This window comes from Pseudorasbora parva, chromosome 1 (genome assembly GCF_024679245.1).
Source record: "Pseudorasbora parva isolate DD20220531a chromosome 1, ASM2467924v1, whole genome shotgun sequence".
NCBI classification, from domain to species: domain Eukaryota; kingdom Metazoa; phylum Chordata; class Actinopteri; order Cypriniformes; family Gobionidae; genus Pseudorasbora; species Pseudorasbora parva.
The window spans coordinates 2857259-2929347 of NC_090172.1; the positions used below are offsets into that span (position 1 = coordinate 2857259).

The 72089-nt window shown below is 38.1% G+C and overlaps 2 protein-coding genes across 2 annotated transcripts in view; one reads left to right on the forward strand and one right to left on the reverse strand.

The window, feature by feature from the left end:
• Positions 1–2647: 2647 nt before the first annotated feature.
• Positions 2648–50668, forward strand: cdh15 (cadherin 15, type 1, M-cadherin (myotubule)). Its single transcript, XM_067452050.1, has 15 exons — positions 2648–2690; positions 6791–6882; positions 29754–29888; positions 31505–31660; positions 33995–34139; positions 36004–36182; positions 36267–36395; positions 36484–36669; positions 38715–38953; positions 40427–40569; positions 43682–43915; positions 46481–46720; positions 47094–47239; positions 48156–48350; positions 49826–50668. Exons 2-15 carry the CDS (start codon positions 6832–6834, stop codon positions 50024–50026), a joined length of 2379 nt encoding a protein of 792 aa, XP_067308151.1. The 5' UTR covers positions 2648–2690; positions 6791–6831; the 3' UTR covers positions 50027–50668.
• A 2818-nt stretch (positions 50669–53486) lies between these two features.
• spg7 (SPG7 matrix AAA peptidase subunit, paraplegin) overlaps positions 53487–72089 on the reverse strand; it is a 28338-nt gene continuing 9735 nt past the window's right edge. The window contains exons 8-17 of the mRNA XM_067452018.1: positions 71807–71969; positions 71550–71723; positions 68850–68974; positions 65580–65682; positions 62380–62490; positions 62174–62289; positions 59811–59967; positions 58570–58730; positions 58357–58434; positions 53487–53863 (exon numbers count right to left, since the gene is read on the reverse strand). Coding sequence (XP_067308119.1) covers positions 53645–53863; positions 58357–58434; positions 58570–58730; positions 59811–59967; positions 62174–62289; positions 62380–62490; positions 65580–65682; positions 68850–68974; positions 71550–71723; positions 71807–71969 — 1407 coding nt within the window. The 3' untranslated portion in view covers positions 53487–53644. The remainder of the gene's footprint in view (positions 53864–58356; positions 58435–58569; positions 58731–59810; positions 59968–62173; positions 62290–62379; positions 62491–65579; positions 65683–68849; positions 68975–71549; positions 71724–71806; positions 71970–72089) is intronic.

The window sequence follows — 72089 nt, forward strand, 5'->3', positions numbered from 1 at the left end:
AGATAAACTTTTATGATGGACAGATGCACTTTTATGATGGACAGATGCACTTTTATGATGGATAGATGCACTTTTATGATGGACAGATGCACTTTTATGATGGACAGATGCACTTTTATGATGGATAGATGCCCTTTTATGATGGATAGATGCCCTTTTATGATGGATAGATGCACTTTTATGATGGATAGATGCACTTTTATGATGGACAGATGCACTTTTATGATGGATAGATGCACTTTTATGATGGACAGATGCACTTTTATGATGGATAGATGCACTTTTATGATGGGTAGATGCACTTTTATGATGGACAGATGCACTTTTATGATGGACAGATGCACTTTTATGATGGATAGATGCACTTTTATGATGGACTGATGCACTTTTATGATGGACTGATGCACTTTTATGATGGACAGATGCACTTTTATGATGGACAGATGCACTTTTATGATGGACAGATGCACTTTTATGATGGATAGATGCACTTTTATGATGGACTGATGCACTTTTATGATGGACAGATGCACTTTTATGATGGACAGATGCACTTTTATGATGGATAGATGCACTTTTATGATGGATAGATGCACTTTTATGATGGATAGATGCACTTTTATGATGGACAGATGCACTTTTATGATGGATAGATGCACTTTTATGATGGATAGATGCACTTTTATGATGGATGGATGCACTTTTATGATGGACAGATGCACTTTTATGATGGACTGATGCACTTTTATGATGGACAGATGCACTTTTATGATGGACAGATGCACTTTTATGATGGACAGATGCACTTTTATGATGGATAGATGCACTTTTATGATGGACTGATGCACTTTTATGATGGACAGATGCACTTTTATGATGGACAGATGCACTTTTATGATGGATAGATGCACTTTTATGATTAATAGATACACTTTTATGATGGATAGATGCACTTTTGTGATGGATAGATAAACTTTTATGATGGACAGATGCACTTTTATGATGGACAGATGCACTTTTATGATGGATAGATGCACTTTTATGATGGATAGATGCACTTTTATGATGGACTGATGCACTTTTATGATGGACAGATGCACTTTTATGATGGATATATGCACTTTTATGATGGATAGATGCACTTTTATGATGGACAGATGCACTTTTATGATGGACAGATGCACTTTTATGATGGACAGATGCACTTTTATGATGGATAGATGCACTTTTATGATGGATAGATGCACTTTTATGATGGACGGATGCACTTTTATGATGGACAGATGCACTTTTATGATGGACAGATGCACTTTTATGATGGACTGATGCACTTTTATGATGGACAGATGCACTTTTATGATGGACAGATGCCCTTTTATGATGGAGTGATGCACTTTTATGATGGATAGATGCACTTTTATGATGGATAGATGCACTTTTATGATGGATGGATGCACTTTTATGATGGACAGATGCACTTTTATGATGGATGGATGCACTTTTATGATGGATATGTGCACTTTTATGATGGACAGATGCACTTTTATGATGGACAGGTGCACTTTTATGATGGATAGATGCACTTTTATGATGGATAGATGCACTTTTATGATGGACAGATGCACTTTTATGATGGACAGATGCACTTTTATGATGGATAGATGCACTTTTATGATGGATAGATGCACTTTTATGATGGACTGATGCACTTTTATGATGGATAGATGCACTTTTATGATGGATAGATGCACTTTTATGATGGACTGATGCACTTTTATGATGGACAGATGCACTTTTATGATGGATAGATGCACTTTTATGATGGATAGATGCACTTTTATGATGGATAGATGCACTTTTATGATGGATAGATGCACACTTTTGGGCTTCAAAGTTTGGACTGCCATTCACTGCTATTTTTTGGAAGAGCCAGGACATGTTAATATAACTCTGATTGTGTTCTCTGAAAGAAGAATGTCATTCACACCTAGGATGAGCTGAGGGAGAGGAAATCATGGGATATTTTTGTTTTGTTTTGGGGTAAACTATCCCTTTAAATATATCCTGTTATAAATATTAAAACCAAAAATGCCAAGAGGGAGATTTCTGGCCCCATATGTTGAATTTTTGTGGCGTGTTTGCCCCAAGCCCCTTTTGAAAAAAAACAGTAAAGGCCTCATCTGGAAAAAGGCTATACAATGTGTTTTCAGTTATATTTTTATTTGATACTTAGAAAGTTACATTAAACACAACATAAATCAAATTTGACATACAAATGCCCAGATGGGAAAACAGTGACTATAACCACACACACCAGCAGAGGACGCCATAACAGGCAGTAAGAGGAACAGGAGGTGTGTGTCTCTCAGAATGGCAATGACCTTTTGACACGTTTCTAAATACTATATTCAGCATTGCAAATTAATTGACATTTGTGAACAGATCATAAAGGGAAAACATTAATGGTAAGAAAAGCTGCTGTCAAAGAAGTAAGAAACAGACTTTAGTGAGGAAACGAGTCTCTCTCTCTCTCTCTCTCTCTCTCTCTCTCTCTCTCTCTCTCTCTCTCTCTCTCTCTCTCTCTCTCTCTCTCTCTCTCTCTCTCTCTCTCTGCTGAAGTGAAGGGTTGTTTGTGTGGATGAAGGAACAGACCGGCTCCTGCCAGCTGCTGCCCAGTGTGACAGAGACAGGTGCTTCACATTCATCCCTCAACACACACACACACACACACACACACACACACACACACACACACACACACACACACACACACACACACACACACACACACACACACACACACACACACACACACACACACACACACACACACACACACACACACACACACACACACACACACACACACACACACACACACACACACACACACACACACACACACACACACACACACACACACACACACACATACACACACACACACACACACACAACACCTATTTTCTCACTTAGTTGACAAACCACTCATTTCTTTCTAGCATACAACAACCGTATCAATTTTCTTTTTGTGGTCTTATTTCATATAAGCAGTAACCAAATGTCTCTTTACACTCATTTAATTTGTCTTCTTGGACACAGTACGGTAAACTGACAAAAGATTTTTTCGTTCAGAGGCGTTTGTAGAAATACTCTATTTACAGCTTGAATTGCAATATTTATTATAAATGATACATCGTCATTGCACATAATTTTTGTTTTACATTCACAAGCCCTCATAATCTTGTTTGAATGTCTGACGCCAAGACATCAGATTCGATTCATAGTGAGATGCAGAAGAGGAACAGACCCTGTGTGTGGAATGCAGGTCACTGTGCTGAAGATCTTTATGGTGTCACATGACCAGTTGCTGAGTTTGATGTTACCGCAACCATTTCTGGTGTCATGGGTTAAGTTTGCCGACATCTAGAACCAGTGGAAGGTCAGTGAAGTACTGAATATATTTAAAGTCCCACTGAAGTTCCTTGAAACGCACAGTATTATTCAATGTGTGGATGTAATTTCCCCTAAAAAAGGAAGACAGGGCGGGACATATCGGGCAGCTGCTCCCCTTTTTAAAAACAGCCAATATCGGCTGTGGGCGGGGCTACTGAACTAGAAGAGTCTGTGGGCGGGGCTACTGAATTAGATGAGTATGTGGGCGGGGCTACTGAGCTAGAAGAGTCTGTGGGCGGGGCTACAAAATTAGATGAGTTGTTGGGCGGGGCTACTGAATTAGAAGAGTCTGTGGGCGTGGCTACACAATTAGATAAGTCGTTGGGCGGGGCTACAAAATTAGATGAGTTGTTGGGCGGGGCTACTGAATTAGAGAGTCTGTGGGCAGAGCTACAAAATTAGATGAGTTGTTGGGCGGGGCTACTGAATTAGAAGAGTCTGTGGGCGGGGCTACACAATTAGATTAGTCGTTGGGCGGGGCTACAAAATTAGATGAGTCGTTGGGCGGGGCTACTGAATTAGAAGAGTCTGTGGGCAGGGCTACAAAATTAGATGAGTCGTTGGGCGGGGCTACTGAATTAGAAGAGTCTGTGGGTGGGGCTACAAAATTAGATGAGTTGTTGGGCGGGGCTACACAATTAGAAGAGTCTGTGGGCAGGGCTACAAAATTAGATGAGTCGTTTGGCGGGGCTACTGAATTAGAAGAGTCTGTGGGCAGGGCTACAAAATTAGATGAGTCGTTGGGCGGGGCTACTGAATTAGAAGAGTCTGTGGGCGGGGCTACAAAATTAGATGAGTTGTTGGGCGGGGCTACTGAATTAGAAGAGTCTGTGGGCGGGGCTACAAAATTAGATGAGTCGTTGGGCGGGGCTACTGAATTAGAAGAGTCTGTGGGCGGGGCTACAAAATTAGATGAGTCGTTGGGCGGGGCTACTGAATTAGAAGAGTCTGTGGGCGGGGCTACAAAATTAGATGAGTTGTTGGGGCGGGGCTACTGAATTAGAAAAGTCTGTGGGCGGGGCTACAAAATTAGATGAGTTGTTGGCCGGGGCTACTGAATTAGAAGAGTCTGTGGGCGGGGCTACACAATTAGATGAGTTGTTGGCCGGGGCTACTGAATTAGAAGAGTCTGTGGGCGGGGCTACAAAATTAGATGAGTTGTTGGCCGGGGCTACTGAATTAGAAGAGTCTGTGGGCGGGGCTACAAAATTAGATGAGTTGTTGGCCGGGGCTACTGAATTAGAAGACTCTGTGGGCGGGGCTACAAAATTAGATGAGTCGTTGGCCGGGGCTACTGAATTAGATAACGTACTAATTCATGTTAGCAATGTGTTAAACATGTTTGTAAAATGATGAAGGCTTTACGCCATAGGTGTAGTTGTCACCTGTTTCTAAATGAATATTGCCATGATATATTAAAGGCTTTAAAAAAAATTACATTTCCCGAGTGCCTTGGACATTCTTTTTTTTATTCTTATTGATTTTTTTATTCTAATATACATGTTAGAATTGTGTTAAAACTGCTATCAACTTGGTAAAACATACTAGCAACATGTTATTTCACACTATCAACCTAACTCGGGGTTAGTTGTAACACACATGGTTTAACACACGCCAGGATGACCAAACTTTGTGTATTTACTAGTTGCCATATCAGCACTATATAGAGAAAAAGTTGTGCAAAAATTAAAAAATCTTTGGAAGATATCACTGAACATTCATTTTTTACCAAAGCAAAAGTAAATTTCTTACTTAAGATTAAATTCATTTCTGTTTTTTGTGTTTATTTAAAATAAGACAAATCTGATATTATTGTAATCTTCTCTCTGTTATTTAACACTTGAGATCGTTCTTTAATTCTGATCTAACAGAAGAAGATCCCAGTCGTGTTACAATGAGCCCTTATTAGAAATATGATATTATATTATATTCGTTATGAATTCTTTTGAGAAAGCACGAGAAAAGGCTAAATAAAGACTGAGTCAATGTTCAGGAATTATTCATTATTATTCTGTTTTTAACTATGCCATATAGCTGTATTAGCAATGTGTTTGTTGTCAAACTCAAAAATGTGTGTATTTTTAATGATGAAAAAATGCCATTATTTTATTTTTAAAAGTTAATAATTGTATTTTATTGACAAAACATTTTAGTTTGTTTTGGATATTTTTGTGATTTTATCAGATTACATGTTAAGCTGTCATTAGCTCATGTTATGATGAACCGCACCTATGGGGCATGTCGTCACATTTCACTTCCACTCCTTCGGGGTAAATCAAGAAAAAAGTAAACACTGTATTAATGAAACAAAACTACATAATTGTACTAGACGTGTGAAATTAATGTGGTAAAAAATAAATAATCTAAACCCCAAGTGGAATTTACACAAACTGAGACCGTCAGAAAGCGCTCTCCCCTAATTAATGCTAACAAATTGTTAAAACATGCTAATAACTTTTTATTTATTTATTTATTTTACTTTCTCAGAGTAAAACCTTTACACTTCAAGCTGTTCAAAGTTATTTTAAACTTTCAGACCTGACTTTGTCAAACACCCTCAAAAATAAAGGTGCCAGGAAGAACCAAAAATGCGGTTTCACAGAGATGCCATAGAAGAACCATTTCTGGTTTCCCAAAGAACGGTTTTGTGAAAGGTTCTTTAGAAGAAGAACAATTTTCTAACCATTTTATAGTCTAAAGAACCTTTGGTAACACTTTATTTTAGGGTTCAGTTATTAACTATTAACTAGTTGCTTATGATCATGCATATTACTAGGATATTGTCTGTTTATTAGCACTTATAAAGCACATATTAATGCCTTATTCTGCATGAGCTTATTCTACATCCCTTAATCCGACCCAATACCTAAACTTAAATACTACAAAAACTACCTTACTAACTATTAATAAGCAGTAAATTAGGAGTTTATTGAGGCAAAAGTCGGAGTTAATAGTGAATATGTGTTCCCCATACTAAAGTGTTACCGCACCTTTTTTCACTACAAATAACCTTTTGTGCAATGGAAAGGTTCTTTGGATATGAAAGGTTCTTTAAGAAACCTGCCAAAGAACCATTTAAGATCCTTTATTTTTAAGAGTGAAGGCAACATCAAAGTTTGCCATCAAACTGTACTCATCTAGTTGAGCATGTTCTTCACATTGACTGGGTCATGGGAGAGTGTTGTGGGGGCAGGGCCTCTTCAGGACGACCCAACACATGTGCTGTCACTCAAAAGCCCCCCCCCCCCCCCCCCCCCCACACACACACACACCAAGAGGTGCATGTGTCCCGGTCTCAGAGCAAACTCTGCTTCAGGCTTTGCTGCATCTCTAGAGCGCTGTGGTTCGGCTCGGGTTTACTGGATCAGAAGGCAGATGATGAAGGCAGTGGCGGTCCTGAGTGCACTGCTGACCGTCGTGTGTCAGGTGAGTGCAGATTACTTTACTCATTAAGGGGTTAGTTCACCCAAAAAGGAAAATTCAATCATTAATTCCTCCTGTGGTTGGACATCCGTAAGACCTCCGTTCATCTTCACACACAGATGAAGATATTAGTGTTGAAATCCGATGGCTCAGAAAGGCCTTCATTGACACCAATGTCATTTCCTCTCTCAAGACCCATAAAGGCACTAAAGACGTCGTTACAAAGCCCATCTCACTACAGCGGCTCGACAATCATTTATGAAGAGGCCAGAATAGCTTTTGTGTGGAAGAAAACTAAATAACGACTTATATAGTGATGGCACCGAGATTGGAGAACGCGTACGCAGCCTGGTCCTGGGGCTAGTGGTGAGTGTCTAATGGCTCTCTGGTTCTTTTCTCTTTCCTGGGTGTTGAAGGGTTAGTTCAACCAAAAATATAAACTCTGTCATTAATTCCTCCTGTGGTTGGCCAGCCGTCAGACCTCCGTTCATCTTCACACACAGATGAAGATATTAGTGTTGAAATCCGATGGCTCAGAAAGGCCTTCATTGACACCAATGTCATTTCCTCTCTCAAGAACCATAAAGGCACTAAAGACGTCGTTACAAAGCCCATCTCACTACAGCGGCTCTACAATCATTTATGAAGAGGCCAGAATAGTTTTTGTGCCATTGTAGAGCCGCTGTAGTGAGATGGGCTTTGTAACGTTCTGAGCCATCGGATTTCAACACTAATATCTTCATCTGTGTGTGAAGATGAGCGGAGGTCTGACGGCTGTCCAACCACAGGAGGAATTAATGACACAATTTACATTTTTTGGGTGAACTAACCCTTTAACATCTTAAAAGCAACATGACATTTATTGCTAGTGAGGTAATAACGGCGCTGTTCTTGAAGCAGATAAACTTTTATTATCAAATTTAAAAAAATTGAATTAATGACTGAATTTTCATTTTTGGGTGAACGAACCCTTTAAGTCCAGGCCATCATCAGTGAACTTTCAGGTGTACTACAGAGAAATAAATAACTCAATGTTAATATAATATTAAAAGATAATGCACAATAAGGCGAGAGTTTGCAACACAAGTAACAAGTAAAATACTTATGACAATGGGTTTTTTATTTAAAAAAATTATGATAGTCAAACCAAAAATGATTTAGATACCAGATATAATAAGTTATCCCCAATAATTATTTGTACAGTGACTACCAGTAAAACTGATCAAATTGACACTTTGAGCTGAGCTTGTTTTGCTGAAGTGTTTTTTCTTTAATTGCTAATGTGACCTTTGACACCACAGACTGAACTAAATGGAGCATTGCTATGTCATTGGTTGACCTAAATTGGTATTATCTAATTTTGTTTTTAAATTTAACAGCGGATGGTTGATTGTAATCCATTACAATCCTTTCAAAAGTTATCTGACATTATCAAGATGAGTTTGAGTTCGTCATATTTTATTACCATTTTCTAAACCATAGTGAATAAAACTGTGATGATGTGAGAAAATGTTGAAGGTGTATACATTTTGGTTTGACTGTATATCTAATCATTTGCTATGTTTTTGATATTGTCTTTAAGCAGGAGTTGCTCAAATGTTAGAAACCTCAAACTAGCGAAGCTTCTGTAATCATGGAAAGCAGTTGTGGACTTGCATTGTGCTTTATTTATTTTAAGCAGCGCTGTAATTTGATTCGTGTTAGTTTATCTTATTGGCTGAAGATTCAGTGTTTAAGAAGTGGTTACAGTTTTGACCTTGGGTCACATCTGCTAAAATCATCTTTAGTGGTAAAGAGTTTAGTAATTGATTGTTAACTGTGTCTGAACTTACCGTACTAGCCGTCAGATGTATTATACGGTTGGTGGAAACGAATGATCTAAACATGCGTCAGTTCTGACAGATTACACGATGACTGATAATGAATAATAAAGAAGAAATTTACAGCTGGTTTGACGTTACGGTTTCGAGGCCCCCTTTGGTCTCTCACGAGTGTAATCATGAAGACAACGAGTGAGAATGCAAACAAAGCCGTAAATATTCCCCACAGTCACTGATAGTGTTTAGATCGGCAATGAGACACAGATTCTGAAATGAGAGATTCACACTCATGGCCAAGCTTTCATCACGCTGTACATAAACAGCAGAAACATTGCTAGTTATTAATGAGCAATCCAGGAACAACCGAATGGGCTTCATGCATAAAGATACTTTGGGTCTTTGGTTTCGACCCATTTTCCCCTAAAATTCGACCCAACTATTATCATAGACTTTTATGTGCTCAGAGTTTGCTCTTTCATAACTCATTCAGGGTTTTTTTTTAGTTATGTTTCATTAACTTTGTCTCAAACATTTCGCCCACAATTAAAAATAAATAGACATTAATGAGATAATCCATGAAGATATCTTGTAATCTTTTCTTGAAAACTTTTGAACACACTTTAAAGTCCCCGATACACTCTAAAAAAAAATTCGGAGTAAAAAACAATCCAATGCTGGGTCAAATTTGGGTTAGTCCATATTTGACCCAACATTGGGTTAAAACAACCCAGCATTTTTAGAGTGTATGCTTCAAAGAACGAACTGTTGTTGTGACATCATCATTCCAAACCAAAGCAGGCTTTGAGTTTCCGGAAAAGTTCGCTCCAGCTGCTAAAAAATGTTAAGCCTAGCTCTACCCTCCTACGTGCTTCCGCTCAATTTTAATTGCTCCGTCTGGGACTGCGGTGTAGTCTTAGGTTTTCTCCGAACAAATTTTTACCGGTCCAATCAGCGAACAGAGGGAGTGTGATGAGAACGATGACGTCGATGTCGAGCGCTAGTTTGAGTTGTAGTTCAGTAATGGCGGCGGAGAAAGATGCGAACGAAACCATTCACTCCGTTGTGGCTCCGCTGCCGAATATCCAGAAGTTAAAGCCGGAGCAATAACAGTCTTTGCTGAGGTTTGTTGGTGGCCATGATGTTGTGGCCCTCCTCCTCAACAGGGGTAATTCAGGAAAAGTTTGATTTTCCAGCTCGCTCCGTTAGTGATGAAGGAGTTGCTGAAGCTGTTCGGACGGTAACTGTTCCTCGTGGGGTCAGAAGGTATTGCCATCATTTAAGTTTCAGGGGCTGGTCAGAGATTTTATTGCCGTCCGTCTCTCACCACCCGCGTAATCCCCGGCCGAGTTGCCTAACGTTACTGCTTTAGACAAACACCAGGTCGTGTGGTGATGTAAGAGCTGTCCGAATCCACATCTCTGAGTTTTCAAGAATATATCACTTCAAAATTCACTGTTTATTATCCTTTTATCATTTTTGACCCCTGCAGAGCACCGTACGGTTGCTTTGCTGTTATTTGGATGCATTTCTAGACTTGTATTTCTTTAAAATGCTGGCAAGTATTTAAAGAGCAATATATTTCATCACCGCTCAAACAAATGAAAATAGAAGCACTTAAACATTTAAATCGGTCCGTTATTTATAGCAGCATTTATTATCATACCAAGCATATGATATTTTATTAACAGCATACAATCATGTTACGGCCCACGTGAGCGGCGCGTTCCAGATCACAAAACTCTCCCGTCCACCGTTAATAAATCACAATCCCAATGCACGAGTTTTATGTTTTATCACTGAGGTGGCCTGCACATTTATTTTGACGAATTTTCATTTGAGAAGGGTGCATGACATACGGCACGACCAAACGTTAGCGATTGGTTACAGCAGATCCAATAGTTTTAAACCTCAACAGAGTTCCCGCCTTCCCGGTTGTAAACCCTTGTCAATGGAGAGTGGCCAGACTATATGTGTACAAATGAAATGTACGAGAGTCTGGTAAGACCAGGCTAAAAAAATATAGGATAAAAATGGCAAATTATTGTTTTTCATTATGTATGGACAGCACATACTCTCTTTCCCACGCTCAAACCTTCCTGAAGATTCCTGCTGTCGTCCAGGAACATTGAACCTGATTGAATTCTTAGAAACCAGAATGCTGTCATTTCATGCTAATTAAGAAATCACTCTTAACACTTTCCCATCTTGGAGACATGGATACTGAGTGTGTCAGAAGGTCTGGGATTGGGGAAACACAAAGTTTCCCGGATGACTGACTCCCAGCAGCTGGACTCAACAGTGCCTGCTTTATTAACAGATTTTCTGCTCGTTGCGTGGCCTGAGCTCCTATTTCCACAGCCGAGATTACCATGTGAGACAAATGGCGTTGAGTCTGCATCTGGGAGCAGCTGCGTGGCGTATTAGCAAGCCCTCGAAGAGACCACCAGAGGCATGTGTGGATCTCAGTGAGGTATAAGCCTCTCCCAGGACGCAGCTTTGGGAATTCCTCCCTGAGAATCACCAGAGAAGTTTAGCGAATTAAATTCTCAGGTGGCAAACATTATCAGTGTGTCCAGAGCTCACCAAAAGACACATGAACAGAATTAAAAGAAAACAGCATTTATCAGCAGGTTGGGACAATGATTGGGAGGAGACTTAGAAGGCCAACAAAGGAAACATAGGTTTACTAAAATGTACATTATCACAGAATTACACCAACAGAAGAAAGAAAAGGTAGCACTCTCTTTTACAGTCCTGTTCCCCGTGTACATATTACGTGTTTGACGACGAGCCGATGAATTATTCGAAGAAAAAATGTCACACGGCCAATTATTTTTCAATAATTAAACTGACCCGAGTTGAAATGGATTCCGCTTAACTCGAGACATTGTTCAGATTATGTATTTCAAGACATTTGTCAAGTTTTTGTCTGTAAAATTACACACACCTTGTGTGTAGGACTAATTGGTATCGCTTTAGATTACAGCCCAGAAAGTTCTGCATAAGTAAAGTGAATTTACAGCATAACCTTCAGTAATTATAGTGTAACTAAAGTAAGTACATGTAGGTATAAGGGAACAATATGTAATATTGGGGGAATAAAGGGGTAACTATCAGAAAATTTAACAAATGATTTATACTGCAAGTATTTTTTCAGCCTGGTCTCATTGGAAAACCGTACCTGTGGCAACGTTTTTGCAAACCTCAAAATACATAGGTTCAATAGGTTCATATCGCGACAGTTTCAAAGTGAAATGTCCACTGGGTGGCGTAGTTTTTTTCCAGAACAGATGTGCGTGAATCTGGTTACGTTGATTTTTTAACGTACACCCACACTAAACCCTAAACCTACCCGATAGTGTTAACAAAAGCAAATGTGACAAAAATAAGATTGTATCCACGCCATTTGAGCTTGTGTTTTGAACTCGTCTTTTATCGTGACCTGTGTTTCACGGGATTCGTTCCTGAGCTTTCAGCATGGCAAGTTCAAATCTGCACCAGCTGAGCTAAGCGAGCTTAATAGGTCAGAAAATCCGAACATATGGAGCTGGTTAAGTGACGCAAACTCCAAAATGTATTCATTTACAAATCATGGACTATGGTAAAAAAAAAAGAAAACGATAAAAAATGCTGTTTTACTGCCTCTAGTGTTCATTTCACTTTGAAACTGTCACGATATGTACCTATTGGTACGTATTTTGTGGTTTGCAAAAATGTTGGCACAGCTACGTTTTGCCAATGAGACCAGGTTGTATTTTTTAATCAAGGGGTAGTCCGTGTAGTTACAGGGGAGATATGTAGTCCGTGTAGTTACAGGGCAGATTTAATAATAACAAGAGCCACTTTAATTTACAGCCCACAGATTCGTACTTACCCTGTAACTACATGGATAACTACCCTTTAATTAAAAAATACTTATAGTAAAAATAATTTGTTAATTTTCTTGATAGTTACCCCTTTATTACAACAATATTACAAATTATTCCCTTATCCCTACACACACTTACTTTATAGTTTTTATAGTTAAAACGTATAATTACGTTTTAGTTACACAGTTCTGCTTCATGCGTTTTGTTCATGGCTGACATGCGGCGTTGCTATGGCTTGATTGTGGCCTAAATCTGGCAAACGGGAGCGGACCGCCCAAGTGCCATCATTCCACGCGGGTAGTGGGCCAGATGAAAGTGTCAAGTGTGGGCCGGATCTGGGCCAGAGCAATTTTGCTATCTGGGTTATTATTTACAGAAAGTTATGCTGTAAATTCGCTTTACTTACATAGTACTTTCCGGGCCGTAATCTAAAGCGTTACTGACTAATTTCTTATGCATCTCATCCCACGCCTCTATTGCTAATTCCAAACATCATTTTAGAGCTCGCAACGGAGGCTTGAGCCAATGATAGCAGACGAATGCAGTTATTAGAGAGAGAGATTAAGCACATGAATCTGTTTCTCAACAGTGTTCGGCAGCAGCGCCTGTACTAATAGCGCCGTTATTACCTCACTAGCGATAAATGTCATGTTGCTTTTAAGATGTTAAAGGGTTAGTTCACCCAAAAAATTTAAATTCTGTCATTAATTCCTCTCCCGTCAGACCTCCGTTCATCTTCACACACAGATGAAGATATTAGTGTTGAAATCCGATGGCTCAGAAAGGCCTTCATTGACACCAATGTCATTTCCTCTCTCAAGACCCATAAAGGCACTAAAGACGTCGTTACAAAGCCCATCTCACTACAGTGGCTCTACAATCATTTATGAAGAGGCCAGAATAGTTTTTGTATGCAAAAAAACGAAATACAGACTTATATAGTGATGGGCCGCTTTCAAAACACCGCTTCCTGAAGCTTCGGAGCTTTAATGAATCAGTGAATCGATTCAGGATTCGATCACGTGTCAAACCGGCAAACTACTGAGATCACGTGACTGGCAATCAGAACCGCTGATTCTTTAAAAAACTTCGAACACTCCCTAAAATAAAATAATAGGAAGAAAGAAAGAGGTGACCTTGGATGGAAGGCATGTACTGGACCTATTGAGGAATGAAATGACAGATCGTGGCCACCTGTGTGACCTCTGACCTCTCGCCCAGCCCGGCATTCTGTCTCTGAGACACACACAGCATCACACATGCAGAGATGAACTACATGCCACTTGACATTTACATCATCATGATACTGGTGAGGTCCATATACAAGCTTGCCTTTACCCACAAAAAATGCTGGGTTGTTTTATGGACAAACCCAATCGTTCGGTTAAAAATTTAATAAAACAATTTAACCCATGCATGCTGCATGCTAATAATACCCACCCATACCCATGCATGATAATAAGCAATTCATATAAGGCATTAATATGTGCTTTATACGTACGTACTAATAAACAGCCAATATACCAGTAATATGCATATTAGTTGCTTATTATTATGCATATTACTAGGATATTGGCTGTTTAATAGTATTTATAAAGCCTTATTCTACATGACCTTATTCTACATCCCTTAAAATAAACTTAACAACTACCTTACTAACTATTAATAAGCAGTAGTTGGTAGTTATCGAGGCAGAAGTCACAGTTAATAGTGAGAATTTGATTCTAAAGTGTGACCCAAGCTCAACCATGCTTACAAAATCTGGAGCAAATTTTTTATAATATTTAAATAAAGGGTGACAATTTTTCGCTTTTGGAAGTGATTGCTGGAGATCACTTTTGGCCACTACTTTATAACTAAATAAAATGCATACACACACACACACACACACACACACGTTTGTTTTTGTGAAATGTGGGGACATTCCATAGGCGTAATGGTTTTTATACTGTACAAACCGTATTTTCTATCCCCTTACACTGCCCCTGCCCCTAAACCTACCCGCACACACACACACACACACACACACACACAGACGCACACACACACGCACACGCACACGCACACACACACACAAACACACACACACACACACACACACACACACACACACACACACACACACACACACACACACACACACACACACACACTGCCCCTAAACCTACACACACACACACACACACACACACACACACACACACTGCCCCTAAACCTACACACACACACACACACACACTGCCCCTAAACCTACCCCCACACACACACACACACACACACACACACACACTGCCCCTAAACCTACACACACACACACACACACACTGCCCCTAAACCTACCCCCACACACACACACACACACACACACACAAAACACACACATTGTCAACAAAACACACACATTTGATGCAGTTTCACTCACGTCTGCGGTTTCCACTCAACACCAGGAACACGCATGCACAAACACACGCACACACACACGTTTGATTTAGTGACATATGGGGACATTTTATAGACGTAATGGTTTTTATACTGTACAAATTGTATTTTCTATCCCCTTACACTGCCCCTACCCCTAAACCTACCCATCACACACACACACACACACACACACACACACACACACACACACACACACACACATACACACACACACACACACACACATACACACACACACACACACACACACACACACACACACACACACACACACACACACACACACACACACACACACACACACACACACACACACACACACACACACACACACACACACACACACACACACACACACACACACACACTGCCCCTAAACCTACCCATCACAGGAAACATTCTGCATTTTTACTTTCTAATAAAAACTCCTCCTGTGTGATTTATAAGCCTTTTGAAAAGTGGGGACATGGGTAATGTCCCCACATTTGAGTCCTGATATTTCACAAAAACAAACACACACACACACACACACACTAAAAGTAGTTGAAATCTCTGTTGGACACAGACGCAAAGGCCTAATGTGTTCCACACTCAGTTCTTCAGCAATGTGGCATATCTCATTCTGTTAGTCACGCCTACACCATCAGCGCCGCGGCCCGCACCAGCTGACCCTGCCATGTGTGTGTGTGTGTGTGTGTGTGGAGCTTTAGGAATGTCTTACTCTGGTAAAAGTTGAGCTAAACTGGGTTAGATGTGACACAGAGAGCAGCAACTGTGTGCTGGAATGTTTTCTTCCCAACGTACTAAAAGACCCAAAGGTTGCTCTTTCTTGGACGTTCATCAAACTGTCCTGAAGTGAGGAGCGTGTTTTGGTGGATGGCTGCGGTTGGGGGTCGTCAGAAAGCCTGTGGTCGGCACCTGCTGTCTCTGCTTCAGACGGTCGGGTATTTTCAGCCCTGTGTCAGATCAGTGCTTCCCTGAGCAAATGTTTTCACACACAGCTCACGGGACATAATAGAGTTCCCATTCAAGTATCAGATTTCTCTCCGATTTGAAGTTGCACTTTGTTTCGATGGTCCACTTTAGAAATTCAATTCAAAATTCAAAGTCAATTTCATTTCATTATATCTCTCTGTAGAAGAACCTTTTCAGGTGGCCAATTAGCAAACTGTCCTCCAATTTTTTTTTTTTTTTTTTTTTTTTTTGACTGTATAGGTCGTTTTCAAGCACTTTATAACAACCTTTATTTACGTTTTAAAGTCATGCCCTCTAGCTGGTGTAAAAATAATGAGTGTCGTGTTACGTCTGATGTCATGAAATGACGTATGACTGTTGTTACCAATCAAAATGTGTATTCATTTTAATGCAGTGTGTGGACTTTTTACCACCATTTGTCATATTTCCATTTAGAAAAATATTTTTTTAAATTTACAACTACACCCACCCAATCCCTAAACCTACCCAGTGATTTATTCACACACACTTTATGAGCACATGTGTTCCCTGGGATCGGACTCACAATCGCATGATCACATGTTGTTGTATAGTGCGATGCTTTACCAACTGAGCTATGCAAAACCTGAAATATTACGCAGATAAAAGGGAAAAATGCTTTAAAATGAAAGTGTCCTGCTGTCGATAGGAGCACAACTTTAGTAAACGCTCCCATGGGTCGTATTTCATGAGTTAAAATATTGTCGATAGGGGCACAACTTTAGTAAACGCTCCTATGGGTCGTATTTCATGAGTTAAAATATTGTCGATAGGGGCACAACTTTAGTAAACGCTCCTATGGGTCGTATTTCATGAGTTAAAATATTGTCGATAGGGGCACAACTTTAGTAAACGCTCTTATGGGTCGTATTTCATGAGTTAAAATATTGTCGATAGGGGCACAACTTTAGTAAACGCTCTTATGGGTCGTATTTCATGAGTTAAAATATTGTCGATAGGAGCACAACTTTAGATAACGCTCCTATGGGTCGTATTTCATGAGTTAAAATATTGTCGATAGGAGCACAACTTTAGTAAACGCTCCTATGGGTCGTATTTCATGAGTTAAAATATTGTCGATAGGGGCACAACTTTAGATAACGCTCCTATGGGTCGTATTTCATGAGTTAAAATATTGTCGATAGGGGCACAACTTTAGTAAACGCTCTTATGGGTCGTATTTCATGAGTTAAAATATTGTCGATAGGGGCACAACTTTAGTAAACGCTCCTATGGGTCGTATTTCATGAGTTAAAATATTGTCGATAGGGGCACAACTTTAGTAAACGCTCTTATGGGTCGTATTTCATGAGTTAAAATATTGTCGATAGCAGCACAACTTTAGTAAACGCTCCTATGGGTCGTATTTCATGAGTTAAAATATTGTCAATAGGAGCACAACTTTAGATAACGCTCCTATGGGTCGTATTTCATGAGTTAAAATATTGTCGATAGGAGCACAACTTTAGATAACGCTCCTATGGGTCGTATTTCATGAGTTAAAATATTGTTGATAGCAGCACAACTTTAGTAAACGCTCTTATGGGTCGTATTTCATGAGTTAAAATATTGTCGATAGGAGCACAACTTTAGATAACGCTCTTATGGGTCGTATTTCATGAGTTAAAATATTGTTGATAGCAGCACAACTTTAGTAAACGCTCTTATGGGTCGTATTTCATGAGTTAAAATATTGTCGATAGGAGCACAACTTTAGATAACGCTCCTATGGGTCGCATTTCATGAGTTAAAATATTGTCGATAGGAGCACAACTTTAGTAAACGCTCCTATGGGTCGTATTTCATGAGTTAAAATATTGTCGATAGGAGCACAACTTTAGTAAACGCTCCTATGGGTCGTATTTCATGAGTTAAAATATTGTCGATAGGGGCACAACTTTAGTAAACGCTCTTATGGGTCGTATTTCATGAGTTAAAATATTGTCGATAGCGGCACAACTTTAGTAAACGCTCCTATGGGTCGTATTTCATGAGTTAAAATATTGTCGATAGAGGCACAACTTTAGTAAACGCTCTTATGGGTCGTATTTCATGAGTTAAAATATTGTCGATAGCGGCACAACTTTAGTAAACGCTCCTATGGGTCGTATTTCATGAGTTAAAATATTGTCGACAGGAGCACAACTTTAGTAAACGCTCTTATGGGTCGTATTTCATGAGTTAAAATATTGTCGATAGGAGCACAACTTTAGTAAACGCTCCTATGGGTCGTATTTCATGAGTTAAAATATTGTCGATAGGGGCACAACTTTAGTAAACGCTCTTATGGGTCGTATTTCATGAGTTAAAATATTGTCGATAGCGGCACAACTTTAGTAAACGCTCCTATGGGTCGTATTTCATGAGTTAAAATATTGTCGACAGGAGCACAACTTTAGAAAACGCTCCTATGGGTCGTATTTCATGAGTTAAAATATTGTCGATAGGGGCACAACTTTAGTAAACGCTCCTATGGGTCGTATTTCATGAGTTAAAATATTGTCGATAGGGGCACAACTTTAGTAAACGCTCCTATGGGTCGTATTTCATGAGTTAAAATATTGTCGATAGGGGCACAACTTTAGTAAACGCTCTTATGGGTCGTATTTCATGAGTTAAAATATTGTCGATAGCGGCACAACTTTAGTAAACGCTCCTATGGGTCGTATTTCATGAGTTAAAATATTGTCGATAGGGGCACAACTTTAGTAAACGCTCCTATGGGTCGTATTTCATGAGTTAAAATATTGTCGATAGGGGCACAACTTTAGTAAACGCTCTTATGGGTCGTATTTCATGAGTTAAAATATTGTCGATAGGGGCACAACTTTAGTAAACGCTCCTATGGGTCGTATTTCATGAGTTAAAATATTGTCGACAGGAGCACAACTTTAGAAAACGCTCCTATGGGTCGTATTTCATGAGTTAAAATATTGTCGATAGGGGCACAACTTTAGTAAACGCTCCTATGGGTCGTAATTCATGAGTTAAAATATTGTCGATAGGAGCACAACTTTAGTAAACGCTCCTATGGGTCGTATTTCATGAGTTAAAATATTGTCGATAGGAGCACAACTTTAGTAAACGCTCCTATGGGTCGTATTTCATGAGTTAAAATATTGTCGATAGGAGCACAACTTTAGTAAACGCTCCTATGGGTCGTATTTCATGAGTTAAAATATTGTCGATAGGAGCACAACTTTAGTAAACGCTCCTATGGGTCGTATTTCATGAGTTAAAATATTGTCGATAGGAGCACAACTTTAGTAAACGTTCCTATGGGTCGTATTTCATGAGTTAAAATATTGTCGATAGGGGCACAACTTTAGTAAACGCTACTATGGGTCGTATTTCATGAGTTAAAATATTGTCGATAGGAGCACAACTTTAGTAAACGCTCATATGGGTCGTATTTCATGAGTTAAAATATTGTCGATAGGGGCACAACTTTAGTAAACGCTCCTATGGGTCGTATTTCATGAGTTAAAATATTGTCGATAGGGGCACAACTTTAGTAAACGCTCCTATGGGTTGTATTTCATGAGTTAAAATATTGTCGATAGGAGCACAACTTTAGTAAACGCTCCTATGGGTCGTATTTCAAGGAAGTGACAAACGACCTATATAGGCGTATTGGTTGGACATGTTGACAGTTGGTGTTATTTCAGATAAAAAAGCTCATATATAACAGCACCTAAATAAATGAACTGAGAACGTAAAGACTGAAAAGCACTCATGCCTGTCCTAATGAGGTGAAGAAGTGCATTAGTAGACACTCATAAAAGCTAAATGATAAGAGAAGTAACCAGTATCTGTTTGTCTGGGTCGGTTCAGAGAAACTCTTCTAATACTCATAAAATGCAGCTTAGAAGTGACAGTTGTTTGGGAACAGAGGCCACTAAAACTAGTGTTACAAGTTAGTCATCAATTGTTTTATTGACAGTTCATAACTTTGTTTGCAGAACGTTACATAAAAAGGAAGATCGCTCTAATTTGAATCAGAAAAATAAGACTTTTTTGATGAAAGTGCATCCCTCCATCATAACAAGTAATCCACATGGCTCCAGCGGATTAATATAGCCCTTCTAAAGCAAAGCCATGATTTCTTTTTAAAGAAAAATATCCATATTTATAACTTTATGAACTATATTCACTGGCTTCTTGTAATGGCCGTACATGAGTCTAGTATCCCAGCAGAAGAGTGACCTCTGATCCGACGAATGGCTTCACTTCAGAAGGCCTTTATTAACCCCCAAAGCCATGTGGAGCACTTTTATGATGGACAGATGTACTTTTATGATGGACTGATGCACTTTTATGATGGATAGATGCACTTTTATGATGGATAGATGCACTTTTATGATGGATAGATGCACTTTTATGATGGATAGATGCACTTTTATGATGGATAGATGCACTTTTATGATGAATAGATGAACTTTTATGATGGATAGATGCACTTTTATGATGAATAGATGCACTTTTATGATGAATAGATGCACTTTTATGATGGACAGATGCACTTTTATGATGGATAGATGCACTTTTATGATGGATAGATGCACTTTTATGATGAATAGATGCACTTTTATGATGGATAGATGCACTTTTATGATGGACAGATGCACTTTTATGATGGATAGATGCACTTTTATGATGGACAGATGCACTTTTATGATGAATAGATGCACTTTTATGATGGATAGATGCACTTTTATGATGGACAGATGCACTTTTATGATGGATAGATGCACTTTTATGATGAATAGATGAACTTTTATGATGGACAGATGCACTTTTATGATGGATAGATGCACTTTTATGATGGATAGATGCACTTTTATGATGAATAGATGCACTTTTATGATGAATAGATGCACTTTTATGATGGACAGATGCACTTTTATGATGAATAGATGCACTTTTATGATGGATAGATGCACTTTTATGATGGAGAGATGCACTTTTATGATGGAGAGATGCACTTTTATGATGAATAGATGCACTTTTATGATGGATAGATGCACTTTTATGATGGATAGATGCACTTTTATGATGGATAGATGCACTTTTATGATGAATAGATGCACTTTTATGATGGATAGATGCACTTTTATGATGAATAGATGCACTTTTATGATGGATAGATGCACTTTTATGATGGGCAGATGCACTTTTATGATGAATAGATGCACTTTTATGATGGATAGATGCACTTTTATGATGGACAGATGCACTTTTATGATGAATAGATGCACTTTTATGATGGATAGATGCACTTTTATGATGGATAGATGCACTTTTATGATGGATTGATGCACATTTATGATGGATAGATGCACTTTTATGATGAATAGATGCACTTTTATGATGGATAGATGCACTTTTATGATGAATAGATGAACTTTTATGATGGATAGATGCACTTTTATGATGAATAGATGCACTTTTATGATGAATAGATGCACTTTTATGATGGATAGATGAACTTTTATGATGGACAGATGCCCTTTTATGATGGACAGATGCACTTTTATGATGGATAGATGCACTTTTATGATGGACAGATGCCCTTTTATGATGGATAGATGCACTTTTATGATGGATAGATGCACTTTTATGATGGATAGATGCACTTTTATGATGGATAGATGCACTTTTATGATGGACAGATGCCCTTTTATGATGGATAGATGCACTTTTATGATGGATAGATGCACTTTAATGATGGATAGATGCACTTTTATGATGGATAGATGCACTTTTATGATGGATAGATGCACTTTTATGATGGATAGATGCACTTTTATGATGGATAGATGCACTTTTATGATGGATAGATGCACTTTTATGATGAATAGATGCACTTTTATGATGAATAGATGCACTTTTATGATGGATAGATGCACTTTTATGATGGATAGATGCACTTTTATGATGAATAGATGCACTTTTATGATGGATAGATGCACTTTTATGATGGACAGATGCACTTTTATGATGAATAGATGCACTTTTATGATGGATAGATGCACTTTTATGATGGACAGATGCACTTTTATGATGAATAGATGCACTTTTATGATGGATAGATGCACGTTTATGATGGATAGATGCACTTTTATGATGGATAGATGCACATTTATGATGGATAGATGCACTTTTATGATGGATAGATGCACTTTTATGATGGATAGATGCACTTTTATGATGAATAGATGAACTTTTATGATGGATAGATGCACTTTTATGATGAATAGATGCACTTTTATGATGAATAGATGCACTTTTATGATGGATAGATGAACTTTTATGATGGATAGATGCACTTTTATGATGGATAGATGCACTTTTATGATGGATAGATGCACTTTTATGATGGACAGATGCACTTTTATGATGGACAGATGCCCTTTTATGATGGACAGATGCACTTTTATGATGGATAGATGCACTTTTATGATGGACAGATGCACTTTTATGATGGATAGATGCACTTTTATGATGGATAGATGCACTTTTATGATGGATAGATGCACTTTTATGATGGACAGATGCACTTTTATGATGGATAGATGCACTTTTATGATGGATAGATGCACTTTAATGATGGATAGATGCACTTTTATGATGGACAGATGCACTTTTATGATGGACAGATGCACTTTTATGATGGATAGATGCACTTTTATGATGGATAGATGCACTTTTATGATGAATAGATGCACTTTTATGATGGATAGATGCACTTTTATGATGGTTAGATGCACTTTTATGATGGATAGATGCACTTTTATGATGGATAGATGCACTTTTATGATGGATAGATGCTCTTTTATGATGGATAGATGCACTTTTATGATGGATAGATGCACTTTTATGATGAATAGATGCACTTTTATGATGGACGGATGCACTTTTTTGATGGATAGATGCACTTTTATGATGGATAGATGCACTTTTATGATGGACGGATGCACTTTTATGATGGATAGATGCACTTTTATGATGGACAGATGCACTTTTATGATGGATAGATGCACTTTTATGATGGACAGATGCACTTTTATGATGGACAGATGCACTTTTATGATGGATAGATGCACTTTTATGATGGATAGATGCACTTTTATGATGGATAGATGCACTTTTATGATGGACAGATGCACTTTTATGATGGATAGATGCACTTTTATGATGGACAGATGCACTTTTATGATGGATAGATGCACTTTTATGATGGACGGATGCACTTTTATGATGGATAGATGCACTTTTATGATGAATAGATGCACTTTTATGATGAATAGATGCACTTTTATGATGGATAGATGCACTTTTATGATGAATAGATGCACTTTTATGATGGATAGATGCACTTTTATGATGAATAGATGCACTTTTATGATGGATAGATGCACTTTTATGATGGATAGATGCACTTTTATGATGGACAGATGCACTTTTATGATGGACAGATGCACTTTTATGATGGACAGATGCACTTTTATGATGGATAGATGCACTTTTATGATGGACAGATGCACTTTTATGATGGATAGATGCACTTTTATGATGGATAGATGCACTTTTATGATGGACAGATGCACTTTTATGATGGATAGATGCACTTTTCTGATGAATAGATGCACTTTTATGATGAATAGATGCACTTTTATGATGGATAGATGCACTTTTATGATGAATAGATGCACTTTTATGATGGACAGATCCACTTTTATGATGGACAGATCCACTTTTATGATGGACAGATGCACTTTTATGATGGACAGATCCACTTTTATGATGGACAGATCCACTTTTATGATGGATAGATGCACTTTTATGATGGACAGATCCACTTTTATGATGGACAGATGCACTTTTTGGGGCTTTAAAATCTCAGGTACCATTCACTGCCATTATAAAGCTTGGAGGAGCCGGGATATTTTTAATATTACTCTGATTGTGTTCGTCTGAAAGAAGAATGTCATATGTGGATACTTGAGGGCGAGTAAATCATGTGATAATTTACATTTTTTTGAGTGAACGATCTCTTTAAGACACGCTCTAGGTTTATGCAGCTGGCCTTGGAATATAGGAGTAAACACTGAGTGTAATGTAGTACACGAGGAGAATGGAGAATTGAGCTGCTCTAAGATTAGTTTGCTCTGACAGGGTCTGTGCGTGCCTGTAATGCCCAGCATTCTGCTTCAGGAAACACTTCCACCGCCGAGGAAATCAAAGAGACACTGCAGCCATTGCTGCTTATTTCTCATATGGTTATGAATTAATATCGCATTCTTAAATGGGGTGATATCTAAAGGCCCGTTCACACCGAGGACGATAACTATACACTGAAAAAAAAAATGTTTTACTGCTTTTTCAAATTGCTTACTTAAAATGAGCTAAAGCAACACAATTGCTATTCATTTAGTCCTAACTTAATTTGATTATGTTCAATCCACTTAAATATAAGTCAAATTGAAGTCAAACTTAATCCGTTTGTGTTGTGTTACATGAATGATTTGTGTTGCTTTAACTGAACCTGGGCGGGGCTTGTTAGTTCCCAGCATGCTTTGCAAATGGCTGAATCAAGAAAGAGTAAATATTGCTATTTTTTATGTAAAAATGTAATTTTATGTCTTTTTGAGCAAAATGAGAAAGGGGGAGAATTGATTGTTTAATAGTGTTTAATATTTAAGATTCAATGAATCACTTTCCGAAGATTTTTTCCAGGTGATGAACATAAAAACATTAACAGCCAATCAGGAGCCATCCTGCTTTAAAGAGCGCGAACATTTAAAGCGTCACACAAAACTGAGGCTAATAAACAGAATAGCAGCCGTTGCTGTGAACGCTATATCGTTATAGTTATAGTTTTTAGTTGGAAACTGGCCTTTGTTGAGTATTTGAGAATTGCAACATAATTCATGGTTGAAAATTAGAAACTTTTTCTTTCATTGTTGTAAAAAAAAAAAAAAAAAAAAACATTTTCCTGCTAAAAGGGAAAAGCATTTCAATAATTTGAAAACAAATACCCTTATGAAAAAGAAGTACACTTTAGCATACTTTTACAAAAAAAGAGTGTTTTTAATGTCTTTATCAATACATAAATATAATTACTTAGATTGTCTTTAAAATGTGGTTAAAGTGTACACTGTAAAAAAAAGGCAAATTTTGAACTTTTGCAGTACAATCGACTCGGATGTTTAAGTTATTTCAACTTAAATTATGTTAAACTGACTTAATAAAATTAGTTACATCTTGTATAACTAATAAAAACAAGTTTAACATTGCTTAACTTATTTTGATGAGTTAAAACAATGGAAAAAAATATGTTGTCATAACTTGTTGAACATATAATTTTTTACAGTGTACAGGCGGTGTACTAATATATACAGTACTTTAATATAATTTCTAAAGAAACTTGTATTTAAACACACACTACGGGTCAAAAGTTTTAGAACGGTGAGATTTTTTAATGTTTTTAAAGAAGTCTCTTCTGCTCACCAAGGCTGCGTTTATGTCATTAGAAATACAAAAAAAGCTGTAATATTGTGAAATATTATTAAAATATAAAATACCTGTTTTCTATTTGAATATATTTTAAAGTGTGATTTATTCCTGTGATCAAATCTGAATTAATCATCATTACTCCAGTCTTCAGAGTCACATGACCCTTCACTAATCATTCTCAGATGAGGATTTATGATCAACACACAGTTATGATTATCATCAGTGATGAAAGAAATGTGTAAAGAAATATTTCTAGGATTCTTTGATGAATAGAAAGTTCAAAAGAACCGCATTTATCTGAAATATAAACCTTTTCAATATTATAAATGTCTTTTACTGTCACTTGATCAATTTAATGCACCCCTGCTAAATAAATGTATTCATTTCTTTCCCAAAAAACAAAATAAAATAAAACTCTTACCGACCCAAACATTTAAATGGTAGTCCAATGTTACAAAAGCTTTTAATTTCAGATAAATGCTGTTCTTTTAAACTTTCTATTAATCATCATTTTTTTACAAAACTGTTTCATCACTGATGATAATCATAACTGTGTGTTGATCATAAATCCTCATCTGAGAGTGATTAGTGAAGGGTCATGTGACTCTGAAGACTGGAGTAATGATGATAAATTCAGATTTGATCACAGGAATAAATTACACTTTACTATATATTCAAATAGAAAACAGTTATTTTATATTTTAATAATATTTCACAATATTACAGCTTTTTTTATTTATTTCTAATGACATAAACGCAGCCTTGGTGAGCAGAAGAGACTTCTTTAAAAACATTAAAAAATCTCACCGTTCTAAAACTTTTGACCGGTGGTGTGTGTGTGTGTGTGTGTGTGTGTGTGTGTATATATATATGCCTGGTAAATTTCAGTTTACTCTCCACTGACAGACGTTGTAGACAGTGCTTTATTATCTAAAACTAGCACAGTCTTACTTCTCCTTGCATATAACTTTGGCAAATACTATAGTTACACAGGTCTTGTATTTTATAAATCAGTCTTTAGTCCATGGTGAGAATTTCTCAGTGTTTGACACACATTGTGTCGGTGTGTGTGAGAATCCTGTCACTGTGTGTGGAATTTTGTCACTAAAGCACGTTTAGCAGCTGACCTCTGACCCCGGTCAGGTGCAGTAAAAGAGAACGTGTTTCAAAACGACAGGCCATGGGTGGCTGAACAGCTGCGTGTGTGTGTGTGTGTGTGTGTGTGTGTGTGTGTGTGTGTGTGTGTGTGTGTGTGTGTGTGTGTGTGTGTGTGTGTGTGTGTGTGTGTGTGTGTGTGTGTGTGTGTGTGTGTGTGTGTGACCCCATTATTTTGGCTGAACATGTGTGTTTTGAACAGTGCAGACCTCAGTATATGTGCATGTGTGTGTCAATAAGAGAAAGAGAGAGAAACATGAGCTCGGTTCACTTTACCCCACAGGCCTTCAAAGCACACACTGGATTCCACATTAGAGACGCCAATACTTGAGTAACGTAAAAACACTTCAGTACTGCACGCAACACATCAGCTCCACACACTTTAAAGCTGAAACAAGTGTCTGAACTACAGCCGTGTAGCGCCCCCTAGCATCTGAAATAACGGAAATTCTGTGTTTGGCGGGGAAAGAGTTAATGTCCTTGCACAGGGAGTCCGAAATTTTCATACGCGTTTTTTGATATTCGTCATCCTAAAAATTAGCTACGTACAGAAGTCCGGTGTCTATTGATTAATCCGTTGCGAAAAAGAACGCAAAACAATACAAAATGGAGTCTTCAAGCAATGAGGATTATTTTGTTGTCCTCTCTTTTCTTAAAGCTCCTCTGTGTGATATTTCCCCCCATCTAGCGGTGTAAAGGTATATGACCATCCAGTGAATATTAGTTTCTGTTCCTCTCAATTCTGATTTCGTTTTAACTCCTACGGTGGCCGATTTAGTCCAAGATTAACATGGCAATCCCCCTCTTCACATTCGACACGGGACATCGAGTGTTAAAACACGAAAGGCGAAGCTTGAATTTACGGGTATGTCCCTCTTTGGCTAATGTACTTTCAAGATGGAGGAGCAACATGGCGGCCGGCATTCGAACCCCTCACCCGTATGTATTTTCAATGGCATATTATAAACTTACGAGAATACTTTAAAGAAGTAAATATACATTAAAGAGCACATATATTTTTGAAAGAACTAAGTGTTTTAGCTAAGAATAAACTAAAAAAGTTACACAGAGTAGCTTTAAAAAGTGAAAAAGAAAGAGGAAAACTATTGTTTAGCTATTGTTGAGCACAATACTGTATAATCTTCCACACACCCTTTGTTTTAAAATCAGTCCCTACCATCCAGTTTGCCGAGCTGTTCCGCAATCATCTGCCACAATCTGGCAATCTAACGCTCTCCATTGACTTTGTATTGCGTGAAGCGGTCACTTTGTCTTTTCTTACTCATAACAAGACACAGAACAATGTCTAAAAGCTGATATGTGACAAGGTGTGCAGCAAACAAGCTAAACAACACAGAACTAAGTTTTTATAAGCTGTCGACCCCAAAAAACGAACGTTTAAGAAGACAAAAGTGGACACTAAGGCAATAAGACGTGAAGCTTCAGCAGGAGGAATGGGGACATTTTGAGATCCTGACACTCAGTGTGTCTCAGTATGTCTTCGTGTGCCGTAAACATTTAGTCAAATATCCAAATATCAGCTTTATATATTATATTTCCTGTCTCTGATCACTTTCCCCTCCAGTGGGCGTAGTTCTCAGTGTCAAGTCAGTTAGAAATACCGAGAGTTCACTCAAAGCAAGGAGAGTCTGCCTTTAGCTATTATGCCAGCCGCAGCTGAACCGGCTTCCTGAACAGATCAGATGTGCTCCAACAGTCGCCACATTCAAATCCAGACTCAAAACTCCTCTGTTCAGCTGAGCATTTACTGAATGAGCTCTGAGCACTGTACGTCCGACTGATTGCACCCATTTTGTTTATTCTTTTTATAACTGTTTTAGTTTACCTTTGTTCTTTTCTTTGGTTATCATCATTTTATTATTTTTAATTCTCTTTACAACTGTATACAACTGTTTCTATTTTTATTTTTATACATTGTATTCTTTTTCTTATGCATTTGTTATCCCTATTTTAATTCCTTTCGATGTAAAGCACTTTGAATTGCCATTGTGTATGAAATGTGCTATATAAATAAACTTTCCTTGCCTAATATAATATGTCCGCTCTGTCTCTATTGCATGTATGCACTTTTTTTTTCTTTAAACGCTTGTTTTTTTTGGGTCAGCAGCTTATAAACACTTCTGGGTTTTTGGTTCTGGGTTTTTTAGCTTGTTTTCAGTACAGCTTTTCACATATAAGCTTTTAGACATTGTTAGATTTTTTTGTAATAAGTCATGTAATGTAATGTAATGCGTGGCTTTATATGATGACGCACGCGGCTTTGTCTCTGTAGTTTTTCACCTACTGGCCAGGCAGAAGAATACAGTGCTTTTAGTCGTTTTCACTGATCCATGTGAACGGGGTTCATTTTAACAGTGTTGACATCTGTACAAGGAAAAAAACATTTCTGTTTTTAGCACATCATTATCTTGTAAATGTACGCTTAGTGTGTTGAGAAACACGTTTTTGAAAACAATATCGTTATGCGCATACACTCTACACCATAAAAAAATATTTTTAAAAAAGTTACCGTTTCCTTAAAATTTTGTGTTCATTGAAATTAAAAATTTTAGTTAATGCAATGAATGTTTTTTGAGATTCGACAACCTTTATTAAAAGATTATTAAAAAATTTTTTTAAGCATGTTGGGTAATTGTGTGTGTTTTATTTGTGATGACGCAGCCAAATAGTGCTATTTTCATGATTTATCAAATGTTTTATGTGGTTCAGATACAGTAATATTTTGAGTTTCTATTTATTAAACCAATTTTCTTCATTGTATCAACGCAATTTTTTTATTTCAATAAACTCAAAATGTTAAGGCAACCAGGTTGCTTACTTTTTTAAATTAAACCAACTTTTTTTTTACAGTGTATGTGTTCAGCTTATAGGCGTATGGTGTTTTTTTATACTGACATCGCCATCTCCTGGCCTGGCAGCAGAATAAAAATGAAAACGCATACATTTCCAAGTTTAATTGTAAACAATGTTGTGTAAACGGCCCCTAAAAGCTGCTGTAGAGTGTCTGTGTGTGTGTGTGTGTGTTACTGATGAGCATGTGTGTGTTTTGTTGCAGGTCAGCAGCAGCGGTCAGATGAACCCATGGAGATACAAAAGTCTGGGTCCACAGGTCAGGGTGAAGAGAGACTGGGTCATTCCCCCAATCCGAGTGTCAGAAAACAGCAAGCAGCTCCCTGAAGATCTGGTGCAGGTGAACCAACAGCCACACTGTAAAAAGTCCAACTCACAAAAGTTTAGGCTAATGATTATATTTTAGTTAAATGAACAATTAAATGCAAAAATTTTGACTAAACCAGTGAAAAGAACCTAGTATAAAATTGTAAATTTGATTTGTACACTGCAAAAATGCTCTTCTTATTTAGTATTTTTTCTTGTTTCCAGTTCAAATATCGAAATATTCTTAAATCAAGCTGCATTTACTAGATCAGTAAAATGACGTAAGATATTTTTTCTTGTTTTCTTGGGAAAAACATCAAAATGAAGTGAGTTTTTGCTTAAAACAGGCAAAATGATCTGCCAATGGGGTGAGAAAAATAATCTTATTTCTGTTTGGGACGGAAACAAGAAACAAGATTTCAATCAGAAATAAGATTATTTTTCTCACCCCATTGGCAGATCATTTTGCCTGTTTTAAGCAAAAACTCACTTCATTTAGATTTGATTTTCAACCAAACCAGAAAAAATATCTTATGTCATTTTACTTATATAGTAAGTGCATCTTGATTTAAGAATTGTTAGATAATTAGACTAGAAACAAGACAAAATGACTGAGTAAGAAGAGCATTTTTTTGCAGTGTAACCAAGTTAACCAGCATACAAGTTGCAACAATTTAGCAATGCATTCTGGGTGCATCATTCAAAACTCATCCGCGGCTCCCAGCATGCATTGCAGCATGAAGCATGTCACCGTTGTTGAGATTCATGGGCTGATTGTTGCTTAATGTACAATTGGTTTTAAACCTTATTCAGCTTTTCTGATTAAAACCAAGCTGAATCTTTCCTCGAATTACAATAAAACAAAGTTAATAGTGTCTTGCTCAAATTAGACTCAGTCATGAAATCGGTGAATTAAACCACTACACAATGGTTAAATTCTTATTCAGCAGTCAAAGAAACACTATCATTAAAAAGTTATTAAACTGTCCCAACTAAAGAAAACACTAAACACCATGATGGTGACATAAAAATACAACAATAACACAAATAAAAAAATACAATTAAAACACAAAACACAATTGTTGGACAAACCGTTGGACAAAAGATCTTAAATTGGGAGACATGTGACCGTACTCAGTTAATTGAGTTGAGTGAACTACTTTGTGTAAAAGTTGATTAAACTCAAAAACGCTGTGCAGCAAGTTGCCTTACAAAAAACAAAACAAAAGTGTGTAAAAAGACACTTCACAACACTGACTGAAGCTATTTAAAGAGGCAATATCTTTTTTAAAATATCCAGTGATGTAGTTTGTACTTTTTTGAGTCATATTACTCATATTATTACAAACAAATAAATGTTTCAAATAAATGAAAATCTGATACACTACATACAACAAAAAGTGGGAACACAGTATAATTAATATTACTGATATAGTTGCTATTAAATTATAGTTGTAGTTCTTAAACACACCACAGCGCATATTGCTCCATTTTAAAACTTATTTTATGTAAACCGTCCAAACAAACCGATTGGTAACGCGCACATGGTAGTTTAAATATCTGTTAAAGAATAAACATTATCCTCGCAATCTCTAAACAAATTCACTGTCTACCGTACGTCTTTAACATGTTCCATGTCCACTCTTGCAGATTAAATCAGACAAGGTTTTCACCGGAGAGGTGATATACAAGCTGGAGGGTCCCGGGGTTGACCAGGACCCCAAAGGCCTCTTTGAGATTGATGATAAAACAGGATGGATCAAGAGCAAAATGCCACTGGACAGGGAAAAACACAAGAGCTTTAAGGTAAACAAGTTTTGTTCGTCTTTTAAAGGGGCTATACGTAAATATTTTCATGTATTAATCACTTTTTTATTGTCAGTGTGTAAACAGCTTGTAGCAAAACTTGAAAAACGAGACCTAACGACCAGACGAGAAAACGTTTCCTAGGTTGTTTATGAAAGCCTGTAAACTGATTTTAATGTTATCTGTATCATCCGATATATGTTCATTTTTAATGTTATCGGTATTGGCCGATATATGTTCATTTTTAATGTTATCGGTATTGGCCGATATATGTTCATTTTTAATGTTATCGGTATTGGCCGATATATGTTCATTTTTAATGTTATCTGTATCGGCCGATATATGTTCATTTTTAATGTTATCGTATCGCCCGATATTTGTTCATTTTTAATGTTATCGTATCAGCCGATATATGTTCATTTTTAATGTTATCATATCAGCCGATATATGTTCATTTTTAATGTTATCAGTATCGGCCGATATATGTTCATTTTTAATGTTATCATATCAGCCGATATATGTTCATTTTTAATGTTATCAGTATCGGCCGATATATGTTCATTTTTAATGTTATCATATCAGCCGATATATGTTCATTTTTAATGTTATCGGTATCGGCCGATATATGTTCATTTTTAATGTTATCTGTATCGGCCGATATATGTTCATTTTTAATGTTATCGTATCAGCCGATATATGTTCATTTTTAATGTTATCGGTATCGGCCGATATATGTTCATTTTTAATGTTATCTGTATTGACCAATATATGTTCATTTTTAATGTTATCATATCAGCCGATATATGTTCATTTTTAATGTTATCGGTATCGGCCGATATATGTTCATTTTTATTGTTATCGTATCAGCCAATATATGTTCATTTTTAATGTTATCGGTATCGGCCGATATATGTTCATTTTTAATGTTATCTGTATCGGCCGATATATGTTCATTTTTAATGTTATCGTATCAGCCAATATATGTTCATTTTTAATGTTATCGGTATCGGCCGATATATGTTCATTTTTAATGTTATCTGTATCGGCCGATATATGTTCATTTTTAATGTTATCGTATCGCCCGATATTTGTTCATTTTTAATGTTATCATATCAGCCGATATATGTTCATTTTTAATGTTATCATATCGGCCGATATTTGTTCATTTTTAATGTTATCATATCAGCCGATATATGTTCATTTTTAATGTTATCATATCAGCCGATATATGTTCATTTTTAATGTTATCAGAATTGGCCAATATATGTTCATTTTTAATGTTATCAGTATCGGCTGATATATGTTCATTTTTAATGTTATCTGTATCGGCTGATATATGTTCATTTTTAATGTTATCGGTATCGGCTGATATATATTCATCTTTAATGTTATCAGTATCGGCCGATATATATTCATCTTTAATGTTATCAGTATCGGCCGATATATGTTCATTTTTAATGTTATCGGTATCGGCCGATATATGTTCATTTTTAATGTTATCGGTATCGGCCGATATATGTTCATTTTTAATGTTATCGGTATCGGTCGATATATGTTCATTTTTAATGTTATCTGTATCGACCGATATTTGTTCATTTTTAATGTTATCATATCAGCCGATATATGTTCATTTTTAATGTTATCGTATCGCCCGATATTTGTTCATTTTTAATGTTATCATATCAGCCGATATATGTTCATTTTTAATGTTATCATATCAGCCGATATATGTTCATTTTTAATGTTATCGTATCGCCCGATATTTGTTCATTTTTAATGTTATCATATCAGCCGATATATGTTCATTTTTAATGTTATCATATCGGCCGATATTTGTTCATTTTTAATGTTATCATATCAGCTGATATATGTTCAGTTTTAATGTTGTCGTATTGGCCGATATATGTTTATTTTTAATGTTATAGGTATCAGCTGATATATGTTTATTTTTAATATTATTGGTATTGACCGATATATATATGTTTATTTTTAATGTTATAGGTATCAGCTGATATATGTTTATTTTTAATATTATTGGTATTGACCGATATATATGTTTATTTTTAATGTTATAGGTATCAGCTGATATATGTTTATTTTTAATATTATTGGTATTGACCGATATATATGTAATTTTGTTATTTTAGCAGTATTGGCTGATATATATTAATTTTTAATGTTATCATGTCGGCCGACATATTTTCATATTCTACATATAGCCCCTTCTGTTTTTTTTTTCAGGATTAAATTAGATTACAGATTTGCAATGTGGTCTTACTGTATGCATGAAGCTTAATGAATCATGTGAATAATTCATATGTATAATATCCTCAGCTCAAAGCCTTTGCGCTCTCCCCGAGTGGAGAGAGACTGGAGAGTCCCACCACCATTGAGATCTACGTTCTAGATCAGAATGACCACAGGCCTGAATTCACCCAGAAGGAGTTCATTGGCACTATCCCCGAGTTCTCTGTTCCAGGTAACATGCAATAAAATGTAAAATAATAATAATAATAATAATAATAATAATAATAATAATAATAATAATAATAATAATAATAATAATAATAATGATAATAATAATAATAATGAAAAAAAAAACTATTTGCAATGATTTGGAGAGTACAAATCTTGTTCACAGTTCTGAACACCCTTGTGCAAAGCAAGTACACTTCAAAAAGAGCATTTATAACGGAAACGTTATGCTTTAAAAGAATATATGGGGCGTACTGTTCACAGAAAACACTTGTGAATTACAACGCAATACTTTAGTTTTAAACTACTTCAGCAATTTAGCATATGCCTTTGTATTAGTAGAAATCCGGTAGTATATTTGAATGATCGTGCTTAAATGATCGTCCTAAAGTCAGTTTATTTAAGTGTGTATTCAGATACAGATGTAGACATTATAAAAACATCCGACTAAAGTGTTGATCTGTTCCTCATACAAAGCTATTCACTTTTTTGCCCTTTTGGTTACTATTCACTTTAATTGTATGAAAAAAAGAATTTCTCCTTTTATATTTCATGGAAGAATTGTGACGGTGATGAAGATGCATGAATGGAAGAATCAATGTGCATGTTTTTTTATTTTAATTAAAAAGGATTGTCCTATATTTTAGTTTGATAATATTTTGTATTTAATATTTTGTATTTTTTATAGGATTTTTTGAGCAACGAAAATTTCTGACTTAAATGGTCATAAATATTAAGTTCTTTAGCTCACAGACTAAAGTTTGGTCTCTTTTTAAAGATGACACTTGGCAGATTATTGCTGAAGTGGAAAAAAAAGTTTAAAAAATGAAAAATATTAAATATATATTTTCCAAAACACGTTTTTACTCTAAAACTGAGAAAATCAAAGCCATAAATCTAAACAAGCTGTGTTCCAAATTTGAGGTTGATATCTCAAAAAATGAGCTTTTTAGTACAATTTTGTTTGGATGCAGTACCAAACGCTTCCACTAGGTGAAATTCGTCTCCATTTATTTACAATATAACTGTTACTATTTTTTTCAGGACTTTATCCTTTCTGAATCATGTCCATGATTTTTTTTTGTGTTCACACAACAAATGCCAATGCATTTACCAAGTTACCATTCCGATTAAAGGTGCACTATGTAGTATTTTTGCAGTAAAATATCCAAAAACCACTAGGCCAGTGTTATATATTTTGTTCAGTTGAGTACTTACAATATCCCAAATGTTTCCAACTATTTGTAAATTGTGAGAAAATTACTATTTTAACCAAAGACCCTAGCGTTTGAGGGAGTCACCTGTCAATCGCGTCATATCTGCGTTTCCCTCAGTTTTATCCTGCAGAAGCGCTTTACTCAGTGTGAACATGTCACAGCAGCGCCGAGCGAACGCACAGAGGAACGCCATAACATCATTTTCAACACACTTAAATGTATCTAATATGATAAACAGAGCTGCTTTACCTTATAATCATGACTGGAAGTGCACGCCCGGCGACTGTGTCCCGTCTCGTCATAATAAAAGTCCCGGTGCTCGCGAGCCGTGTGTTTGTGTAACAATCGCTCCAGCAGCCGTGCTCAGCTCCACAACACTCGGTCCTGCTCTGCTTCACACTACAGTAACGTTAATAACCGCATCCATCAACATGATTTCTGCCATAGTCCTGTTTTCCACCGGCTGTGAGGTGAAGACCACATGTCCCAAGATACTGCGCTCACACTTGGCGTCATCAAACTACGCCTTTGTTTAGAATAGGCGCCCTCCAGTGGACGGAAAGCTGCATAGTGCACCTTTAAGTGAAAAATTACATAAAACATGACAGAAGAGCGCCAGAGTGTTAACGTTATGTGCTTCTCTGTGATCAGGAACTTCAGTAATGCAGGTTACAGCGGTCGATTCTGATGATCCACTGACGGAGAACGCCGCTCTCAGCTACTCCATCAGTGGGCAAGAGAGTTTCCCTCACAGCATTAACAAAACCATGTTCGGCATTAACAACAAAACTGGAGTCATCTACATACGAGATGTGGGACTAGACAGAGATGTGGGTTACTTCTGTCTCTTATAAATGAACAGCATAGACAAACAGAATAAAGAAAGAAAGAAACATGCCGTGCTGTGTTGTCAGGTGGTGCAGTCCTTTAAGCTGACTCTCCAGGTGGCCGACATGTCTGGAATGGGCCTGACCTCCACTGGCCGCGCCATCATTCACATCTCTGACATTAACAACCACGCTCCGAGATTCCAGCCGACTGTGGTATGAAACCAGCTGAAAACATGCACAGTCTGTGATGATGTTCACCTGATCTGTTTTCTGAGCTGTTGTTACAATTTTGTGACTGCAGTACAACATGAACGCAATGGAGAACAAGCTCCTGGCGGACGTGGGCCGGGTCAATGCCACGGATAAGGACCAAAAAGGTGGAGAAAACTGGAGGATTAAGTACACCATCGGAAAGGGGAATCCTTTAGGACACTTTGCCATCCGCACAGACCCGGTCTCCAACCAAGGCATCATTTCGGTGGTTAAGGTGAGATTATAGTAAATTAAAGACTGTGGTCTCTGTGGTGTGGCTCGCCATCTTAAAAATAAAGGTTTTTCACAGCTATGCCATAGAAGAACCACTTTGGATCCCCCAAAGAACCTTACAATCATCGGTTCTTAAAAGCACCTTGTTTTGTTCAGAAGCCAAAGTAGTTTAAAGCCCTCGATGGGTGTGTTGAAAAAGTTAAAAAGCCTTTATTTTTTCATGGCTAAAACATTAAAAAATTGGTGACAGATACACCTACGCATTGCGGCTTTACATGCTTTCGTCAGGGTGTGTATGATTTTAAATGTTTAAGCCATGAAAAAATAAAGGCTTTTAAACTTTTTCAATACACCCATCGAGTGCCTTGGACTACTTTGGCTTCTGAACTTAATTATCCCACACAACCAAAGAACACTGAGATTTCATACCCTGTGCAGCTCTTCTTGCATGCCTTGCTTTGATGAACCTTGTTTTGTTGTTAGTGCAAACAACAGTTTAACGCTTTCCCCGCAAGCATTTTTTCAAAAAGTTGCAAGTTTTGAGCAAAATCATGTTTTTGTCATAGACTTCCTCCAGATCGGATTCAGAAGGATGGTCAATACACAGATGGAGTAGATTTCTATGCTGTATAATGTTGATGATCGCATTATTTTACATATGCATCTGCTTACATAATACCATCACTTGTTTCTGCTTCTTTTTCCTGTGTTTTGATCCAGAAATTCAGTACTCTTTCAGAAGATCGTAGCGCCTCCTAAAGTATAAGAGTGAAAACATGGAAAGCCTTACATTTCTGTCAATAGACACTAATGATTTCCCACCGGTGCAGTGATGAAACTGGGCCTTAGTGCAGTGGACGAGGACATGTCGAGCTGACCCCTTCACGTTTGACATCGCTGTCCAAAATGTAGCTGCCCATTGACCGATCGCAAAGACCCGCCCTCTTTAGTTACTGTTATTATGTCCGAAAAGCCGCACTCACACCACATGCTGTGAAAAACACATCGCAGAGCAAAGAGGACAGAGCAGGTTACTTTTAATATGAAACAAAGTCTCAAATCTAAAATGTTGTCATTTTTTTTACAGTAATGTAAACAATAAATGCCGTTTTGTGGCTCTTTAACGTGTCAGGACAGGTCTCAGTTAAAGCTGCTCGTGAACAGATCATCTCTTCATTCTAGTTCATTTATTGTATTAAATAAACATGAATGAACTTCAGAAGGAATGTTGTTTCAACCGTTCACTTTTTAAAAAAAATGTTGCTTTAACTTAAAAAAGTAACTTGGTTGCCTTAAAATTTTGAGTTTATTGAAATAAAAAATTTGAGTTGATACAATGAAGGAAATTGGTTTAATAAATTGAAACACAAAATATTATTGTATCTGAACCACATAAAAAATGTGATAAATCATGAAAATAGCATCTTTCACTGCGTCATCACAAATAAAACACAATTACCCAATATGCTTACAAAATCTTTTAGTGATATTTGAGGGTCGATATTTGAAGGTTGTCGATTCTCAAAAATGTTCAATGTATTAACTAAAAATTTTAATTTCAATGGACTGTGTGGAAGTGTAGAAATATGTCAGTACACATCTCTTCTTTCTAGTTTACTTATAGTATCAAATAAACATGAATGAACTTCAGAAGGAATGTTGTTTCAACAACAGAAATATGTCAGTGAAAGTTCAAGTCCTCCAGCGTTAATCTACGAACTCTCTTGACTACTTTGTCCGACAAAAATGGCGGATTATGATTGGTCAGATCGCCTGTCAATCAAACTCCCAGCGAAGGGTGAATTGAACCATCATAACTCTTGTATATTCATAGTTCAAGTGCGACAAAAGTCCTAACGTCTTGGACCACTCAGATGAACATTTTTTTTTACATTTGCTTCGGGTCAAAATGACCCGAGGGAAGGATGGGGGTTTGAGGTTCTATTTGAGTGTTTATCCCTCCCTTTTCCCCATCCCATTGAGTGTGTGAATGTGTTTGTATGTATTTTTGCACACAACATTTCAAACACAATGTGTCTCTTGCAGCCGCTGGACTATGAATCGCAGGCGGAGTACCAGCTCATTATAACAGCGGAGAATGAAGTCCGCCTTAGAGCCCCATACGAACAAATACACAGTGCTACAGTCACCATCAGAGTGATGAATGAGAACGAGGCGCCCATCTTCTACAAGAACCCCATTAAAGTCACGGTTCCGGAGTCTGTTGTTCCTGGGACTGTGCTGGTCTCAGATATCGCTCATGATCCAGATAATGCCAAGCTGAGGTGAGGCTCACTTCATACTGATGAAGCCATACTGATGTCCTTGCATCAACATCATTTCTTAGTCCTGGAACAATATACTTATCAAGCAATCATATCCCTAAGCTTGACCTTAAAGGGTTACTTTTTACTTGCATATGGATTTCTTTTCAGTAGAAACCCGGTTGTATATTTGAATGATCGTGCATCCGTTTGACTCCTGCAATGACTCCTGCTGCGTTTGTGCCGTGACTCTCGCTCGGCTCACTCACATTATATTGAACACACACGTTTGGTTTTTAATTGTATTGTCGGTTCTCTAACCGAACTGATTTTATGAAGATGAACGCGGTGGGAAAGTGATCCAGTGATCCAGTAGCGGTGACTGTGGGAGTGGCCTCATAGGGCAGCGAAGCAATGCATTCTGGGAGTTGTTGTCTTTCATCCACGAGACAAAAAAAATTATTTTCTGGCTTTTCTCAGTCTAGAAAGGACCAAATTCAAAAATAATTTCACATTTCTACTATATTAATGACCCAGTTTAAATACAAGCTTAATGCTAAATCACTGAAGAAACCCTTTAAACTAAAACTGTTGTAAAAATATACAGTAATAAAAAGAGGCTCCAAAATCATAACAAGTTATAAATTCAGGAGTGTGTGCTTAACTGTGTTGAATTGTAATGTACTTCAAATCAAATCTTGAAAATATATTTTTTTACAAAACTGTACTTGCCAATAATACAGTATTAATAAAATAAAAAGCCTCTTGAGTGTACTTAAAGAGAATGCACTTGCATGACTGTGTCTTAACAGACTTAATAAAAACTGCACTTTTTAATAATGTCATTTTAAAAGTACATTTGCTTAAAAGTAAACTTTAAACAATTGTTTTATATTATGTTGTGCTTTAAAGAAGTACACATATTTTGATATTTAAAGCACAAAATCTGTCTGAAACATGCTAGCAATGTGATAATATATGCTAGGAACTGCATAGCAACACTCTAGCAACCATCCAGAATAGCCTAGAAAACATATAGCAACACACTAGCAACTACCCCAAGTACCTTAGTACCCGCATAACAACATCTTAGCAAACTCCTAGAATACCCTTGAAACTGTATAGCATCACCCTAGCAACCACCCCAAGTACCCAAGCAATTGCATAGCAACACCCTAGCAACCACCCAGAATACCCCTGAAACCACATAGCAAACGATTTGTCTGAGAGACCTTAAGACTTAAAAAAAAAAAAACTTACATTTTTTTAAAATTAATTTAGAGGTAAATAACATGCAGATAAGTGTCTGAAAACTTTACATTCAGTTTGCACTTGTGCATATTCTTTTGAAGTATATTATTTCCGTAAAAAATATACCCTATGCTAAAATGTAATCATTTTTCCACAAGGCTTAACATACATTAAGCCTAATCTACTGTATGTTCTAAACTTTATATTACAGACATACTTAAGTATTTGTGTATTTTTGTTCAGGTTTGAAATCCTCCAGGATCCTGACAGCTGGTTGGCTATTAATCATGCGAATGGGCAGATCACAGCCAGAAGAACCTTCAACATCCGATCTCCTCACGTCAGGAACAACGTTTACTCTGCCGTGGTGAAGGTCACCGATCAGGGTGAGCACCTGAAAACCGAAACAGCGACACAAAATAACCAGCGCGGATTTGCACTGAAAAAAATGCTCTTCTTACTCAGTCATTTTGTCTTGTTTCTGGTCTAAATATCTAACAAATATTAAATCAAGATGCATTTACTATGTAAGTAAAATGACATAAGATATTTTTCCCTGTTTTCCTAAAAAATAAAATCAAAATGAGTTTTTGCTTAAAACAGGCAAAATGATCTGCCAATGGGGTGAGAAAAATAATCTTGTTTCTTGTTTTCATCCCAAACAGAAATAAGATTATTTTTCTCACCCCATTGGCAGATCATTTTGCCTGTTTTAAGCAAAAACTCACTTCATTTAGATTTTAATTTCAACAAAACAAGTTGAAAAAAATCTTATGTCATTTTACTGATCTAGTAAATGCAGCTTGATTTAAGAATTGGTAGATATTTGGACTGAAAACAAGAAAAAAATACTGAATAAGAAGAACATTTTTTTATTATTATTATTTAAGTTTATTTGGATAGGGACAAATACAAAAAAAATTGACAAACTTGAACATTAATCTGATGTATGCATCATAGTGTTTTTAGCTAAAGCTAATTCACAACACTTGACCCTCGTGGGGATTTAATAAAAACAAAAACAAAATACAGACTAACAATTAAAAGAGCTAAAAATAAAAATAAATATAATACCATCTATATACACAGGTCCTTCTAAAAAAAATAGCATATTGTGATAAAGTTCATTAATTTCCAGAATGTAATGATAAAAATTAACTTTTATATATTTTAGATTCATTGCGCTTCAACTGAAATATTTCAGGTCTTTTATTGTTTTAATACTGATGATTTTGGCACACAGCTCATTAAACCCAAAATTCCTGTCTCAAAAAATTAGCATATCATGAAAAGGTTCTCTAAACGAGCTATTAACCTAATCATCTGAATCAACTAATGAACTCTAAACACCTGCAAAAGATTCCTGAGGCTTTTAAAAACTCCCAGCCTGGTCCATTACTCAAAACCGCAATCATGGGTAAGACGGCCGACCTGACTGCTGTCCAGAAGGCCATCATTGACACCCTCAAGCGAGAGGGGAAGACACAGAAAGACATTTCTGAATGAATAGGCTGTTCCCAGAGTGCTGTATCAAGGCACCTCAGTGGGAAGTCTGTGGGAAGGAAAGAGTGTGGCAAAAAACGCTGCACAACGAGAAGAGGTGAGCGGACCCTGAGGAAGACTGTGGAGAAGGACCTATTCCAGACCTTGGGGAAAAGTTTAATTTTTATCATTTTATTATGGAAAATAATGAACTTTATCACAATATGCTAACTTTTTGAGAAGGACCTAAATATATATATATATATACAGTCTTGTTCAAAATAATAGCAGTACAATGTGACTAACCAGAATAATCAAGGTTTTTAGTATATTTTTTATTGCTACGTGGCAAACAAGTTACCAGTAGGTTCAGTAGATTCTCAGAAAACAAATGAGACCCAGCATTCATGATATGCACGCTCTTAAGGCTGTGCAATTGGGCAATTAGTTGAATTAGTTGAAAGGGGTGTGTTCAAAAAAATAGCAGTGTGGCATTCAATCACTGAGGTCATCAATTTTGTGAAGAAACAGGTGTGAATCAGGTGGCCCCTATTTAAGGATGAAGCCAACACTTGTTGAACATGCATTTGAAAGCTGAGGAAAATGGGTCGTTCAAGACATTGTTCAGAAGAACAGCGTACTTTGATTAAAAAGTTGATTAGAGAGGGGAAAACCTATAAAGAGGTGCAAAAAATGATAGGCTGTTCAGCTAAAATGATCTCCAATGCCTTAAAATGGAGAGCAAAACCAGAGAGACGTGGAAGAAAACGGAAGACAACCATCAAAATGGATAGAAGAATAACCAGAATGGCAAAGGCTCAGCCAATGATCACCTCCAGGATGATCAAAGACAGTCTGGAGTTACCTGTAAGTACTGTGACAGTTAGAAGACGTCTGTGTGAAGCTAATCTATTTTCAAGAATCCCCCGCAAAGTCCCTCTGTTAAAAAAAAGGCATGTGCAGAAGAGGTTACAATTTGCCAAAGAACACATCAACTGGCCTAAAGAGAAATGGAGGAACATTTTGTGGACTGATGAGAGTAAAATTGTTCTTTTTGGGTCCAAGGGCCACAGGCAGTTTGTGAGACGACCCCCAAACTCTGAATTCAAGCCACAGTACACAGTGAAGACAGTGAAGCATGGAGGTGCAAGCATCATGATATGGGCATGTTTCTCCTACTATGGTGTTGGGCCTATTTATCGCATACCAGGGATCATGGATCAGTTTGCATATGTTAAAATACTTGAAGAGGTCATGTTGCCCTATGCTGAAGAGGACATGCCCTTGAAACGGTTGTTTCAACAAGACAATGACCCAAAACACACTAGTAAACGGGCAAAGTCTTGGTTCCAAACCAACAAAATTAATGTTATGGAGTGGCCAGCCCAATCTCCAGACCTTAATCCAATTGAGAACTTGTGGGGTGATATCAAAAATGCTGTTTCTGAAGCAAAACCAAGAAATGTGAATGAATTGTGGAATGTTGTTAAAGAATCATGGAGTGGAATAACAGCTGAGAGGTGCCACAAGTTGGTTGACTCCATGCCACACAGATGTCAAGCAGTTTTAAAAAACTGTGGTCATACAACTAAATATTAGTTTAGTGATTCACAGGATTGCTAAATCCCAGAAAAATGTTTGTACAAAATAGTTTTGAGTTTGTACAGTCAAAGGTAGACACTGCTATTTTTTTGAACACACCCCTTTCAACTAATTGCCCAATTGCACAGCCTTAAGAGCGTGCATATCATGAATGCTGGGTCTCATTTGTTTTCTGACAATCTACTGAACCTACTGGTAACTTGTTTGCCACGTAGCAATAAAAAATATACTAAAAACCTTGATTATTCTGGTTAGTCACATTGTACTGCTATTATTTTGAACAAGACTGTATATATATATATATATATATATATATATATATATATATATATATATATATATATATATATATATATATACAGACTTTTTTGCAGTGTGTTTGAATAAAATTGGTGATGATGCCTCTCTTTCCAGACGCCGATGGGATCTCTGCGACAGCGACACTGGAGGTCAGTCTGTGGGAGACCAACGATTACCCACCGGTGCTGATGGCCTTGAGTGGGACGGTGTGCAGCGACAGGGACAGGGATAAACTGGGCCTGCTGCTGAGTGCAGTGGACGAGGACATGTCCCCTCAAGCTGACCCCTTCACTTTCGACATCGTTGACCAACATGTAGCTGCCAACTGGACCATCATAACTCTCAATGGTAAAATATTAAAGGGGTGGTTCTGTGTTTGTTTTCTAGGCTGTGTTGTGTTTAATGGGCCTAGTAAAACATGTCTTAATACTTCTTTTTTTTAAACGTCGTATTTTTCTTCTATTCTCCCTTTATTCCACACCGCTGTCTCCACTGTCTGTCCTTTGAACGGCTCGTTTGCTTCCTGCTTCTATGAAGCCCATCCCTCCGAAAAACGCAATGGTCTTAGATTGGTCAGATGGCCAAATGTAGTTTCCTGTATTTTGATTGGCTGAAGTGCCGAGCACAGGTTAAGGCCACGCTCCTTCCCATTACGGGCAGAATCTGCGGAGACTAGCAATGGTTTATGTGCTGTAACTTTGTACATACTGTTTATGCTCAAGCGGCAACATTACACACTAACTAAAGTTAAAAAAGTCAAATCGAATGCAGCCACCCCTTTAACATAATTAATATGAATTTGTACTAGGTTTGTAGCAACACACAGAAGTCATGGTATGGTACTTACCTCACTTTAATAATAATAATAACTTTTATTTGTATTGCACTTTACACCTAGCAATTGAATAGCAACACCCTAGCAACCCGCATAGCAGAGCAAGATAGCAGCACCCTAGCAACCACCCAAGTACCTTAGCAACTGCATAGCATCATCCTCGCAACCACCCAGAATGTCACAGAAGCGCATAAAAACACTTTAGCAAGCACCCGAGTACCCTAACAACCACTTAGCAACCACTTGGGGGCGGCAGTGGCTCAGTGGTTCATGTAGGTTGTCTACAAACCAGAAGGTTGGTGGTTCAATCCCCGGTTCCGACCAAGTGTCGAAGTGTCCATGAGCAAGACACCTAACCCCAGCTGCTCCCGACGAGCTGGATGGCGCCTTACATGGCTGACATCGCCGTCGGTGTATGAATGGGTGAATGTGAGGCAAAAATGTAAAGCGCTTTGGATGGCCATAGGGTCTGTTAAAAGCACTATATAAATGCAGTCCATTTACCATTTACTTAGCAACCACCCATAATTCTTTTGAAACTGTATAGCAACACCCTAGCAACCTCCCTAAGTACCCTAGCAATTACATAGCAACACCTTAGCAACCCCTACACCCTAGCAACTACTCAGAAAACCACCTCGAAACTGCATAGCAGCACCCTAGCAACCACCTGAGTACCTTAGCAACTGCGAAGCATCATCCTAGCAACCACCCAGAATGTTATAGAACCGAATATTTTTTACCACATATCAGACGAATCTCATCTAATATTCCCATCGCCAGTACTTCCGCCGAATAAGGTCAAAATCCCGGTGCGATCATAGGGATGTTTATGTAGATGCCTTATTTGACCAAACTGTGCAGACACTAATGAGGAATCTTTATAAATATCTATGATCGTGGAGGGATTTTGACCTTATTCGGCGGAAGTAATGGATACACTGTACTCTTACACTGAGAATACTAGATGAGATTCATCTGATGTGAGGTAAAAAATAACACAAATACTGTTGTGTTTCTAGCAGAAAGCGATCGTTTCGTGTCTTAAGACATCAGTGTGTCCACGAGCCTCAGGGTTTAATATGGATTCGTATGTGTGTGTGTTTTTTACTCTCATAGAAATACACCCCATTGACACGCATTATACGAGCAACGGCTGAGTTAAAAATCTTCATTTGTGTTCTCCTGTAGAAACAAACACACCTATGATGCCCTGGGGGTCAGCAGATCAACATCACAGGCTCAGTTTTGGCTGAACTATTATATTTATTTATTTAATTACAGGGACAGTGCATATTAATAAACATTTCTGTCAATATGCCAGAGTTAGCCAAAAGGCTATTTTTCACATGCAGTCCCTAGACAGATGTCATCCTAAAAGAGGTTAAAAAGTTACATTTTACATAACAATATAAAAACTACAATACAATTTTAAAAAGTACTAAGTTAAGATGTACAATAAAAACAAGGACCAACAACAGACAAATACATGACCACTTACACTCAAAGCAAGAAGCAAGCAGGAGGCAGCGAGAACAGGGCAAATCCTGATATTGGGCAAATCCTGACAGCTCTGATTATAAATTAACCATCCCTTAAAGGTATCAACCCGGCTCCTGGAGGGGTCCTGTCCTGCAGAGTTCAGCTCCAATCATGATGAAGTGGTAACACTTTAGTATGGGGAACACATATTCACTATTAACTCCGACTTTTCCCTCAATAAACTCCTAATTTACAGCTTATTAATAGTTAGTAAGGTAGTTTTTGTAGCATTTAAGTTTAGGTATTGGGTCGGATTAAGGGATGTAGAATAAGCTCATGCAGAATAAGGCATTAATATGAGCTTTATAAGTGCTAATAAACAGACAATATCCTAGTAATATGCATGATAATAAGCAATTAGTTAATATTTAATAACTGAACCCTAAAATAAAGAGTTACCGATGAAGTTAATGAGGATGTTCAGGATTACTCAAAGGATAACGGGCAGGTGTGCTGGAGCAGGGATGGAACTGAAGTTACTCTGATTTCTAAGAGATCTTGTTTGTCCTTCTGTTTCTTCACATGTATTCCTCCAGAGACCCATGCGGTTCTCCAGCCGCTGATAGAGATTGAGAGAGGAGAGTTCTCCATTCCTGTGGTCGTTTCAGACTCGGGCTCTCCTTCACTTTCCTCCAACGCTCTGGTCAACGTAACCGTGTGTCCATGTGACAGTTTCGGGGACTGCAAGAGCTTCACCGCAGCCATCTTTGGAACCAGAATGGGAATAAGCTTCATAGCCCTCATGATTATTATGGGAAGCGTTGCTTTTCTGTTGTGTAAGTAAATAATGTGCTTAAGTGCATAGAGGCGGACAGAGTACACAGATTCATTACTTGAGTAAAAGTACAGATACCCACTATTTTTCTCGCCCCATTGGTAGATTATTTTGCTTATTTTAAGCAAAAACTCTCTTCATTTTGAGTTATTTTTTCCCAAAACAATTCGATTACTTTTTCTTGTCTAGTAATTTTTAGATGTTTGGACTAGAAACAAGAAAAAAATACTAAGTAAAAAAAGCATTTTTTGCAGTGTAGTGTCAGTCCAGATCCGGGCCACATCTGGAACATGTGGATTCAACCGAACCGGATGTGGGCCGGATCTGTGCAACACTAAGATTTTCTATAGTAAAAGCTGACTGTGTGTTCTCAGGTCTCCTTCTTCTCGCTGTGGCGGTGAGGGGCTGTGCCCGGCAGAACATGGGAAAAGGAGGAAGTCTGCTGGTCGGAGCGTCTGACGACGATATCCGAGACAACGTCTTTCATTATGATGAGCAGGGAGGCGGAGAAGAGGATGAGGTGAGACACATTTAAAGGGATACTGCTCTTTCATATTAAACTATGTTATTCCCTTAACTAAAACGAGTTGACACATCCCTCTCTCGTCTCAGTGTGTGCTCTTAATCTCTCTGACGCGCGGTGACGATCTGATAGCATTTAGCTTAGCTCCCTAAGCCCAGTTCATTCACTATGGTACCAAACAGAGATCAAGTTAGAAGTACCAAACACCTCCATCTTTTCCCTATTTAAATACAGTTACACCAATAGTTGAACGATCAAGTATGATGACATTAAACAAAATGTGGAGAACTATAATGTGCGGCGAAATAGCACTTCTGAGAGTACTTCGACTCGGCGCAGTAAAAAGTCCCGGCTGAAAAATCCTCCCTCTCTCATTTCTGTCAATAGGGGGAGATGTCAGGGAGGATTTTTCAGCCGGGACTTTTTACTGCGCCGAGTCGAAGTACTCTCAGAAGTCCTATTCCGCCACACATTATAGTTCTCCTTTTTAATCCGCTTAGAAACAGCACCACGTTTTATTTTATGTCACAATACTAGATCGTTCAGCTATTGGTGTAACTGTATTTAAATCGGGAAAACGTGGAGGTGTTTGGTACTTCTAACTTGATCTCTGTTTGGTACCATAGTGAATGAACTGGGCTTAGTGGGCTAAGCTAAATGCTATCAGATCGTCACCACGCGTCAGAGAGATTAAGAGCACACACTGAGACGAGAGAGGGATGGATCAACTCATTTTATTTAAGGGAATAACAGCTTAATATGAAAGAGCACCTAAGATGGCTTGAGGGCGAATAAATCATGGGGTCATTTTCATTTTTGAGTGAACTAATCCTTCAAGTTGCTGGATTTATTTGTGTTTTGAAGTGAAACGGGGAATGTCCTGAAATACCTTAAAGCTGTTTCTTTCCAACAGGATGCATTTAATATTGATTTTCTGAGGAGTCCAAGTGACATGGCCCCTGCCCCAGCCTCATTTTTCCCACAAGACTGTGGCCTTCCCAGAGGAAAACAACCCCTGAGAAAAGATGCTCCCCATAACCTGCCTTCTCCCACATACCCACGCAAAACCCCCGGAGACCCAACCGACATCGAAGACTTCATCAATGTTGTAAGCCAGTTTTATTTGAGTCCTGTTTTATATTAAAGGGCTAGTTCACCCAAAAATATAAATTCAGTCATTAATCCCTCATGTTTTCAGACACCCGTCAGACCTCCGTTCATCTTCAGACACAGATGAAGATATTAGTGTTGAAATCCGATGGCTCAGAAAGGCCTTCATTGACACCAATGTCATTTCCTCTCTCAAGACCCATAAAGGCACTAAAGACGTCGTTACAAAGCCCATCTCACTACAGCGGCTCGACAATCATTTATGAAGAGGCCAGAATAGCTTTTGTGCGCAAAGAAAAACGAAATAACGACTGATATAGTGATGGGCCGATTTCAAAACAAAGATTCAAACCGTTATGAATCAGTGATTCGATTCATGATTCGGATCGCGTGTCACACTGCTGAAATCACGGCTGCGTCCGAAACCTGGAAAATGTTGCCGTCGGAGGACACATTTGAAGGCAGGAAGGCATCAAGCAATGTCCGAATCTAATGTTTGCTTCACTTCCTGTCTCCTTCCTGAGACCTCCATCTGATCGATTTTTGAAGTCATCATATGTGTGTCCTTCGCTGCCGTTGATATCCCATAATCCTCTGCTTTCCATTCAGTGACAGTCGAGTGTGTAAAATAAGATGGCGTCCGAAAGTTGCGTTTGCTGGTCAGTTTGTGTAAATGTATATTAATAACCAATATTTTCCACTTCTGACGTAATTTCTAGCGAGAAATGACTAATGTAGTAACTAAATATGTGTTTAGTTCTCACCTAAGCTTGTGCTATTTTGCTGTAGATCATCAAACTGTTACACTGCCTTAGAAGTCTGTCCGAAATCAGTTTTGTAAAGTGCCTTCGTGCACAAAACGCTGCCTTTCAAGCCATTACCTGATGAGGCAGTCAGGGCAACGAGTCAGCTGTCTAGGTTTTCGAACCGAGCCCGCGTAACTTTGGCGATCCGAATCATGAATCGATTCACTGATTAATAACGGTTCAAATCTTTGTTTTGAAATCAGCCATCACTATATAAGTCGCTATTTCGTTTTTTTGCGCGCAAAAACTCTTCTCTTGTCTTCATAAATGATTGTCGAGCCGCTGTAGTGAGATGGGCTTTGTAACGACGTCTTTAGTGCCTTTATGGGTCTTGAGAGAGGAAATGACATTGGTGTCAATGAAGGCCTTTCTGAGCCATCGGATTTCAACACTAATATCTTCATCTGTGTCTGAAGATGAACGGAGGCCTGACGGGTGTCTGAAAACATGAGGGATTAATGACAAAATTTCCTTTAAGTAAAAAAAATACAGAGAATTTAATTCAAATCATTAAATGTACTTTATAAGACCGATGAAAATGCGATGAAAATGAACGCACACATACAGATTGTCTGATATTCTGATGAAGAACATTTTAAAACCAAAAATAGTGTTTTATTATTATAATTACTTTACAATTTTCTCCCTTTCTGCTTCACCTGAACAGGGCCTGGATGCTGCAGATAATGACCCTAACGTCCCTCCGTACGACACAGCGCTGATCTACGATTATGAGGGCGACGGTTCGGTCGCAGGAAGCCTCAGCTCCATCGCCTCCATGGGCTCCGATGTGGATCAGGACTACGATTACCTCAACGACTGGGGGCCACGCTTTAAAAAACTGGCTAACATGTATGACCCGCGTTAGACGACACGTTCCTTTGCTCAAGACGTCCAGAGACTCGTACATGCATGCCCTTCAAATCTCCATGCAAACCCCATCTTCAATATGAGAGCACTCGTGGTGTAAGGGGAGGGTTACATAATTGATCATGACTATCTATTCCCCAATGGTTTTGTGTCCGGAGAGAGAATGTCCCTTTCCTTCATGGATCAGTGAAGTATTTCCTCATGCTGACAGGTGCTGTGCAAATGGCACCAACTGGAGAGAGGAACCGTGAGTTGGGGAAAACTGATTAGACATGGTGCAAAAAGGGATGCATTGTTTATAAAACATTTGTCATGTTCTTGAGGGATTATTTTAGCTGATGACCAATACTGAGGTTTGCTGAGCATGTGGGGTAAAGGAAGGAATAAAGCTCCCGGAAATGAAAATGATACACGTATTCACTCATACCTATCATTCTAAACTCATGGGACTTTCTTTCATTCATGGAACACAAAAGGAGTTGAATTTTGTTGACTTTCAAGCACTGCTCTTTTTTTTCTTTTCTTTTTTATGTACACACACTACCGGTCAAAAGTTTGGACACATTCGTATTTTTAATGTTTTTGAAAAAAAATCATCAAGGCTGCATTTATTTGATCAAAAATACAGGAGAAAAAACAAAACAACCCCCAGTAATATTTGTGAAATATTATTTAAAAAAAATTAAATAACAGTTTCCTATGTGAATATAATATTAAAAACAACCCAAGTTGGGTTGAAAATGGACAAACCCAGCAGCGATTTGGATGTTTTAACCCAGCAGTGATTGGGTTGTTTCAACCCAGAGATTGGTTTGTTTTAACACAGCAGCGATTGGGTTTGTTTTAACCCAGAGAATGGGTTATTTTAACCAGTTTTTTAGCAGTTGGGATGGATGTTTTCTTAAACAACCCAATCGCTGGGTTTGTCCATTTTTTTAGAGTGTATGATGATTTGATACTCAATTATCAGTGCTGGAAACAGTTGTGCTGCTTAATATTTTTTAGAAACATGCAATACATTTTTCAGGATTCATTCACGAATAAAATAAAAAATAATATAAATAAAAATAATATAATAAAAATAATATAATAAAAATAATAAAATACAAAAAGAACAGTATTACGCCCAAGAAAACAAATAAATCAATGGAACTAATTATAAGCATATAGGAAAACAAACTATAAATGAACAAAGACAAATGAAATAGACCTGAAAAACTTCAAGCACTAGAAATAATAAGAAACACTTCATAAATTGTATAATCAAATGTATATAGAAACACTGCATAGTCTTCACAGTGTAGATTAAATATACATTTATTCTTATTTAAGTGATAAAAGTGATTCAGTCAAGAAGAGCAGTGAGTGATTTTTCTCTTTATCTTGTGTTTGATAAACATTAATGGCAGTCGGCAGCAGGAATATTAGGCTACTTAAATCTGATCTCATTTAAATAAAGCATGATTGAGCCAAAACAGGTGATTGGACTGCTAGTGTACGGTAATCAAATGATTTAAAGAGAAAGTGAAAAAAACACAGTTTGTTAATAAAACATCATGTAATACTGCAGCTGCCATGTTTCGTTTGTTCCTCACAAAAAGTGATCACAGATTGCGCACAAGTCGTATAAAACACTTTTATTTGTTCTTATTTGTGACTCCTGGTTACTTTTTTTTTTTTTTTTGGAAAAGAGCAGCTTGGAAATTCTGCTACATAAATCCTTATGTGTTTCAAAGTGAGAAAGAAAGTAATATTCCTAAAAAAAACAACAACTGTTGATTGTTCAGGAATGTCTTTTTAAGATTGGTTGACTGATTTTTAAACTTGGAGAACTTTTGATCAATTGTTATCTCATTCTTTTTATATATGACTAGTATATTGTGTAATATATTTGCTTGTAATACTATTTTGTTGCCTCCCTAGAATTTAACTTTAAAAGTAAATCCCAGACATTTAAAGAGCATTAATATTAATAACACATTTTCATATGCAGTGTTTCCCAAATGAATGACACTTCAAATGAATATATTTTTGTTTTTCACCCTCAGGAAGTTTTTCATAATTACACAAGCCCTATTATTATGATGTTTTGTGTCTCAATTTTGAACTACATAGTTTTGTTTTTAATATTTATTTCATAAGAAAATGTGAAATGCTGTCATTATCTTTACAGTTATGAATAAAACATTGGAATGATGCCGTGTGTAGAGAGAGTGATTTAGTTTGCAGTGTTTTTTTTGGCAACTCATAGTAAAAAAAACAAAGCAAATAATAATAGGTAACACTATTTTAGAGTTCTTGTCTTGTCATATAGGTTAAGCATATAGAAATGATGCACAATTACATGTAAATAAACCCAAACCTATAATAAGAACATGTATGGCATCTGCCAAAAACACTATTTAAGATGAATCCCGTCGCTCAATAAAAACGCTTGGACATTAAACACAAATATAATAATTTATTACATATGGTGCAGAATATCCATTGACTTCAGACTGCAATGCTTACCTGGTCTATCAAAACCAGTTTGAGCTGGTCTCAAAAAGCAAAACTACTGCTTTAAAAACAGATTTCGTGCAATTCTCAAAGGAGGTTTCTACTCTTTAAAAGAGTCTTGCTTTTAAATGCTTGATCGATGCTTGTAAGTTGCTTTTGTTTCTTAATCAAATGTCCTAAAGACATTTAAAATATAATTACTGGCCAAAATAATCAGCCTAGAAGGCTAAGCACACATGTAGCCATTATTTTTCAGTCAGTCAGATCTGGAAGATCAAGGGTCAGAACATCAGAAACATTTAGGTTTTTTCCTTCCCTTAAAGGGATAGTTCACCCCAAAATGAAAATGTGATGTTTATCTGCTGACCCCCAGGGCATCCAACATGTAGGTGTGTTTGTTTCTTCAGTAGAACACAAATGAAGATTTTTAACTCAACCGTTGCTGTGTGTAGGTCATATAATGATGTGAATGGGGAACAACTCTATGAGAGCAAAAAAAAAACATGCTTAGACAACATGCACAAAGGCTCATGACGACACATTGATGTCTTAAGACACAAAACGATCAGTTTGTGCGAGAAATTGAGCCGTATTTATATCATTTTTTACCTCAAATACAACGCTATATCCAACAGAACGCGCTTCACTTCCGGTAAAGTCAATATCCACGATCTGGCGTAGTTTACGCCAACGGCAGAAGTGAATCTCGTACAGATCATGTATATTGACCTTACCGGAAGTGAAGCGCGTTCTGTTGGATATAGTGTTGTATTAGAGGTAAAAAATGATATAAATACGGCTCGATTTCTCACACAAACTGATCGTTTTTTGATATCAATGTGTCGTCATGAGCCACGGGGCTTTGTGTATGTTGTCTAGGCATGTTTTTTTTGCTGTCATAGAGTTGTTACCCATTCACATCATTATATGACCTACACACAGCAAAGGTTGAGTTAAAAATCTTCATTTGTGTTCTCCTGAAGAAACAAACACACCTACATGTTGGATGCACTGGGGATCAGCATATAAACATCACAGGCTCATTTTTGGGTGAACTATCCCTTTAAAAGCAAAATCAGCCAGATCTTCAGAAGGCCTGTGACTGTGATGTGAAAGCTCACGCTGGGCTCAGATTGACGTCCTCGTCCTGTTGGTCTTTGCTTTGGGGTCTCTGGGGTCCGCGTGGCTCATCTTCTCCAGTGTCCTGCTTGTCTCGTTCGGCCTCCACCCAGCTTTGAGGGGCGATCATCTTCTTGGGTCCAAAGGGAGAAGGTCCCAGCAAAGCCTCGATGTCATCGTAGTTGACCACCTCCCTCTCAAGCAGGGTATTGGCCAGCTAAAAACACAATCAAGAACAATAAGCCACCATGCAAACCAAAACGTTGTTATGAAGATTTTCCCTAGCTTGCAAAAGGCTAACTGAACAATTGAAAATTATCAAAATGAATAAGCAATGTACACTATATTGCCAGAGGTATTGGCATGCAGATGCTTCTACACACATTAGTGAAAGAATGGGTCGCTCTCAGGAGCTCAGTGAACTCAAGCGTCGGGCCGTGATAGGTTGACACCTGTGCAATAAGTCCATTCCTGACATTTTCTCACTACTAAATATTCCACGCTCAACTGTTAGTGGGATTATAACAAAGTGGAAGCCATTGGGAACAACAGCAACTCAGCCACGAAGTGATAGGCCACGTAAAATCACAGAGCGGGGTCAGCGCATGCTGAGGGTCACAGTGCACAGTATTCACCAACTTCCTGCAGAGTAAACAGCTCCAGACCTCCCTCCAAACTTCTGTGGCCTTCAGATGAGAGCAGCTCATCCAAGCCTTACATCACGAAGAGCAATGCAAAGCGTGGGATGCAGTGGAGTAAAGCAGCCGCCACTGGACTCTAGAGCAGTGAGACGTGTTCTCTAAGCGACCAGTCACGCTTCAGTCTGACAATCCCATGGACGAGTCTGGGTTTGGTAGGAGAACGGGACTTCCATGACTGCATTGTGCCAAGTGTAAAGTTTGTTGGAGGGGGGATGGTGTGGGATTGTTTTTCAGGGGTTGTTCCAGTTCCAGTTAAAATAACTCTTAATGCTTAAGCATACCAAGACCTTTTGGACAATTTCATGCTCCCTACTTTCTGGGAACATGACTGCGCTCCAGTGCACAAAGTGTTGGTCCATAAAGACATGGATGAGCGAGTTTGATGTGGAGGAACTTGACTGGTCTGCACAGAGTCCAGAGCTCAACCCGATAGAACAGCTTTGGGATGAATTATACCCCTTTTCCACCAGAATGAACCGAGTGCTAGTTCAGAGCCCGTGCTAATGTGAGTTCTAAGTTGGTTCGACTTGAGAGCCTTTATGAACCGGTTTGGCTTTCCACAGGTAAGAGAGCCACCGCAGAGCTAGGTCTTACGTCACTGTATACGTCTCATCTTTCTCGCTAGCGTTTTAGCAATGCTAGCGAGGCAGCGGGAAATACAAACACACCAGGCTTGTTCGAGATGCATCGGCGCTGCGCAGACCGATCCGTGTATGATATTAAAATACCGCGTGAGCGATTCAAAAGCATAAGGAGTCGTTGGCGCTCGCTGTACTTTGATGTCATACGCAATCAGTTTGCACAGCGCGCGCCGATGCATCTCGAACAAGCCTTCCCTCAGTGGCTCATGGCTTTATGATCCTACATCAGCATTAAAACGCCGCAAATCCAACGCATTCGTGCAGCTCTCCATGATTTGTATAGACGGAGATTACAATCCAGCAGCTGTTAGCTTGATTAGCTGCTATTGAAAAAAATGGCGGTCACAGGTTTGTGTTCATCTTGTTGATCACGGTAACGCAAGCGGTTCTTACTTCTAGCCCAGCAATGTTTTGGTGTTACTTAAGAACCACTTTTCCTGGCTCGGAGCTGGTGCTTTGGCTGTGGAAACACAAAGAACCGATTTGAAACTAGGCTCTGGCTCCGATTTAGCACCAGCACTGCCTTGGTGGAAAAGGGGTATTAGAGCGGAGATTGAGAGCCAGGCTTTCTCGTCCAACATCAGTGCCTGACCTCCAGAGGTGGGACAAAGTCATTGTTATGCAAGTCACAAGTAAGTCTCAAGTCTTTGCCCTCGAGTCCCGAGTCAAGTCGAGTCAAAGATGAAGCAAGTCTCGAGTCGAGTCAGAAGTCAAAGCCAACAAGTCTCAAGTCGAGTCCAAAGTCCTACCATTTTAGTTTCGAGTCACTTCAAGTCATCTTACCACAGAAATAAAATTATACAAATCATGTATGTCTGTAAGATTTGTATCTATTTAAACCTCTTTTTATACAATGACATTAAGCAAATACAGTAAAAAAAGAAGAAAAAAAGAAGATACATTTTTTTTTAAATTTTCACAGAAAATGCTTGTATTTCAACAGCATATTGCACTAGAACAATGCACAGCAGCTTCAGTCATGTATTGTACTGACCTCATATTGCAAAATAATAATAATAATAATAATAATGCGTTCGATTTATATAGTGCTTTTCAAGGTACTCAAAGCGCTTTACATTGAAGGGGGGAATCTCCTCAACCACCACCAATGTGCAGCATCCACCTGGATGATGATGCGACGGCAGCCATATTGTGCCAGAACGCCCACCACACACCAGCTGATTGGTGGAGAGGAGACCGAGTGATGAAGCCAATCAGGAGAGGGGGATTATTAGGAGGCCATGAAGGACAGAGGCCAATGGGCAAATTTGGCCAGGATGCCGGGGTTACACCCCTACTCTTTTTCCGAAGGACATCCTGGGATTTTTAACGACCACAGAGAGTCGGGACCTCGGTTTAACGTCTCATCCGAAGGACGGAAAACAGCAAAACAGTTCAACTTTCAAATAGACATGGGTCCTTTTAGCCTAAACTTAGGGCCATTATGGGAATATTGTTTAGCTTATTTTTGGTTTCATTTGGTTTACTTTAATAATTTAATTTATTCAATTATTTTGTTTTGCTATACTTTTTATGCCAGCTTGCCATGGCCCCCCTAGCGTCCCCTCACGGCACCCAGGGGTCCCCGTCCCCACTTTGAAAAGCACTGCTATAAAGCATATGACTTCAGTTTCTTGAGGGAAAGGGATTTCTTATGACTTTTGAAGCAGTGAAAACATTCTTAATATTGCATACACTGAAACTGAAATATTATCGTCTACCGTAGTGTATAATAGACAATGAATATTAACACAACAACACTGATATGAGTAAAGAAAAGTTTCAAATACAACATGTGAGGCTATAAGGGATTTTCTGACATCTGTTTCATATTCTTCTCAGCTATGAAGAATACAGAGGGGTGGGGGCCCAAAACAAGCCCAATATTATTATATTTTTTATTATCATCAGTATAATTTATGATCAATAATTTGTCAATAAGTGAGCCTGCAACATATTAAATTGTAATCTCTTGGAGTTTAAATAGCAAATACAGATGGGATTTTACAAAATTCTTCAAGTTGCAATAAAGACTGTGAGCAGAAGAGGTTTGGAGATGGAAAAAGAGAAAAAGTGACGTGAAGGAATATGGTAACTCCAGTCGGAGTTATTGCACACATATTAGGAGCAGTGGTGAACATGCACACTATAGACCATAAAAGGATAAGCCCTGCATCTCAATGTGCAATCTGCTCTAAATAGTATTGAAAATTACTAATGTCACATAGCTACTATTTAGGATTAATATGCACTTTTTTTTACAGTCTATGATTGGGAGTTGGTGCCCAGGAAAACACTGGGAGCGCTGCAATATAGCAACGTAAAAATACATTCAAACTATACCTACTGTTATTATTAGTAGTCTATACTTTTGTTTCTTTTTCTGTTTTGATAATAGCCTGTCATAATAAATAGCCTACATTATAAAAAATATTTTTAAAATTAAATTAGGTGGCTCACCTCCCTGTTTCCTCTCCATCTCTGTACATCTCTGCTGGTTGCATTGTTTGTAAAATAAATAAATAAATAAAATGTATACGTCTATTTACGTCTACAAACTATCATTACATTTATAACATCACATGACATGCCTGCACGTTGAACGCGATTTTTCTTCAATGAAGGGAAGGAGGCGGGATGTATGAGGACGAATGACTGCAGCACTTGTATCGTTGCACTATGGCTATTAGCTGTGAGAAGACAGTGTCAGGCAATGTATTTGGACAAAACAGCGACCATAAATGTAAAGAAATGAAGTTGCTTGTCATATTTTCCTAACAAGCAACCACACATTTTCTAATAAGCCCAAAAAACCGTGACCCGCAACTCGAGATTTTTTACCGCGACTTGCCAATAAAAAAAGCCCAAAGTCACGTGTTATACGCGGACTTGGTAGCTATGGATACTGTCGAATCAAACCAACGCGGGACTACAGTGATTGGATGTCGTGGAGGCAGCGCGCGTGCTCTCTGCATGCATACAGGTGCAGATTTTTTCCACAGATGCGGATACACTGAGAGCGGCGCGGCCGTGTGAAAGAAAAATTACCCCAGGTTTTCATGGGAAGTAGCAAGTCTTCTCGAGTCATAAGGCTCAAGTCCAAGTGAAGTCACGAGTCATTGATGTTAAAGTCCAAGTCGAGTTGCAAGTGTTTGTACATTTTGTCGAGTCGAGTCCGAAGTCATCAAATTCATGACTCGAGTCTGACTCGAGTCCAAGTCACATGACTCGAGTCCACACCTCTGCTGACCTCACAAATGCGCTTCATAACAAAATGGGATGTCATTAAAGTTCATGTGCATGTAGAGGCAGGCATCCCAAAACTTTTGGCAACATAGTGTATGTATGTAAGAATAAGCATGTCTTACCAAAATAAGTTTGTCTCTGTTGTCCAAAAGCAATTTCTCGGTGTGCCTATAAGCCTGTGCTATTAGCAACTTAGCTTCCTGAACATAAGAGAAAGGAATTCAAATGAATAAATCACACACACCTATTCAAGACAAATTATATTTAACACCAACGCAATCACATCAGAGTGAGGCCACCCATACTACACCAGTGGAGTATGTTCATGCACTCACATGGTCCATCTGCTGTTGGAGGCCTTGGCTAAATGGTCTCCGTCCAATTCCTGCCTGATCATCTTCAGGGAAGGACATTTGGCCCACACTGGCAACCATGCCATACTGCTTCACCATGGAGTAGGCCACCCGGGTCACCTTTCGCAGGTCATCCTGAGCACCTAAGGATTTTATAAGTTATCAGACATCTAGTACAACTGGGCTACAGACTGCGAAATGGGTGCATTTTGCGACCTTTGTCTACTAATAAACTATTGACTGCTATTTGACATGTAGTTGCAAAGTTACTTATAGTCAATAGAATGCCTAAAGTGGACCATTGAAATGAAGTGTAACCAATATTATAAATGGAAAAAAAAATCATTTTTTTATAAAATCTTTAAATAAACACCCCGTTCTTAGGCCTATCGCAATAATCATTCAATATTTCGTACACTATATGAACATGACCTCAATAATTTTTGTGATGCAATATATCGCCCATAATGTTTCCATGATGATTAATGTCACCAATATTTTACTCGATTGTGCTGTCATCTTGTATGTTTTCTGTGACGGAGACGAGTTCCTTCATACACAGAGCGGTTATCGAAAGGTGAAAAAAGGCACAATTTGAGGACTTTATAGCGTTTTTCTGACAACTACTGACCATTTGGAAGAATAAGCCCAAAATGGAGTCGATCCCCTGTTCCAGTGCACATAAACATGTCAACGCAGAATGACGAGTGTTAAAGCCGTTTCACAAGGGAAAATATTTATTTACTATTGATTACATTTATAATTTTTCTTATTTAGGATAATATTTTTTTTTACTCTTAATTTCCATGATCTAAAGAATTAAAAGGTTGAAAGTGTGTAGGTCTACTTGCATTATTATGCTGTTATATTAGGATTATATATTCAGTCTTGAAATAACAATAATATTGTTTATTGCAATTATTTCTTGGAATAATATGTTGCGCAACAAAAAGTAGTTATCGTGACAGGCCAACCCACTCTGTAATCAGGTATTACATGATAATGGTATCATTTTTGTCCTGCTTTGGCAATAAATGACACAGAAAAACTAGTAGTAAACAAATGGAAAATGCAAGAGAAGAGCAGAAATACATTAATTATTTTATGGAAAAAAACACACCTGATCAAATTGAAGGCAACGTCGTTCTATTTCTTAGGTATGCATTCATAATTCTCACATTGATGGCATATGATCAGATTAAATGAGTGTGTGGATGACATACCTGTGGTGACCTTATTGAAGGTGATGGCCTCAGAGGCTCGCCCACCCAAAGCCATGCACATCCTTTCAAACAGCTGCTCTTTGGTGAACAAATACTGATCCCTCGGGAGGATCTGAGCAAAGCCCAAAGCGGCATTCGTCCTGGGAGCGATTGAAACCTGGAGGACGAGGACACAGATCAAAAGACCAACCCATCACAATGCAAATATATTATATAATCCCTAATAATATAATCTAGGCACAATATAATAATAGAATACAGGGTTCGACATTAACACTTGAGCGATAACTAGGAAATCACCAAACCGCGAGAATGATTCAGATTTTATTACATTTAGTGTAAGTGGCGACTCATAGTAAATAATAAAATAAAATGTATAGTGTTCTGACGGTAACAAGGTTGCACTGTTGAGGCTCGTGCAGCTTCTCGAGGAGAAATCAATACAAATGAGAGCGGCACACACAAGCCAGTTAACATACTACTACGGTAAAAGTTTTAGCATCCTGGGGCCATGTGTTCCCCTGGTAAAACATACACACACACCCGGCCAGCCACGTGATGTAAAAGAACACGTGATTCCTCAGACCAGGCAACCTTGTCCATTGCTCCGTGGTCCAGTTCTGATGCTCACGTGCCACTGTTGGTGCTTTCGGCGAGGTCAGGGGTCAGCATGGGCACCCTTACTGGTCAGCGGCTATGCCGCCCCATACACAACAAACTGAGCTGCTCTGTGTATTCTGACAGCTTTCTATCAGAACCAGCATTAACTTCTGGAGCAGTTTGAGCTCCAGTAGCTCGTCTGTTTGATCGGACCACACGGGCCAGCCTTCGCTCCTCTCGTGCATCAATGAGCCTTGGCCGCCCATGACCCTGTGGCCGGTTCTCCACTGGTCCTTCCTTGGAGCACTTTTGATAGATACTGACCACTGCAGACCGGGAACAGCCCACAAGAGCTGCAGTTTTGGAGATGCTCTGACCCAGTCGTCTAGCCGTCACAATTCGGCTGTTGTCAAACCAGTGGCGTAGGCAGAATTTTATTTTTGGTCGGGCCTGGGGCACTTTCACGCGAGGGGGGTGGGGGGTAGCTACAAAATAGTATCTGTCCACATACAAAACATGAACAGTGGTTACAACAAACGTTAGACACTTTATTTCCACTTTTCAAATATGTTTTTCAATTTTATTGAAAATAAACATTTCCGATTTGATGTGAGAAAAGAAAGTACATCGAGTTCGTCAAAAGGCGCAGGTTGAATTGCGTCAAAACATTGTGCCGCACACCTTACCCCTACACTATCATGACTAGTCGAAAATAATGCCGTGTTTCCAGCTTTACAGAATGAACATGCGCTTGCAATTGAAATCTTAATGTTACCTGCGTCCTGATGGATGGGTTACCTCTCGCGGTAATGCGATATATTTTTTTCTTTCCTTTTTATAAAATTTTGCATCGCTGCTGTTTCTCGATCACACAACTGCAAACTATAAGCTAAGTAAATAGGTAAACACACATCATGAAGTCAGAGGCGCAAGCTGCTCACACGAGACAGCCTAACACGGCTGTCAATCAAATTAATCAAGCATTATGCAAAAACCATATCTCAAAGACTGTAAAAAACACATTTTATTTTTTTCAGTCTTTGAGATATTATAATAAGTTTGTAAGTACGTTAAAATAAATTAAAGAACTGTTATTTAACAAATATTATTATATTTGTATAATAAACTGGGGGGGCCTATCATCATAGTGAGGGCACAGGCCCGGCCGCTGGCTACGCCCCTGTGTCAAACTCGGTCAAATCTTTTTGAGGACAAAATGTTCACTTGCTGCCTAATATATCCCATCTACTAACAGGAGCCGTGAGGAAGAGATCATCGGTGTTATTCACTTCACCTGACAGTGCTTATTATGTTATGCCTGACCGGTGTATGATACAGTTAAACATTACACGACCAAGAGCGCCGTCTACCCTGAATACCATCATGATTGAAAATGACACTCAATTCATCGGACAGTTCAATAAACAAGTAGTTAATATTAAGTCAATTAAGTACATTTTTGACGCAATATTGACTGTTTTTGATTATTTCAGCAGCGAAATTAGTTCCAAACAAAGATCACAGCAGCAACCCTTAGCCATGTTTCGTTACAGAATGATTCAGCGTTTTGAATGAATCGGTTGAGTCATTGATCCAATGACTCTCTCATAAACAGGTACGTTATTCTTGAATGAATCAGCTGTTTGAATGAATCGTTTGAATTTCTCATTAAGACTCATTAAGACGGTCATTTGCTGCCACCTACTGGCGGTTAAATTTCATGTTTAAAAGTCAAATAATTTTTTACATTATGCACTGCTTACCTTCATGACGGCTTCGGTGTGTTCGAGCAGCCATCCCACTAAAGCATGGCCAGCCTCATGGAAGGCCACCACCTTCTGCTCTTCTTTAGACAAGATTTTACTCTTCTTCACACTCCCTAGACGTTACACACAACATCAAGCAGACGCTGATTGTGTAGAAACCTCTAATGTAATATCATATTACAGTATTTTTAGGAGCTGAATACCTGCGATGACTCTCTCCACAGCATATTCGAAGTTGAAGGTGTCAATGGACTTGAAGCCCTCTCTGGCAGCGTGAAGGGCGGCTTCGTTGCAGATGTTGGCGATGTCGGCCCCTGGAAATATGAATAATGTGGCAGATGTTAATTTTGTCAAAAATGTTTTTGCTTAGAGTATTAGTCCTGTGTCAAATGTACGTCAAATCATATTTAGTAAACCTTGTCCTGTTTTCATTTAGTCTAGTTTTAGTCAAACTTAACCCTTGTGCATCAATATAAAAAAGTTACACAGATTCATAGAGGACAAAAAATGTCCACATTGAAACCCATTAAAGGTCCTGTTCTTCGCAAATCCATCTTTCAAACTTTAGTTAGTGTGTAATGTTGCTGTTAGAGCATAAATAATACCAGTAAAATTATAAAGCTCAAAGTTCAATGCCAAGCGAGATATTTTATTTAACAAAAGTTCCCTTTCAAAGCCTACAGCGAACGGCCGGTTTGGACTACACCGCTGCACTTCCTGCTGTGATGACGTCACTAGAACCGTCTGTTGACTAAAGCTCCGCCCACAAGAACATGCAAAATAGGGGGCGTGGTCTCGTTGCTCTCCCACATGGAGAAGAGTGAGCATTCAGCGCTTGCATCGCCCCGTTATAGTAAGAGGCGGGACCTTTCCGGGCAAAGTGCGCTAAGCTGCTGTCCAATCACAACACGGAAAGCGCTGGCCCAATCAGAACTCGTTACGTGTTTCTGAAGGAGGGACTTCATAGAACAAGGAAATCATCAGGCCGTTTTTAGGACAGAGGAAACAGCGCTGTACAGATAAGTCAATTGTGTGAAAAATACTGTGTTTTTTTACACACGAAACATGAACTCATGTTAAATTGCAGACTGTAAACATAATCAAAGCTTCGAAAACACGCGAAGAACGGGACCTTTAAAACTGCTATTTTTAATCTTGTTGCCATTTAACTATAAAATTATGCAATCTTTGTTAATAGGCTTTTATTCTGTTGGCAAGGCTTCAAAATTGTAATTATTACAATTTTTTACAAGATGCTGCAATTTTTTTGGGGGGTTTGGCATATAAAGTAAATACTCACTTTATTCCTGTTTCTTGTTTATGTATATTATAAAGCCAATAAATGGTGATTCAAAATGAAAATTCCAATAAAAATACACACCTGTTGCACATTTTATGCAGTTAACATTAACACAGGCAAAGTTATCAAAAAAAAAAAAACACAACTGAACAGGACAAAAATGTCCATACTGCATAATGGTTAAATTGATAGTCATGATTATTTCGCCCAAAATTATAAAATTGCAATGTTATGAAATGCATTGTTTACATTTCTTCAGAATTATTGCACTTTCACCTATAAGCGCAAATCAAGAAAATGCCATCTCATACGCATGGTTTATTTTACCTAATCTAGTTTTCTGATTTATTATATGCTATTCATCACATAAATTAATACATTATAAAATCAAGTCATTTCTCTCTAATTAAAACAGTGAAATTCCTTAGTAATTCCAATAATTACTTTCATTTTTTTCTATTAAAACAACAGCATAAAAGAGTGTACTGTCACACAGACATTGAGTAAGAGCATTTATTCAGCATCAACAATTGCACATATAGTTGAGATCATGTTTAGATTTATTACAGTTCATCACATCATTTAGTAGCACAAGCGGCTCGTGAAGGAACACAGACAGACTCAATGGAGAACGCTGAACTTACTCCAGCTTACTTGTTTTCAGTCTTTTCACATCATCAGACGTGCTTTTGCAGTGTAGAGAGAACACATGCACACGGTTGCCAGATTGCAAATATTAAGTAAAAAGCCTGGCAGAAAATGTTTCCTTTTAAGAGAAAAGTTAAAATTAGGGGATTTAAGCTTGTGACATCTGCCATCCGCAAAGATTTAAGCTCGTTACGTAATATTTTGTCTCCTCTTTTTTAGTCAGTTTTTCATAAAGTTTTTTTTAACTACATTTTCATCTAGTCTTTTTTCATCTGCGATATTGCATGTTAATATAGTGGCGGGTATCATATTCTGTAACAAATCTTTCCCTCACGGGTCAAAACTACCTGAAGCCTTAACGTTATACTAATATTTTTTCTATTTTTTAATGCATTTTTTTTTATGTCTACCTTTATTACTAGATTAGATACATAAATAATAAATTTACATTCTTTCAACTTAAATTCCAAATAATTCTCCAATACATGCATACCCAGCTCAAAATATCTCACATTGGCTGTCTCTGTCGTCCTCTTGTGTAAAAATAATAATATAAAATGATATTTCATGACTCTTATAGCTCTATATGGAGCGGATAAATTGTTCCACTGGGTCCTAACATCAGTTTCTCTTCAGTGTGCATTCAGATACACATTGTTTGGTAAAGTTTTAGCATTTTTAGTTTTAATTTTAAGCAAAATGCAAAAACATGCTTTTCTTACTTAGTATTATTGTCTTGTTTCTATTCCAAGCATCTAAACATTCTTAAAACAAGAAATATTTAATAGACAAGCAAAAGAATTTGTCTTGTTTTGGGAAAAAATAACTCAAAATTAAGAGTTTTTGCTTAAAATAAGATAAATAATCTGCCAACGGGGTGAGAAAATAATATTGTTTTCTGTTTGAATTAAGATTATAATTTTTTTACCCTGGCAGATTATTTATCTTATTTTAAGCAAAATTTCTCTTAATTTTGAGTTATTTTCCCCCCCAAACAAGACAATAGTTTTTACTTGTCTAGTAAAGGTTTCTTAATGTAAGAATTTTTAGATATTTAGACTAGAAAAAATACTAAGTAAGAAAAGCAGTTTTTTTGCAGTGCATTTGTGGGTTTTTCTGTGTTCTCTTAATTCATTCCTAAGGGGGTCAAAGTGATCCACGAGGGAAGGATTTGTTACTTTTTATTTTTATTTTAACTACACAAACTCCTTGAATCCAGTAAAAAATGGTCATGTATTTGTGGTTTAAATGTGACTAAAGTCCTGAGGTCTTGGACCACTCTGATAAACACTCAATTAAAAAAATAATTGTACGGGTCAAAATGACCCGAGGGAAAGATGAGGGTTTAAGTCATGGAAAATAAGGTAGAAGATTCCTTTTCGTCATACCTTTTGTTAATGAAATGAACACTTGTGTCAGGTAATAATACAGTCATATCTTGAAAACATCTCTCACCACTGAAGCCTGGTGTGAACTCCGCCAGACGCAGCGAGTAGAAGTTCGCCGGCTGCGTCAGCTTCAGGATCTTCAGATGCTGCTCAAAGATTTCCTTCCTCTCCTACAACACAAGCAGCAAGAGAAGTATAATGAATAGGGGTGCACCGATCCGACTTTTTCAGTCCCGATACCGATACCAATGCCTGGGCTTTGTGTATCTGTCGATACCCGATACCGATCCGATACTATTGTTAAATTAATAATAAACTGTATACCTTCCTTGAAGAGACTAAAGGCACCAGACTTTACTAAATAAAGATAATAAGACAAAATAACAGATGTATGCAAAGTGTTGAATTCTTATTTATTTAAAAAACAATTGTGCATTCAAATCTAAAATATAATTTAGGGCTCGACATTAAGCATGCTCATGTCTGTCCTTCGGATAAGTAAAATGGTCATTCACTTGTCGTGCTTGTCCGGGAAAAAAGTTAGATTTGTGTGTGTGTGTGTGTGTGTGTGTGTGTTGTAAATATAACTTATTCTGAAGCAATGTTCTCAGTGTTCAATCAGCTTTGACATATTTTAAATCTGCATATTAGTGATATTTTACCTTTATAAAGGGCATTTTCCCCTAATCTTATTAAATATAAGCTATATGCTTCAGGTTTTATATTAAATTCTTAAATTTGATCTATACATTAAATTTAAATAAGACACTATAGGGATGTTACCAATCAAATTAAATTATTTACCCAGAAAAATTACTACTGCATTAAATGATGTTATGAGATTTGTATTTTTGAATAAACAAAATAAATGTTGAAAAATATAGGAAACTAAACCACCAGTAGGTGAGTCTTAATGAGTGAGTCATTGAGTCATTAATTCAAATGATTCATTCAAACGACTGATTCCTTTAAGAATGAGACTAGTCGTTTACGAACAGGTTATTGAATCTTTGATTCAACCACTGAATCATTCCGAACACGTGAGACATGTTATGGTTCTGCTGTTTGGAACTTTGTTGCTTGGAATCTTTGTTTGGAACTATTTTCGCAGCTGAAATAGAACAAAAAGACTCAATATTGCATTTAAAATGTAAGTAACTAATGTTAATGATTGTTTATGGAGCTGTCATAGGAAATCAGTGACATTTTCAATGGTGATGGTATTCAGGGAAACAGCACATTTGGTTGTGTGAAGTTGTTTAACTGTATCATATGTTAAAACGTAACATTTTTAATGTTTACCGCAATTAATATGTGTGAGTGGCGCTTTTTTGATTTCTCCTCAAGATGCGCGAGCGTCAACAGCGCGTTGTTACCGTCAGTTCATTACATTAGCATTATTCACTATCAGTCACTTACACTAAATTAATCCTTTGCATCCTGCAAAGTTAGCTGCTGGGGTATATTGTCCACTCCTTTAGTTTTACTGAGCTGCAGGAATGCAGCGTGCTCCTTAACATGGTGTTTCTGGATTAAATTGGTAGTATTATTGCCGACAGATGAACTAACGTTAGTTGGCATGGCAAGCATAAAATATCTCTACACATCCGACTCTCTGGCTCGCTCCATGTTGCTTCGAGCACGCGACACACGTGAAGCTGACGAATTACGTAAGGTTCTGCTGCGATTAAAAAAACAAAACAAAAAAACACCTGGATCGGCCTGTGGATCTGTTCATTTTTCCGATCCCCGATCCAGCTTTGTCGTCAGTATCGCGGCCGATTTCCGATCCTAATATCGGATCGGTGCACCCCTAATAATGAATATTTAAATCAATCAATCAATCAATCAATCAATCAGTTTTATTTATATCGCGCTTTTACAATGATGATTGTTTCAAAGCAGCTTCACAGAGTCAAACGATATTGCAACAAAATTTTATCCGGCTGTACAGTGGTCCTGGAGAAAACAGTGATGTTATCAGCTTATTTAAATTTATCATATAGCGAGTTCAGGGGTGTCCAAGTCGATCCTGGAGGGCCACTGTCCTGCAGAGTTTAGCTCCAGCTTGCCTTAACACACCTGCTAAAGTTTCTAGTATGCCTAATAAGACCTTAATTAGCTGGTACAGGTGTGTTTAATTGGGGTTGGAGCTAAACTTTGAAGGAAAGTGGCCCTCCAGGAGCAGGATTGGACACCCTGCTCTAGTTCAAGCAGTTTGTTAAAAAAATCATTATAAGTGCTAGGTGTGATACAATTCAAAGTATTTAATCGCCTGCACCTCTCCAGGACCAAATTGGCCAAAATATATCCTAATGTTGATCCCAACTGTGCACGCTGTCACCAAGCCCCTGCAACTTTGGCTCACATGTTCTGGTCATGCACAAGCATAGGAACATTCTGGCCTGACATATTTAACACATTCACCTATATTTGTAATACGAATATTGATCCGGATCCTATCATTGCAATATTTGGGGTGGTACACACTAAAGTTCGGATCTCAAGAGGCCAATCTCAATTAATAGCATTCCCTACACTGTTAGCAGGCCGACTAATTCTTACAAATTGGAAATCTCCCTCACCTCCAAAACACTCAGGTTGGGTGTGCGAAATGATGTTCTTCCTCCAGCTTGAAAAGTTAAAGGGTTAGTTCACCCAAAAATGAAATGTATGTCATTAATGACTCCCCCTAACGTCCACACCCGTAAGACCTCCGTTCATCTTCACACACAGTTTAAGATATTTTATATTTAAGTCCCAGAGCATATGCAGTCAATGCACACTATACTGTCCATGTCCAGAAAGGGAATAAAAACATCATCACAGTAGTCCATATGAGACATCAGTGGGTTGATTAGAGTCTCTTGAAGCATCCAAAATACATTTGGGTCCAAAAATAACAAAAACTACGACTTTATTCCGCATTGTCTTCTCTTCCGTCTTCCTCAAATAAAGATTCAAACGGTTATGAATCAATGAATCGATCAATGGATCGGAACACCAATGTCACGTGATTTTAGCAGTTTGGATCACATGTCAAACTGCTGAAATCACATGACATTGGCGATGTCTTTTAGAAACTCTTAAAAACATTTAAAAATCCTAATTATTATACATTTCGATCGGTAGTGTCCATGTTTATCTCAGAACATTTATCAGGTTTTCTTAGAAAAACAACCCAAATCCCGTTGCTTGATTAAAAGTCTCCAGAAAGAGAGATAAGTCATATACAAATGTAATACACTCAGCAAATCTTCATTGTCAAATTATCCACACCACAACAAATCAAAACCAAGAATTCTGTAGCTGCAGCGTAACTTTGACCATTCATTACCTGAAGAGTTGGCAGGTCGATAAATATGTGCCTATCGAGCCTGCCTGGTCTCATGAGCGCATTGTCCAGAATGTCTGCCCGATTAGTGGAAGCCAGGACAATCACATGATCTGTGGTACCCATTCCTAAAAAACAGAGATGGAAAATATGTTGATAATCTCAGATTGAAGGTCACCTGTTCATTCGACTAACTCAAATTCTTACGCCACAATGTCATTAAGGGTTAAATAAGGACTGTCAATCAATTAAAAATTAATTAATCGGAAATTAATCGGACTGTCACGAGTAACCTCGCGATTAATCGCAACTTAATCGCACATTTTAATCAGTTCTAAATGTACCTTAAATTAATGTTTCAAGTTTGTAATGCTTAAATCAACATGGGTATGGACAAATATGCATGCTTTATGCAAATGTACATTTATTATTAGTGAAACCATACTCAACAGAGCACGAAGACTAGACATGTAACAAAGGTCATAGATGTTTTTCAAAGAACTTGTTCATATCTCTTAAGCCTAAGCTTAAAAATTCTGAATAGAGTAGGAATATAGTGTGGCCCCTTTAGGAGCTGGAATATAGTGTTACCCCTTTAAGAGCTGGACTATAGTGTGGCCCCTTTAAGAGCTGGAATATAGTGTCACCCCTTTAAGAGCTGGAATTTAGTGTGGCCCCTTTAAGAGCTGGAATATAATGTGGCCCCTTTAAGAGCAGGACTATAGTGTGGCCCCTTTAAGAGCTGGACTATAGTGTGGCCCCTTTAAGAGCTGGACTATAGTGCGGCCCCTTTAAGAGCTGGAATATAGTGCGGCCCCTTTAAGAGCTGGAATATAGTGTGGCCCCTTTAAGAGCTGGAATATAGTGCGGCCCCTTTAAGAGCTGGAATATAGTGCGGCCCCTTTAAGAGCTGGACTATAGTGTGGCCCCTTTAAGAACTGGACTATAGTGCGGCCCCTTTAAGAGCTGGACAATAGTTTCACCCCTTTAAGAGCTGGAATATAGTGTCACCCCTTTAAGAGCTGGAATTTAGTGTGGCCCCTTTAAGAGCTGGAATATAATGTGGCCCATTTAAGAGCAGGACTATAGTGTGGCCCCTTTAAGAGCTGGACTATAGTTTCACCCCTTTAAGAGCTGGAATATAGTGTCGCCCCTTTAAGAGCTGGAATATAGTGCGGCCTCTTTAAGAGCTGGAATATAGTGCGGCCCCTTTAAGAGCTGGAATATAGTGCGGCCCCTTTAAGAGCTGGAATATAGTGCGGCCCCTTTAAGAGCTGGAATATAGTGTCGCCCCTTTAAGAGCTGGAATAAAGTGTCGCCCCTTTAGGAGCTGGAATATAGTGTGGCCTCTTTAAGAGCTGGAATATAGTGCGGCCTCATTAAAAGCTGGAATATAGTGCGGCCCCTTTAAGAGCTGGAATATAGTGCGGCCTCTTTAAGAGCTGGAATATAGTGCGGCCCCTTTAAGAGCTGGAATATAGTGCGGCCCCTTTAAGAGCTGGACTATAGTTTCACCTCTTTAAGAGCTGGAATATAGTGTCGCCCCTTTAAGAGCTGGAATATAGTGTCGCCCCTTTAAGAGCTGGAATATAGTGTGGCCTCTTTAAGAGCTGGAATATAGTGCGCCCCCATTAAAAGCTGGAATATAGTGCGGCCCCTTTAAGAGCTGGAATATAGTGCGGCCCCTTTAAGAGCTGGAATATAGTGCGGCCCCTTTAAGAGCTGGAATATAGTGCGGCCCCTTTAAGAGCTGGAATATAGTGTGGCCCCTTTAAGAGCTGGAATATAGTGTGGCCTCTTTAAGAGCTGGAATATAGTGTGGCCTCTTTAAGAGCTGGAATATAGTGTGGTACCTTTAAGAGCTGGAATATAGTGTGGTACCTTTAAGAGCTGGAATATAGTGTGGCCTCTATAAGAGCTGGAATATAGTGCGGCCCCTTTAAGAGCTGGAATATAGTGTGGCCCCTTTAAGAGCTGGAATATAGTGCGGCCCCTTTAAGAGCTGGAATATAGTGTGGCCCCTTTAAGAGCTGGAATATAGTGTGGCCCCTTTAAGAGCTGGAATATAGTGTGGCCCCTTTAAGAGCTGGAATATAGTGTGGCCCCTTTAAGAGCTGGAATATAGTGTGGCCCCTTTAAGAGCTGGAATATAGTGTGGCCCCTTTAAGAGATAATATAGTGTGGCCCCTTTAAGAGCTGGAATATAGTGTGGCCCCTTTAAGAGCTGCACGCTATCTATTGAACTCGCAGGGAATGAAGTGTGAAATTTACCTCGGATATGAGTGAGAGTGAGCTTGCAGTGTATTCGTGCTTCGCACTCGGACTGCAGAGAACGTGCTCAGTGTAAAAACACACTTTTCTTTCGATCTGGAGTCTAATAAAACTTAAACCGAAAACATTTTTTTTTAGCTTATGTATGCTTTAACTGCACTTGTTTCAGAATAGTAATGTTCATGTTAAGACGTTTTTTTCCTATTAATGTTTGCTGCTGCTTTCTTTACGTCTACGGCTGATCTCGATTTCTCCAACAACAGGCTACGCCACGGATCAAGCAGAAAATGTGCACTGCATTAATCACACGTTAATAAAATTAGTGCCGTTAAAATGAATTTGCACTAACGCGTTCATGTTGACAGCCAAAGTTTAAAGGTATGTTCAATGTCGACAAACACGCAACAGCATCGTTTAGTCGACTAGTCTTACCGTCCATCTCCACGAGTAGCTGGTTGAGGGTCTGCTCTTCCTCTGTGTTTGAGAAACCAGACATGTTCGTGGACCGTTTCTTCCCCACGGCGTCGATCTCATCGATGTAGACGATGCATGGAGCACGGGCACGAGCCTCTTTGAAAAGACTTCGCACTCTCGCGGCACCAAGTCCTGTGTGGGGAATGATCGTTTAGATTAATATATGAAGATCTGACAATGGCATTCGAATAATAATCTCTAACAGTTTTATTTACCTCCAATGACCTCCACAAACTCTGAACCCGCCATGGCAAGGAAGGGCACCTGAGCCTCTGTCGCCACTGCCTTAGCAAGCAAAGTTTTACCACATCCGGGCGGCCCCAGAAGCAGGGAGCCTTTGGGAACCTTGGCCCCGAGCTGAAGGTATCTGTCTGGATTCTTCACAGGAAAACAATTATCATTCGTGTTTGTCTTCCACTCTTGAGTCTATTGCAGGCCATATAACCGTTCATGTGAACGTTATGATATTTGGCACACAGATAGAGGACAATCTGAACT

What these genes read in the sequence shown, in the direction of transcription:
- cdh15 (XM_067452050.1), top strand. Translation starts at nt 6,832, where the DNA reads ATGATGAAGGCAGTGGCGGTCCTGAGTGCACTGCTGACCGTCGTGTGT. An exon ending in CGAGATTCCAGCCGACTGTG is followed by an intron (nt 36,396 to 36,483) that starts GTATGAAACCAG and finishes TTGTGACTGCAG; the next exon opens with TACAACATGAACGCAATGGA. An exon ending in CCAGATAATGCCAAGCTGAG is followed by an intron (nt 38,954 to 40,426) that starts GTGAGGCTCACT and finishes ATTTTTGTTCAG; the next exon opens with GTTTGAAATCCTCCAGGATC.